The following is a 72,089-nucleotide window of genomic DNA, read 5'->3' as shown; positions in this document are numbered from 1 at the left end:
ATTGAGAAAGAAAGTGGACGTAGGACAAGGATTGTGCCGAACCACTCTAAATAGCGTTTGCATCTCTCCAAACTCATCTCTTCTATATTATTGTCTTTTACCTTTGAGCAAATAAATTGTGATCGAAAAGTAGCTTCGTAAGTACTTAAGGAATAGCTTAAGTCCGATTGGTGAAAAGCTTGATCAATTTATTTGAGTTGGTGTCTATTGGAAAGTAAAAGCTCCTTATAAATGCTTAGCAATTGAGTTAAGCTCTTGGAAAAATACTAGTACAATAACACTTTTGAATATTGTCTTTAACTTTCGCAAAAAGATTCATTGTTGTTGCAATACTCAATTCACCCCCCCTCTTGAGTAATTGTGCATAGGTTCTACAGTTTTCAATCAAAGCACATAATTAGGAAGGCAAATGTAAAACCATGCAAATAGTATGAATAAGTGGGTAATGAGTTGATAAAATCCACTCAATTAAGCACAAGATAAACCATAAAATAGTGGTTTATCAACCTCCCCACACTTAAACATTAGCATGTCCTCATGCTAAGCTCAGGAGAAGCTATAAAGGAGTGAAGAGGAATGGTAGAATGCATGAAATGCAACCTATCTGTATGAATGCAACTACATGCAGAATGTTTCTACCTACTTGGTTAAAAGCAAACAAGTTCTCTAAGACAAATACAAACCAATTTTCACTAATTCAAATCGTACAATAAAAAGCAAGTAAACTTGTAAGAAGACAGCTCATGAAAGCAGGGAATATAGAATCAAGCCTTGAACCCTCACTGGTAGTATATATCACTCTAATCTCTCAAGTGTATAGGGTTAATCACTCTACTCTTCTCTAGTCATGCTTTCTAAACTTTGTTCTTCATCTAACCAATCAACATGTATTTAATGTACCAATGCAAACATCATGAGGTCTTTTTAAGGTTGTAATGGGGCCAAGGTAAGGGTGAGGGTATATATATGGCTAAGTGAGCTATAAATTGAATCCTTGACTAGTCTAAGATCTCACCTAACATATACATACTTTATACAATTCTAAAATACTTTACCTAGCTACCCAAATTTTTCCCACTTTTGTATTACACGCTCATGTATCAAACTTATTTTTGAATTTTGTCCCATGTGCATTGATTCTTTTTATTTTGCATTTGGGGTAATATTATTTTTCTTTCTCTTTTCTTTTCTTTTCTTTTTTTTTCTTTTTTTTTTGTATCCCCTTATTTAATTACTTAATATTTTTTTTCAATACACATGGTAATTTTTTATTTCACATGAGCATGCTTCCCAAATTTTTAAATAACTTATTCAATTTAATTCTCCCTTTTATCATCCTATGTTCCCATAAAATTTTCCATACTTAAATTATACACAATATCTATCTTAAGCTAACCAAGGATTCAACTTGGGATTTTTTTTATTTGTTTTTCTGCTTAACGCTAGTAATGTGGTTATAAAACAGAACAAATGGGGATTAAGAGGCTCAAAGTGGCTGACAAGGGTGATTTAAAGGGTAGGCTTATTTGGGATAAGTGAGCTAAAATCAAACAATGGCCTCAATCATATGCAAGCATGTAACACATTAAACATTGGACATATAGAATGGAACAAAGCAAAGATTGCAATTATAGAGAAGAAAACACACAAGAATAAAAATTTATGGTTAAATAATGTAACCATATAAATAAGCTCAAAATCTCACAGGTTGTGTGTTCTTTGGCTCAAAAACCATGTTCCGAATACAACTTCAGACAAGTTTTAATAGAAAAATTTTTTTTTTCAATTTAAATTAGTGAAATACTATAAATATTTCTTGAAAAAGAAAATATTATTTCAACCAAGTAGTAACTAAATGCATAAAATCAAATAAACATGCAATCAAATATGTAAATGCAACAACTAACAAGAAAAATAAACCATTGGTGTTGAGATAGAAGAGTAACTAACCCATGGAGATCGGTATCGACCTCCCCACACTTAAAGATTGCACTGTCCTCGGTGCATGCTGAGATGTGCAGGTGGACGGGTTGTTCCAACTGATGCTTTCCTTCAAGGATTGTGCAGATGGACATGTTTGTCTCCCCTTTTAGAAATTTCTCCCTTTTTCCGTCTTTGGTGGCCAGCCTGAAAGAAGAGAAAAGAAGAACAGTAATACCTAGAAGTAAAGATAAGAAAATAAATGAAGTATGGGGTGGGTTAATGCCAAATGATAAGGGTCTCAAGTATATGGAAGCTTCAACATGTACGTGAGAAAACAATAGAAGCCATGGCATACCAGTGGTGCAGAATTTGCAACAAAGGGGAATGTGGGTAATGCAAGATAGTATAAGTTCATATCAATGCAAGAGAAGTACGAGTATCATAAAAGATTAGCATTGATTTAAATAATGTTACCCAATCAGAATAAAACAAGTTACTAAGCACCCAAAATATTTCAAGAGAAGATGCAATAGTGAAATAAGAAAATTCAACACCAAAGGAAAAATAATAAATTTAGAAAAGAAAATAAAAATATGCACTAAATTAAAATGCAATGAATGAAATATGCAAATAAATTAAGTAAAATAAAATAAAATATAAGAAGAATGAGAAGGGAAAGAAGGGAAGAAGAAAAGATAGAAAATAAATTAGGATTAGAAAAGAAAAGATAAGATAATTGGCGCTGATCTGGATAAGTTGTGTGGCGCAGGCGACGCGGACGCGTGAGAGACGCGGTCGCGTGGTGCGCGATAAGGTCAGGTGATGCGGACGCGTGGGGCACGTGATCGCGTGACTCGATTTGTGCTAGTGGCGCGAGTGCAGCCTCGCGGTCGCACAACTCTCTGTTCAAAACTTAGTATTGCCAAAATCCAGGGTGACGCGATCGCGTGGTCGATGCGATCACGTGAGTGGCCATCATGGGGATATGACGCGGACGCGTGAGGCACGCGTCCGCATGGTAAGGCGTGTGCGGTCAGCACCAGTCCAGCACCACTCTCGCACAACTTTCGGTCGTGCACCCTTTGTACGTCGATTTCCAGGTCACGCGGCCGCGTGAGTGACGCGGTCGCGTGGGAGCCATTTTTCCCACATGACGCGGACGCGTCAGCGACGCTGCCGCGTCGCGTGCGTGCTTCTCTTTTTTTTTTATGCATGAAAAATGCAGAATGCAGTGTTAATATGAATGTGATGCAAAACTCCAGGTTCAATATAATAAAATAAAATAAAACTCGAAAACAAATAAAACTAACTAAAAATGAAAAAGGAATGATCATACCATGGTGGGTTGTCTCCCACCTAGCACTTTTAGTTAAATTCCTTAACTTGGACATTTGATGAGCTTCCTGTTATGGTGGCTTGTATTTGAACTCATCCAGGAATCTCCACCAATGTTTGTAATTCCAATAGCCTCCGGGATCCCAAACTAGGCACGTAATGCCTTTGAGTAGCTTTAAACAGATTCTTAGGCTCCCGGGGTGTTGGATGTCAGAATAGATTCCAGGATCCCAAATCTTGCTTTTACACCCGTCTTCAAGTTGATTATCATGATTCCATCCGGGTGGTTCAGCTTTAGAATTCTTGTTGAAGCGTCCAAACAACTTCCTAGACCCATTCAATTGAGCTTTACACCAACCCTTGCGTTTAAACTTAAAGCTTCCAACCATAATGAACCTTGCAGGACAATTCTTACCACTGACCATCTTCCTCTTACTCTTAATGCCACAAAGAGCTCTAAGTTGACCATCCGTCTCCAGTAGCCCATATTCAAGTGGAATCAGAAAGTTAAGGGATATGAATTTTACCCACTTGAATGTTGCGAAGGGTAATGGCAACTTAGAGGGAGGTATTTTTAATGAAATTGCAAGCTCCACTCCCTTGTGCTCTTCTCTGATAATTACCACCTCTTTGCAAGCTTCTTCAATTTCAACCTCTTCCTCTTGGTAGCTTTCTTCCAATTCAATCTCCTTTTCATTGCTTTCCAAGGGCATGGGAGGTTGTGCTTCTTCTTCTTGAATCTCTATCTCTTGATCAACCTCTTCCAAGTCTTCAACTGTGATATGCCTTGGAGGTTGTACACCCTCCTTAACATCAAATGCAATCGTCTTGGAAGGAGGTTCTATGTCTTGACTTTCCCATGGAGGTTCAGCATCTCCTAAGTCTGCAACCACTTCTTCTTCTTCGATAATTACAGCTTCCTCCACTTGTTCCAGTACAAAGTCATGCTCCGTACTGTCCACTGGAGTTTCTAATATCTCCTTCATGCTACGTTCTTCATTAGATTGCCCACATGAAGCCATGGGAGCACTTTGAGTGTCCGAGCGTCGGGAACCTAATTGACTTATCGCTTGATTTAGTTGATATAGAGTTGCATGAAATTGATCCGCTGCTTCCTTGAGATGATCCCTTGATTCTTCCTTCACTAATTCTTCAACCACTCCTTCGACTTCAAGGGTTTTTACTACCTTCACCTTTAGGGCCTCCTCTAGCTCCTTATGAAGTATGGATTCGCGAAGATGATCCCTTCTCTCTTGTTCCATGTCAATAGCATCATTGAGATCATGTTGCTCTTGGATTAATGGATGTGGGTGCCCTTCCATGGATGGTGCTGATGGGATGGAGAGATCATTCTGTGGTTGACAAGGAAGTGCACTAGAGCTTGAGGGTTGAATGTTGAAGGTATTTGGTGGTCCGATTTGGGCGAAGAGAGCTTGTATAGTAGAGTTTAGATCGGCAAGTGCTTTCTCTATGGAGGTTTGGGGTGGATAGGAGGGTTCATTTGGTTCATAGGGTGGTTGGTATGGTGGATACAGGTTAGGGTCATATGGAGGTGAATGGTTGTAGGCGGCTTGTGAGTATGGTGGTTCAAAGCTGTGTTGAGGAGAGGGTTTATAGGCATATGGTGGTGGTTGTTGATAGTCCATTGGAGGTGGTTGTTGCCATGAGGATTGATCAAATCCTTGTGGCTCCTCCCATCTTTGATTGTTCCAACCTTGATGCCTGTTCTCATTGTAATTTTTTCTTCCTGCAACATAATTGTAATCAGACTCATAGCCAAAAGGGTGAGAGTTCATAGTAGCAAATAAAAATTAAAAACGTAAATAAAAACAAATTTAAATTAAAAGGTTATTTAAATTTTGAATTTGAAAATTAAATTTTGAAATTTGAAAATTAAATTTTGAAATTTGAAATTTTGAAATTTTGAATTTTTAAATTTTTGAAATTTGAATTTTTGAAATTTGATTTTTGAAATAAGATAAGATAAGATAAAAATTTTAAAATAAAAACCAATAACCTCTTAATTTACGAAAAAAAAGAGTAAAAACAAAAATAAAAACAAAAAAAACAAGCAAAAAGCAAATATTTACAATAACCAATGATAAGGCATACGTTTGCAATTCCCCGGCAACGGCGCCATTTTGAAGAACAGAAGATTGATGGTTTAGAGGTTATAGTAAACTCTCGTTGTGAGTATAGTTACTAAACCAAGCAATCAACCTTTCTTACAAACGTTTTGGTTGTCACAAGTAACAAACCCCTTTAAAATTGATAACCGGCTATTTAAACCTCGGGTCGTCTTCTCAAGGAATTGCAGGGAGGTATGTTCTTATTATTGGTTATGAGTTTGTAAATTGGGGTTTTGGAAGTAAGGAGGGAATATGTTATATGACAAGTAAAATAAAATATTAATAATAAAATCTCCTGGCAAGGTATAAGAATTGGAATTCCTATCTTATTTATCCTTATCAGGTGTGAAGAGAATTGGGTTTTAATCCCACTTGGTCAGCCTTTATTAAACAAAGGAAGGTTAAGTGGACTGATTAGCTTGAGTCTCAAGTCCTAGTCAACTCTTGTGGAGAGACTAGTGTTAGAGCAATCCTAGCTCAAGCAGAATCTGCCAATTTCAATCACTTGCTGAGTTTGATAACTCAAGTACTACCAATCACTTGACCAAAGCCAAAAGGGAGAAAAATATCTAAATTAAATTAAAAGCATCAATATAAATAAAGCAAAGCAATCTTAAATCTGAAAATACCTCAAATTGCATTAACAAAAGAAATTAAATCTGGCATAGACGTTCATAAATTAAATTGAGAAAATAAATAAAAAGAACATTGAACCTGGGATCGAGAGTCACTCCTAAAACTAAGAGAAATCATAAATCCTAATCCTAAGAGAGAGGAGAGAACCTCTCTCTCTAAAAACTACATCTACTCCTAAAATTGTGAATATGAGAGCTTCTCGTGAATGGATGTATTTTCTCACTTTATAGCCTCTAATCTGTGTTTTCTGGGCCGCAAACTGGGTCAGAAACAGCCCAGAATTCGCTGGTTGCGAATTCAAACACGCTGATTTTTGTCACTGCGACACGGCCGCATGGAGCACGCGGTCGCGTCTCCTAGCATCAAGGAAACTATAAAATATTTTATATCAAATCGAAGCCCCGGACGTTAGCTTTCCAACGCAGCTGAAACCGTGTCGTTTGGACCTCTGTAGCTAAAGTTATAGCTGTTTGAGTGCGAAGAGGTCAGGCTGGACAGCTTAGCAATTTCTCCAACTTCTTGTATTCCTTCCACTTTTGCATGCTTCCTTTCCATCCTCTGAGCCATTCTTGCCTTGTAATCTCTGAAATCACTTAACACACATATCAAGGCATCTAATGGTAATAAGAGAGGATTTAAACATAGGGAACTTAAGGCCAAAGAAGCATGTTTTCAATCAAAGCACATAATTAGGAAGGCAAATGTAAAACCATGCAAATAGTATGAATAAGTCGGTAAAGAGTTGATAAAATCCACTCAATTAAGCACAAGATAAACCATAAAATAGTGGTTTATCATAGCGCCCCTTGCTTTTTCTTTTGTTCCCCTATTCGAATCTTAGCTCTCCCATTTTGAGCCAATTTCCTCATACTTTTCTTTGTGCCAAGTCCGAAAAAGTTAAAACATTTAACGTAGCGCTCCCTTTGTTTTCAATGCTGGCCTTGTTTGAATGCTTGCTCCTTGGCTTTGATGAAGCGCTCCGTTGCAACAATTAACGTAGCACTCATTGCTTACTTTCATTGGATTTATTAATTAATTGCTAATGCATTTGCCAATTGGCTTTAACGGCATTAAAAATGAAATGCATGCTTTAAACACCTTTGGCATTCATTCATTTAATGAATAAGTCAATGTAGCGTTCATTCATATCATCCATTCTTAATTGGCATTATTAATTAAATTGCATGCATGCTTTAATTTATGATAATGCATGGCATTAATTTTCAATGCATGCATAAGCATTAATTAGTAATGCCATTAGCGTTCATTTCATTTTAACGCTAGCTTCATTCCTTGGCATTATCATGGTCATGGCCATGCTTTTAAAAGCATGGCCTAAAGTTCTAAAGCGTGTTCAACTTTAAAGTGTGTCCCAAAAATTCCTCTTTTCTTCTTTTTAGCTGATTTTGTACTCTTTTGCTTCTTTTTCCACTTATTTCCTACAAAATTTATAAAATCAAAAGATCAAGAAAATATACTATTTAAGCACAAAAGAATGCAATATTTAAACACTAATTATCAATTTCTTGTATGAAAACGTATAGAAAAACATGATATGATGACATGTCATCAACAATCACATTGGTAGTATAGTTCCAAGAATTTGGAATCAATAATTCACAAAATTACACATATATATTCATAATAGTTCATCAACTTCCAACAGCATTTCAAGCATACCCTCATCATCATCAAATCACATAACCAACAGAAATCATCATCCTCAAACACAGCTACAAATCAATCTCATCACAATTTTATCACATTCAACCATATTCACAATCACCAACAATCTCAATTTCATCAATTTTCATCAATTAACCAAACAAGACATTTATAAATTATTTGCCGTTATTCACTAAACTTCATTGGCATTCATAAATTAAAACAGTTAATTTTAAAATAAATCTCGTACCTCAAATAACCGGAACTCGAAGAATTCGTTAACCGCGAGAAATTCCTTTTTCCTTTCTCACAGCAGCAGTAGCCTCGAACAAAACCAGCAGCAGCCACAACAGTCCCAAAACCAATACGAGTTACAACAGCAATTTTGAAGCAAAGTAGCAGAACTAAAATAAGAATATGTGACTAGGATTAGAACAAGAACATGGCAAAAGAACAAGTTTGAAGCAGAACAAGAATGAGCGCTATAGTTTTAGAAATAGAGGAATCGGAACCAGAACAAGAAGGCTGATGTTGTCTTCGACTCTGATGGCAGTGCACGACTCACCAGCGACCGTGGCAGCAACAACGAGGACAGTGCCTCCTCTAGCTCGCACGGCTCTATCTCCCTCTCTCCCTTGTGTCGTTCTCTTCTCCATGGTAGAATCCAACAGGGACGGCGGTGACACCAACTGCGACGGGTTGGCTGCGATGGATCCCTTGGCGGCAAGACGCGGCGGCTTTCAACGCACGACTCCTCTCCTCTCAGACGCATCACAGCGGCGACAACTCATCGGCGGCAGCGTCTTCCTCTGGCAAGCACAAATCGACGATGATGGTGGTTCATCTCCCTCTCGGCGCTGCTCGGTCTCAACGTCTTTCTCTCTCCTCTTTGCGAACAGTGGCGGCAACGACGTGGAGGATGGCAGCGAGCTGGGAGCGACGATGGCGCAGTGGTGGCGCGACGGTGGTGGCGAGGCGGCTGGACACCGACGGCAGCGTGGCTCTTCCTCTCTTTCGATCACAGCTCTCCTTCTCTGCTGCTGTGTTACGTTTGAAAGGGATTAAAGGGAAAGGGGATGTGGCTGAGTGTGGTGAGGAGGGATTGGGGTTAGGGTTCTTCAATTTGGGAATTAGGGTTTCTGATTCAATTTGGGAATTAAGGTTAAAAATGAGGGATTTTATAAAGGAATAAAGAGAGATATGAATAGACATTTTAATAAAATTGGAGGGTGGAGTAATTTTAAAATCAAATATATTCAATCAAAAATATTTAAGAACATTATTTATCAACATATTGCTAAATCTAATTAATTATTTCTAATTTAAATTATAAAATGAACATATTAATCACATTTTATAAAATATAGCTTATTCTCAAAATATTAATTATTCAAATTAAATGAGATAGCTTTTCTTTATTTTTCTATCACCGGAACTTTAATTTTAACAAATATAATAAATTTAATTATCCAAAAACTTGGGATGTTACACCAACTCACGGCAAAGGAGGCATTGATGGCCGAAGCAGGAAGACAAGTCTGCGACGGTGACAGAGCGTGACAAAGGACGACGAGCTGCGACGGCGACGAGCTTGCTACGGCGACGAGCTTGAGGAGGCGACGACAAGGGCGACAATGGCGAGGCGGGATGGATGGCGACAGTAGCGCGACTCCTCCCTCTCTCATGCGCGTCTTTCACCCTTGAGCTCGATGACTCTCTCGCGTGCGACATGGATGGCAGCGGCAGCAGGATGCGGCGGCGACGAAGCAGCAGGACGCGGCGCGGTCTCCTTTTCTTCAATCCCGAGCTATCTCCCTTCTCCCCTTGCTTTCTGCTATCTGCTGCTGTTGGTTGTATTTGGGGGAGGGGGCCTGGTTTAGGTGGGGTTTTAATTTGGGAATTTTTAGGTTAATTAGAGTAGTGTAATTTAAATAAAATTAGAGCTAGAGTTTGAAAATTACAATGAGAATTTGGATTAGGATAGTATAAGAATTTAAATAAAATTAAAAAGTAGAATAGTAATTAAAAATCAATCATAATTTATTTAAATTATTTTAAAAATATAATATTTATTTATCAATTTATTAATTAGTTTTAAGTTTTAAATAATATTTTACTTTAAAATTAAAAGTATTTTATTTAATTTTTTTATTTATAAAATTAAATTTAAAATTTTAATATTTAAATTAAATTATATAAAATTTGAATTAGTTTTCAATTATTAAAATTTGTAAATTTTAATTAATTTAAATTCAAATTATCAAAACTTAATTTAGTTACAAAAATATTTTTGAATAGTAATTAGGCTTAGGGTAAGGGTTAGAACTAAGGTCATCATTTTAGGTCACCTTTCGTAAAATCGTGACTATAAACCCTTTTAGGTCACCCTTTAAAACTGTGACCATCGACCCCTTTAGGTCACTCCCAAAACCGTGACTATAGACCCTTTTAAGTCATCCTTTCCAAAAACCGTGACCATAGACCCTTTTAGGTCACTCCCAAAACCGTGACCATAGACTCCTTTAGGCCACCCCCAAAACCGTGACCATAGACCCTTTTAGGCTACCCTTTCGAAAAACTGTGACCATAGACCTTTTTAGGCAGCCCCCAAATCCGTGACCATAGATACCTTTAGGTCACCCCCCAAAACCGTGACCATAGACCCTTTTAAGTCACCTTCCAAAGCCGTGGCCTTAGATATGTTTAGGTCATCCCTGAAAACCGTGACCATAGACCCTTTTAGGTGACCCTTTTTGAAAAAACCGTAACCATAGACCTTTTTTGGTCACCACTAAAAACCGTGATCATAGACTCCTTTAGGCCACCCCCAAAACCTGGAACATAGACCCTTTTAGGTCATCCTCTAAAACCGTGATCATAGACATGTTTAGGTCATCCCCGAAAACCGTGACCATAAACCCCTTTAGTCACCCTTTTTTAAAAAACCGTGACCATAGACTCCTTTTAGTCGTCCCTAAAAATTGTGACTATAGACCCCTTTAGGCCACCCCTAAAACCGTAACTATAGACTTTTTTAGGCCACTCTTTTTTTCAAAAACTATGACCATAAATACTTTATGGTCATCATTTTTTTAAAAATTGTGACCATATTTTTTTTATCACAGTAAAAACCGTAATTATAAACCTTTTATAATCACAGTTTTCTACCGTAACCAAAAAATCGTAGTCATAGACCCAAAATATTGTTTTGTGTGGCACTTTTTGAAACTTTCACCATTATCAAGTTACAGGATTCAACCGTGATGAAATACAAAGTCAAGAAACTAAGTAGAAAAAATCATCTTCTACGGCTGAACAGGAACATTATACAAAATGCAAAAATCAGTAATATAAAAATTGAAACCAAAACTCGAAACATTATACATAAAGAATTTTCGTTTATGGAAGCACATTATACAAAAAAATTGAAACTTAAAATTCATAAATAGGTTCAACAAAAAGCAGTAATATAAAATAAAGGAAACAAAATTTCTAACATGAGAAATTGGAACTCTATTAACACTATCAAGCAGTAATATTTAAATATTTGTTTGTACGCTATTAAATTGATAAAAAATAGACGTCTTTTTTAAAAAAAATTTTTAAAAATTTTTTTTTATAAAAATCAAAATAATTTTATGTTTGCATATCTCGTATAAAAAGATTTTTTTATCTATCAATTATGTTTAGGTAAAATAAGATAAAATTACTTTTTTGTTCATTTATTATGTGAAACATCTTTTTTAAAGAAAAAAGATCTTTTAAAATAAGATGTAAAATTGTAACTTCTCAAACAAAATTTTTTTTTTAATTTTTCTAATATTTTTACTTTTACTATTAGAAATTTGCTAAACACACTAAAAAATAAAAAAAATATTTTTTTAATTTTTTATTGATTAATGACGTCCAAACAAACACTTTTTTTTAAAGATAAAAGATTGCTTTTTTAGTTTTTAGTGTATTTAACAAATTTTTAATAGAAAAAATAAAAATATTTAAAAATTTTAAAAATATTTTTTTAGAAGTTACAATTTACATTTTTTTAAAAAATATAAGAATGTTTTTTTACATAAAAATTAACAAAAAAATACTTTTATTTTATTTTACTCGAACATAATTGATAAATAAAAAAAAATTTTACATAAAATATCTAAATATAAAATTACTTTTATTTTTATAAAATTTTTTTTAAACAAATTATTAAAAAAAAATTTAAAAATAACATCCAAATAAAGTCTAAGTATTTATAGTAGACCATTAAAATAATATCATGCCCCTGTTTTAAAAAGTGCACCGCATAATTCTCCGTTTTTAAATACTTTACTACTTTTAGACTCTTTCATCAATTAATATAGCGGTGTGACTGAAATAAAAAGACAAAATAGTAAATATGGCATTAATTTGCAAAATAGCGTATGTTTCTGGAAAGACAAATTCTAGATGCTTATTTGAGAATTGAGAACATAGGAAGTGCTTAAGTAGTTTTCATTATTTGTTAATAAAAAAATATTCTATTAAAAAAATTCACTAAATTAGTTGTCACATATTAGTGTAGATTTATACGTATTATTTCACATATTTTGATTTAATAAAATAATAGAAATAGAAAAAATTATTAAAATTAATTTTTTTAATCGTTAATTAGCTATTAATATTTAAAAATAAGGCAAAACACATAATTAAACTAAATGGAGAGAAAAATTTCACAATTTTACCAAAAACAAAAACGCAATATAAATCTCCAAAAAATACCATCCTATGTAATTCGAATTAACCCAATTCGAATTATATAAAACAATAGTAATTCGAATTAGGCAAAGTCGAATTATATGTGACCATAGTAATTCGAATCATGTTAATTCGAATTATACATACATGAACTCTAATGATAATTCGAAGCATATTAATTCGAATTACACACAAATAAGTCTCCACACTAGTTCGAATTAGGTTGTTTCGAACTAGCACACTGTTTTTGCTAACCCTAGTAATTCGAAACAACATGATTCGAATTAACCCCTGTTTGGCTGTCCATAGTAATTCGAAACAACATGGTAAATACATGCATGTACTCAAATTTTAAATAAAGTATTCTACATAGTTAATCATAATTTAGAAATTAAAAAAAATTATTTTTATCATGGATTTACCTAAGTCACTAGGATATTACAAATTTTTATAGTACTCCTAACATCTTTTAAGCCATTTTTAAAAATTATTTTGCATGGAATAAAATATTTTTTTGGCATAATTTAAATAAATTTATTAAAAAAATTAATTATTTAAAACTAATATATATATATATATATATTATTCCATGCATTAAAAAAAGCTAATAAAATATTTAATTACGAGACTTCTTCAAAATATTTATGAGCTATCAATTCGAATTCCATACAATACTCTTCCGTTCATTCTTGATAGGTCATGAATATTTTGAAAAAATCTCGTAATTAAATATTTTGTTAGCTTTTTTTAATGCATGGAATAAAATATAATGTTAGGAGTACTATAAAAATTTGTAATGTCCTAGTGACTTAAGTAAATATATGATAAAAATATTTTGTTTTAATTTCTAAATTATTATTGACTATGTAGAGTATTTTATTTAAAATTTGAGTACATGCATGTATTTACCATGTATTCATACCTTGACCCAAATTTATAAGGAATAGGCCCAATAAGGATAAGAGGCCCAATCCAAGAAGGAAGTCTTCAACCCATACCCGATCTTTGGAGAGATCGGAAACTACGAAGGAGCCCAGCTCTACTTGCCCAAATAAGTAAACTGCATCCGCAAATCTCTCCATGTATTCATATCTCCCCTAAAAGATAGATTCTAACAAACTCCCAAGATAAAGCAAACGCTCATTCACCAATAAAGGTGGAACTACTTCAACAAAGGTGGTTATTGACTCTACTATAAGTACACTGATACCCCTCAGGTATAATCTACATTCTAATCTACTAAAAACCTGCCTAAAGCCCTTGCTAACTTAAGCATCGAAGTCTCTTGTAAGTACTACCCCCACCTCCTCACGAGAAAATCGAACGGCAGCACCTCGACGCAAGAACAAGTCGGACCCTACTTCAGAAGGAGTTTGGACCTCATGCGCAGGCCTAAATCATCATTTCAGGTAACCCTCGGAACATTGGCGCTATTTCTGGGGACCTGAGATTCAACCACTACTAATGGCAGACCATCAGTACGAAGACGGACATACAGTACCCGAATCTGAACTTGAGCCCCAACAGGAGGACCACGCCCTCGTACTTCCACCACAACAAACAAATGTCCTCCATGGAGAGGGAACATCGAGAAACCCCCTAGAGATGGATTCAGTCAGAGATCCACCACCTTGAGAATGATGGACTTTCACAAACAACGGAGATACTGGGTATAGTCCATGGTCAATGAGAGCGACTAGAGCAGCTCGAACAAAAAGCTGAGCGACAACGAGAAGTAGAACGGGAACTACAGAGAGAGGTAAGGAGACGAAGGGAGTTGGAAGAAAAGCTCTTAAAACTAGAAGTCGACCTTCGAAGCAGGAATAACCGAGCTGATCGGGAGGAGAGCCCCTAAAGGGAGAAGATCCGTTCGTGGAAGAGATCATGCGAGTCAAAGTTCCTAGAAATTTGAAAACTCTCGACATAGATCTCTATGATGGAACGACCGACCTGAGATACCATGTCAGCAACTTTAAAAGCCGAATGTACCTGGCTGATGCCTCTGACGCCACTCGCTGTAAGGCCTCCCAACAACCTTGACAAAAGCAGCAATGAAGTGGTTTGCCAACTTACCCCCCAGATCGGTAATTGGCTTCGACGATCTGGGTAGGAAGTTTCTTACCAGATTTTCTATCTAGAAGGATAAGGTAAAGCATGTCGCGAGCTTGTTAGGAGTTAAACTGGAAACGGGGGAAACGCTTCGAGACTATATGGAGCGATTCAATAAAGCATGCTTAAAGATACAAAGTCTACTTACAGGAGCCGTGATTATGGGGTTAGTTAATGGCCTCAAAGAAGGGTCATTCTCTCAGTCCACATCCAAGCGACACCCAACTTTCCTGAACGAAGTACAAGAGTGGGCAAAGAAATACATCAACATAGAGAAAAACTCCCGACTAAGGGAACCACCCTTGAAGACCAACCTACCATATCCACCTCAGGAAAAAGATAAAGAAACTAAGAAAAAGTAAGAATACAACCCTGAGAAGCCTCGGAGATACCACAATGATACTCACCTCCGGGTCTCTCTAGTGGATGTTTACAAAGAGATATGGCATGTATACTGAAAAGCTTCCACCACCTCATCCAATTAAGCATAAGAAGGCAAGAAGTCAAACAGAATATTGCGAGTACCACAAACTTTACGGGCACTCTACCAATGACTGTTATGATTTGAAGAATGCCATAGAAAAGTTGGTCAGAGAAAGACGACTAGAAAGATACTTGGCGGACAGGTCGGATGACCAAAGGAAGAGAAAAGGAATGAGGAAAGAGGACGACAAGAACATCCACCTCAAACCCTAAGCGACATATACACATGATTAATGGGAGATTCGCAGGGACGAAAAAAGGCATCTAAAAGAGTTGTACCAAGTCAAGGAAGACAGCAGACTCCCCGACTTGCCCACCATCTCGTTTACCAAAGAAGATGCTCAAGGGATAACATCTGGAGACGATGATCCCGTGGTGATAACTATGATCCTCGCCAACGCAAACCTTCACAGAACCTTAATAGATCAAGGAAGCTCAACCGACATCCTCTTTAAACCTGCTTTTGACAAACTCGGTTTGGAGAAAAAGGTTCTGAAGGCATACCCGACAATCTCTTCGGACTGGGGATATGTTGATCCAACCTATTGGGTACATCTCCCTATACACCACCTTAAGAAAGGGTGCAAAGTTGAAGACATTAAGCGTTGATTACATTGTGGTCGACGTAACCTCGGCATACAATGCCTTAATAGGCCGGACCACTTTGAACCAACTTGCGGCCGTTGTCTCTACACCCCCATTTGTGCATGAAATTTTCCATGGCGAAAGGAATTGCCACCATTAAAGGAGATCAAAAACTAGCACGTAAGTGCTATAATGAAAGCCTTAATCTAAAAGATAGTCTTGGGAAGAAAGAGGTCAGCACTATCGAACTAGGTAGTTTCTGAATCCAGGAAGAACTGCGCCCCTAACCTAGAGGAAAAGTAGAGGAAGTATAAATCAGAGATCACCCTAAAAAAAGAACAAGTATAGGGGTTAACTTGGAAGAAGATATGAAAGAACAGCTCAAAGAGCTACTAAGAAAGAATTCTGACATCTTCGCTTAGAAAGTCTCCAACATGCCTGGTATAGATCCCAACCTGATACCCCATAAGCTCGCAGTATACCCGGTTTTCTGACCTATCAAACAAAAGCGTCGAAAGCTTGGGCCAGAAAGAACACAGGTCGTGGAAGAACAAGTGCAAGCTTTGCTAGAAGTAGGGTTTATAAGACAGGTGAAGTATCCATTGTGGCTAGCTAATGCGTTTTGGTGAAAACACAAAACAGAAAATGGAGGACGTGTGTTGATTACACCGACCTCAATAAAGCTTGTCCCAAGGATCCATATCCCCTCCCTAGCATCGATGCTCTGGTCGACTCGGACTCAGGCTATCGGTATCTGTCTTTCATGGACGCCTACTCGGGATACAACCAAATCTTGATGTACAAGTTGGACCAGGAGAAAACTTTATTTATAACCTCAAAAGCTAACTATTGTTACATAATGATGTCTTTTGGGTTAAAGAACACCGGAGTCACGTACCAGAGGCTGATGAATAAAGTGTTCCCTTCCCACTTGGGAGAACTCATGGAAGTATATGTAGATGACATGCTCATGAAAACCAAAGAGAACTCAACACTGCTATCTGATCTCTCTGAGGTGTTTTCTATAATAAGGAAGCATGGGAGGGGCTAAACCCCTCAAAATGCACCTTCGCAGTAGAAGCGGGAAAATTAATGGGCTTCATGCTAACTTAAAGAGGCATAAAAGTGAACCCGAATAGATGTCAAGTCATACTCAACATGAAGAGGCCGACCTATTTCAAAGAGGTCCAACAATTGAATGGAAGGTTACAGCTTTATCCAGGTTCTTAGTAGGATACACTCTAAAATCACTACCCTTATATTCCATTCTCAGAAAGGGGAAGCATTTCGAGTGGACTTCGAAATGTGAACAGGCCTTCCAAGACTTCAGAGCCTTCCTGGGTCAACCCCACATAGTTATCCGACCTGTTAAGGGTGAAGAACTCGTACTGTACTTAGCAGTAGTAAGCCGAGCGATATCGTTTAAATTGAAACCCATAGCTGATAGTAGAACTAGAATATATATTTTTTGTTTCCTACTGACACGAACCCATATCTTTGCTTTTCTATCAATCTCTAGTTCTAATCTCCCTCCCTCAACCAGTTCTAAAAAAATGGGATTTCGCGTAATAAGTTTTTGATATTCAACAACTCCTGTTAAAAAATAATCGCAGAAATCCAAACATTCCAATCGACTAATAACATATATTACAATCGACTAATAACAACTACTAATTTGTTTCTGTTAGATTTTCCACATTCATAGGAGTACATTTATGTTTTTGCTTTACGACTATGATATTTTTTGGGCATTTCTTCAGCTTTGATCTGTAAAGATGCAAAGGGACAACAACCTATCTACTTTGTCAGCAAAGCCCTACAGGAGGCAAAGCTGAATTATCAAAAGATAGAAAAGTTCGCATGCCCTTATCCTTACCTCTCGACAGCTCCAACCTTATTTTGAAGCCCGCACAATAAAGATCTGTACTAAAGTATAAAACTTGAACAGCCATCAAGTCCTAATACCTTGCCAACTTCATCACTAAATATATTGAAAATCAAGGAAGCTCGACTAGATGGAGCCTATATGTAGACGGATCGTCCAATATAATTGGAAGCGGTGTAACGACCCAATTTTCAGTACGCCTAGGACATACCAGAAACTGAGTGCTACCAATTTGTCATCCTAATTATTATCTATTATTTATTATATGAGCCTGATTCGTTGTTAAAAGCATAGTTAGTTAGCGAGGTACTTTTTTTTTAAAAAAACGTTTGAATTAATAAATATAATCATTTATAATCAATTCACAAATAATAACAGATAAAACAGTTATATACAACCACACATAAATACATCACAAGTAGTTGACAACATTCGGTGATTCAGCCTTTATTAGAATATAGACTATTAGTTAGAACACCCCTAGATATAGCTAAATAATATCTATATACATATATATACATACAACATCCCAGACCCTGACCTGTTCAAGAGGTCCCTAAGCTGGCACCTAGGCTAGCCTAGACTCTATACTCACCTAGTCCCTCTAAACTACTAAACTGAGGGAAAGTACGTTCTAAGTCTTCAAAACTCAAGTCAGGTGGAACGTCATCAAAAGGTAGAACATCATCTGCTACTCCTCTGTAGGATCATACATTGCTATAGGACGTCTCTCTGGTACCTCATGAAGTAGCCACACAACAGGAGTCTCGTACACAGGATTTAGGTTAAAGTTCACGTACAAACGTGGTGCAGACATTGGCTGGTCTCACAGTATATACATATAAACAGAAAACGAGATTCACCCTAGACTCAGAAGACTACCTAGAGCGGAATCCTTTTTGCAAACGGTCATCAGCGAACTACGGAAAGGAACTCTTGCTTCCATCTGAAGGGGGAAGGGAGAGAAAAGGGGTAAGAACTGGGGAGTTCTTACTAGGGTCGTGGTTATTAGTTAAGTTCATTAATTATATGTTGTTTTGCAAACGAATAGCAAAATACAAAAAGCAGTAAATAGAAGATGAAGATAAATAGAGGAAATAGAGAAATAGAAAACAGAACACAAACAGAAGGATACAAGAAAATACAAAACAGACACAGAGAATAGAATACAAACAAGGAAAGCATACATTCATACCACAATCATACCACATTCATACATTGCATGGCGGAGCTAGTTAACTTATATTTGCCCAACACACTCTCTGTAAGAGTCCTTTGACTTACAGGAGTATACACACACTCTCACTGTAAGAGTCATTTGACTTACAGGAGCATACACACACTTTCACTGTAAGAGTCTTTTGACTTACAGGAGTATATGCTAGTAGTGTGTTCTCGATACCTCTGTAAGAGTCCTCTGACTTACAGAATAGCATTATAGCTAAGTATCCCAGGAAAGCACTCTCAGTGGTCGTACCACTATCTATCAGACTGCCTTCACGCAGCAGATCATCACATAATCATTCTCATTATCATCATTCATTATCATTCTCATTATTCATCATCACTTTCACATTCTTATGCAGTACCTCTTTCTTTCTCTGTTCAATCATGCTATACAAACTTTACAGCTTTTACTTTTACAACATCGTAACTCAAACCATTTCTCTTTATCACATTACTCTTTTCTCTTTGTCTTTTTACTCTGCTCTGATTACTCTTTTCTCTGTATCTCTTTACTTTTCTCTGGTTACTCTGTTCTCTGTGTTTCTTTACTTTGCTTTGATTTCTCTTCATAACATATGTATTTAAAGTTTATGTAAATTTTGGTATGAATAGTTATCCCGTCCCAAGTATAGGTTCATTAAGTCTATACTGAAACAATTTAACTTTTCATATAATACCTAACCCTAGTCGCAACTCAAGGACTAACTATGTTGCCCTAGTTCGTTCACTAATCTCCGTCTGTTTCTGTCATTAGAACTTTACAGACTTTTCCTTGATTTTTATCTCTTCTTTAACTTTTTATCTTACATTTATCTTTGCCTCACTAACATGTTATTACCACTCCCTAAGTGTTTTATGAAGGTAACTATGAGATTCTGCACTTAAAGTTGTCTTTCTAAAGCTTTTACAAAAAACTGCCTTTTCCGCATTATTTTATTATTTTTATTAAAAAATTATTTTTAATTAAATATTATTATTTAATATTTTATTATTATTTATTATTTTATCATTAAATTTTCGAAAATTACCCCTTTTTAACTTTAACCTTTAAAATTCACTTTTTACCACCCGTAACTTTTAATATTTCTACTTTAACCACCCTAACTTTCAAAAATTACAAAATAACCCCTCAAACACCAAAAATTTTACTTCCTTGCCCTTTTCAAGATCTAAGGCCTGTTCTTCCATGTTCTTCATCATACTGAAAGTGTTCTTCATGTTCTTCGTATATTCTTCAGATTCTTTCTCTGTTTTTACCCGTTTTTCAGTCTTTTCAGCAACCGATTTTTACCAAAATTCATAATAAATTCCCATCCACTAAAACCCCATCTTTTCTACATGATTTTAAAACAAATTGAACCCCAATTTAAGGCCTAGGGTTCGTTTTTCCAGCAGCCCTCAAGAACAACATTCATAGCTTGAATATCATCAAATTTCATCAAAATTTCAACAAACTTTCACCAAGAATAACTCATATAAGCAATCAATTTCAAGCATAACCAAACCATATCATAATCACACATCTCAAACACAATAAATCAAGATTAAATTCATCACACCCTACCTTGATTTGCTGCTCCAAATCCGGTTACTCTTTGAAGTGTTCTTAAAGCACTTTTTCCTCCTAAAACACATCAAGAACAACTTTAAATCCACAAACTCTCAACTGACCAAATCTTCCTCAGCATGTCAGGAAGAGATATCTCACCTTATACTTGTCAGAAATTAACGTTTCTTGGCCCTCAAGTCAAGTTAAGCATGATTCCTAAGGAAGAACATCAAGAAAACACATGTTTTGCATGGTTTTCCTTGAAAACCGAATTGAAGAGGGAGGGAGACAGCCATCTCACCTTATTTCCAGCCTTGATAAGTCACATGGTTATGTAGAGGAAGAAGAGAGGATCATTTTGGTGAAATCGGAGTTTTGATTTGAATTTTGGTTCAGAAGAAATTAAGCTTTGAAGATTAAGTGTTCATGAAGTTTTCTCTCTTTTTTCTCCTTTCAATTTCGGCCAAAGGGAGTAAATGACCAGCCTTGGAGTGTCTTGGGGGTGTAAGGTGAGTTGTGATTGGTTGGCTTGGAGGTGGGTTAAAATAATATTAAAATATCTCAGGTGTATAACTACTAAAACTAGATGTATCGGAACACTTGTAAAAACATCTCTAAAAATTATTTTCTGAGCTACTAGCATAAATGACACTAGTAACATATTTATTATGAGAATAAAGCATGTATAATGAGGCCTTAGCATTGCTAAAGTCATCAGAGAGTGCTGGTGCTAAGCTGCACCAGTAAACTGTGAACCCGGTTAAACTGATTTTCCTGTTTTTAACTAAAACAGACCAGGTAACCTTATAATATCATTCAAGCATCTTCTAATACTAATATAATGATAATATTATACTATTATCTCTCTTCTCTCATGAGTCGATTCTGGTTCGTCAAACTGTGACTATTTACAAAAACTAGAATCAGAACTCCTAACCGATACGGTTCAAAAACTAGGTTCTTTGCGTTTGCGTTGTCAGGCCTGTCTCAACTAAGGTCCTGAGTTAAAGATAATATAATGACAATGAGGATTGAGATGCTTGATGATACAAAAGAGGTGTTCCCTTTACTGATCTTTCGGAGAAATCCGTGTCTTCAGAAAACATCTCGCGTACTCAAAAATTAGGGTTGTTACATTCTACCCTCCTAAAAGAAAATTTTGCCCTCAAAATTTCAGCCACAGGCGGAATCCATCTTCAAACAGTCTATTTCCTTCATGCCATCCTGACGAAGATATCAGTTCATTCGTTACAGCATCTAAATATCACATAGCCATGGCCATGGAGATCATAACAGCTATGAAGATAGCTATGGATCACATCGATTCGTCGTTCGGAGCTCGATTAAACCATGCCTATTCACAGTGATTGAGGTCTTATCCGCACCAAACAATCAACATTAAGGTGATCAGTCTTAATATCTCAAGTTAAGTACGAACATTCCCAAAATAAGAACTCATAGACATTCATGCCAAATGTATCTTGTAGATACCCTAACAGCATGAGACACACAAGCAAAGTATGCAATGAAGCATAGTCAGTCCACTCCCCAGGCTCTACTGGGAACGAACTGCTCTGATACCAAATTGTAACGACCCAATTTTCAGTACGCCTAGGACATACCAGAAACTGAGTGCTACCAATTTTTCATCCTAATTATTATCTATTATTTATTATATGAGCCTGATTCGTTGTTAAAAGCATAGTTAGTTAGCGAGGTACTTTTTTTTTTTAAAAAACATTTGAATTAATAAACAAAATCATTTATAATCAATTCACAAATAATAACAGATAAAACAGTTATATACAACCACACATAAATACATCACAAGTAGTTGACAACATTCGGTGATTCAGCCTTTATTAGAATATAGACTGTTAGTTAGAACACCCCTAGATATAGCTAAATAATGTCTATATACATATATATACATACAACATCCCAAGTCCTGACCTGTTCAAGAGGTCCCTAAGCTGGCACCTAGGCTAGCCTAGACTCTATACTCACCTAGTCCCTCTAAACTACTAAACTGAGGGAAAGTACGTTCTAAGTCAACGAAACTCAAGTCAGGTGGAACGTCATCAAAAGGTAGAACATCATCTGCTACTCCTCTGCAGGATCAGACATTGCCATAGGACGTCTCTCTGGTACCTCATGAAGTAGCCACACAACAGGAGTCTCGTACACAGGATTTAGGTTAAAGTTCACGTACAAACGGGGTGTAGACATTGGCTGGTCTTACAGTATATACATATAAACAGAAAACGAGATTCACCCTAGACTCAGAAGGCTACCTAGAGCAGAATCCTTTTTGCAAATGGTCATCAGCGAACTACGGAAAGGAACTCTTGCTTCCATCTGAAGGGGGAAGGGAGAGAGAAGGGGTAAGAACTGGGGAGTTCTTAGTAGGGTCGGGGTTATTAGTTAAGTTCATTAATTATATGTTGTTTTGCAAACGAATAGTAAAATACAAAAAGCAGTAAATAGAAGATGAAGATAAATAGAGGAAATAGAGAAATAGAAAACAGAACACAAACAGAAGGATACAAGAAAATACAAAACAGACACAGAGAATAGAATACAAACAAGGAAAGCATACATTCATACCACAATTATAACAAAGGAAATGCACAACCAAGTATGATGCATGTCTAGCCCTAGCGCAGGTAATGAGCTTATTTGTCGGTTACATACCCGCTCCCGACGTTACTCGGAGTCCTCTGACCAGGTAAGGCTTTCATGTTGGCAATGTCCCTCGCAAGAGTCCTTTGACCTGTGAGGCAAACCACTGTAAGAGTCCTTTGACTTGCATGGCGGAGCTAGTTAACTTATATCTGCCCAACACACTCTCTGTAAGAGTCCTTTGACTTACAGAAGTATACACACACTCTCACTATAAGAGTCCTTTGACTTACAGGAGCATACACACACTCTCACTGTAAGAGTCTTTTGACTTACAGGAGTATATGCTAGTCGTGTGTTCTCGATACCTCTGTAAGAGTCCTCTGACTTACAGAATAGCATTATAGCTAAGTATCCCAGGAAAGCACTCTCAGTAGTCGTACCACTATCTATCAGACTGCCTTCACGCAGCAGATCATCACATAATCATTCTCATTATCATCATTCATTATCATTCTCATTATTCATCATCACTTTCACATTCTTATGCAGTGCCTCTTTCTTTCTCTGTTCAATCATGCTATACAAACTTTACAGCTTTTACTTTTACAACATCGTAACTCAAACCATTTCTCTTTATCACATTACTCTTTTCTCTTTGTCTTTTTACTCTGCTCTGATTACTCTTTTCTCTGTATCTCTTTACTTTTCTCTGGTTACTCTGTTCTCTGTGTTTCTTTACTCTGCTTTGATTTCTTTTCATAACATATGTATTTAAAGCTTAGGTAAATTTTGGTATGAATAGTTATCCCGTCCCAAGTATAGGTTCATTAAGTCTATACTGAAACAATTTAACTTTTCATATAATACCTAACCCTAGTCGCAACTCAAGGACTAACTATGTTGCCCTAGTTCGTTCACTAATCTCCGTCTGTTTCTGTCATTAGAACTTTACAGACTTTTCCTTGATTTTTATCTCTTCTTTAACTTTTTATCTTTCATTTATCTTTGCCTCACTAACATGTTATTACCACTCCCTAAGTGTTTTATGAAGGTAACTATGAGATTCTGCACTTAAAGTTGTCTTTCTAAAACTTTTACAGAAAACTACCTTTTCTGTATTATTTTATTATTTTTATTAAAAAATTATTTTTAATTAAATATTATTATTTAATATTTTATTATTATTTATTATTTTATCATTAAATTTTCGAAAATTACCCCTTTTTAACTTTAACCTTTAAAATTCACTTTTTACCACCCGTAACTTTTAATATTTCTACTTTAACCACCCTAACTTTCAAAAATTACAAAATAACCCCTCAAACACCAAAAATTTTACTTCCTTGCCCTTTTCAAGATCTAAGGCCTGTTCTTCCATGTTCTTCATCACACTGAAAGTGTTCTTCATGTTCTTCGTATATTCTTCAGATTCTTTCTCTGTTTTTACCCGTTTTTCAGTCTTTTCAGCAACCGATTTTTACCAAAACTCATAATAAATTCCCATCCACTAAAACCCCATCTTTTCTACATGATTTTAAAACAAATTGAACCCCAATTTAAGGCCTAGGGTTCGTTTTTCCAGCAGCCCTCAAGAACAACATTCATAGCTTGAATATCATCAAATTTCATCAAAATTTCAACAAACTTTCACCAAGAATAACTCATATAAGCAATCAATTTCAAGCATAACCAAACCATATCATAATCACACATCTCAAACACAATAAATCAAGATTAAATTCATCACACCCTACCTTGATTTGCTGCTCCAAATCCGGTTACTCTTTGAAGTGTTCTTAAAGCACTTTTTCCTCCTAAAACACATCAAGAACAACTTTAAATCCACAAACTCTCAACTGACCAAATCTTCCTCAGCATGTTAGGAAGAGATATCTCACCTTATACTTGTCGGAAATTAACGTTTCTTGGCCCTCAAGTCAAGTTAAGCATGATTCCTAAGGAAGAACATCAAGAAAACACATGTTTTGCATGGTTTTCCTTGAAAACCGAATTGAAGAGGGAGGGAGACAGCCATCTCACCTTATTTCCAACCTTGATAAGTCACATGGTTATGTAGAGGAAGAAGAGAGGATCATTTTGGTGAAATCGGAGTTTTAATTTGAATTTTGGTTCAGAAGAAATCAAGCTTTGAAGATTAAGTGTTCATGAAGTTTTCTCTCTTTTTTCTCCTTTCAATTTCGACCGAAGGGAGTAAATGACCAGCCTTGGAGTGTCTTGGGGGTGTAAGGTAAGTTGTGATTGGTTGGCTTGGAGGTGGGTTAAAATAATATTAAAATATCTCAGGTGTATAACTACTAAAACTAGATGTATCGGAACACTTGTAAAAACATCTCTAAAAATTATTTTCTGAGCTACTAGCATAAATGACACTAGTAACATATTTATTATGAGAATAAAACATGTATAATGAGGCCTTAGCATTGCTAAAGTCATCAGAGAGTGCTGGTGCTAAGCTGCACCAGTAAACTGTGAACCCGGTTAAATTGATTTTCCTGTTTTTAACTAAAACAGACCAGGTAACCTTATAATATCATTCAAGCATCTTCTAATACTAATATAATGATAATATTATACTATTATCTCTCTTCTCTCATGAGTCGATTCTGGTTCGTCAAACTGTGACTATTTACGAAAACTAGAATCAGAACTCCTAACCGATACGGTTCAAAAACTAGGTTCTTTGCGTTTGCGTTGTCGGGCCTGTCTCAACTAAGGTCCTGAGTTAAAGATAATATAATGACAATGAGGATTGAGATGCTTGATGATACATAAGAGGTGTTCCCTTTACTAATCTTTCGGAGAAATCCATGTCTTCAGAAAAGATCTCGCGTACTCGAAAATTAGGGTTGTTACAAGCGGGGCAGGAGTTATCCTAGAAAATGAACAAGGAGCTCGAATAGAACTTTCACTAAGGTTTGAGTTTCCTGCTTCTAACAACCATACGGAATATGAAGCCTTACTTGCTGGCTTGAAGCTGGCCAAAGAAGTAGGGGAAGAAAAATTGGTAGTATTCAATGACTCTCAAGTGATAGCTTCACAAGTTATTGGTACCTATCAAGCTAAAGACCCCACCATGAAAAGGTACTTGAATGAAGCAAGAGAGCAGCTAGAGCACTTATCAGAAGGAGAGGTCTGGCATATAGCTCGGGAATCAAGTACCCGAGTTGATGCCCTCTTCCAACTAGCCAGCACCAAACCATGGGACAATAATAGAAGTATCATTCAGAAAACTCTACATGCACCATCAGTATTAAAGGGAGACGACAACTCGGATATAATGACAATATCCAATCAAAATTTAGGATGGATGACCCCCATAATCAACTATCTTAAATTTGATGTTATCCTTGAAAATGAAAAAGGAGGCCTGAAGACTTATAAAGGAAGCACAAAACTACACACTCATTCACAATGTTCTTCACAAAAGAGGAATATACATGCCCCTCTTAAAGTGTGTTCCGATCTTTAACACCAAAGAGGTCCTAGAGAAAGTACACAACGGCATATGTGGAAACAATCTGGGAGCCCGGTCACTAGCCAAGAAAGTGATTCGAGCTGGCTTCTTTTGGCGGACCTTACAAAGGAAAGCAGCCGAGTTTGTTAAAAAATGCCTGCCTTGCCAGAGGCATGCCAACTTTCATGTTGTGTCTCCCGAAGAGCTTATTAATGTCACTTTACCATGGCCATTTGTAAAATGGAGCCTCGACCTTCTTGAACTATTTCCTCAAACTCTAGCACAAGTCAAATACCTTATAGTAGGGATTGACTACTTTACTAAATGGATCAAGGAAAAACCACTAGCAACAATCACCGCCCAAAGAAGTCAGAAGTTCCTTTACAAAAAAATTGTCACAAGGTTTGGAGATTTCGACTCCATCACCACGGATAATGCAACCCAGTTTACCGACTCAACTTTCAAAAATTTGGTGGCCAACTTAAAAATAAAGCACCAATTTACATCAGTGGAGTATCCCCAGGCCAATGGACAAGCTGAAGCAGCTAACAAGATCATCCTGGTTGGGTTGAAGCACCGATTGGAAGGACAAAAGAGGGCATGCACAAACGAGCTGTCTCAAGTTCTATGGGCATATTAGACAAGCCCTCATTCCATAACAGGGGAGTCACCATTCTGACTTGCTTACGGAATAGAAGCCATGATCCCTATAGAAGTTATAGAGGAATCACCTAGGGTTATATTCTACAATGAAGGGGCCAATACCCGTGTACAAAAGGAAGAGCTCGACCTCCTTCCAGAAGTCTGAGAACGAGCTCGGATTAGAGAAGAGGCACTAAAAAAAAGGATGTCCCTAAGGTATAACTAGGAGGTTATCAAGAGAAGCTTCATCACCAACGACCTTGTGTTATTCCGAAATGACATCGGAGTTTAGAAGGCGGGCGAATGGAAGCTAGTAGCAAATTGGAAAGGACCCTACAAGATTTTTGAAGTCTTAGAAAAAGGTTACTACAAAGTGTCCGACCTCTAAGGGCAAGAGCTCCCGAGATCATGGCTGACGTAGGGAAATCGTCGGTTCGTAATTTTCACAAAAATAATCTCGTCGAAGTATAGATCCAAACCGATAGACAACCCTCAATCAAAGTTTAATTTTTTTGTCACTTAAGTCAAACCAATAAAAATCGAGAGTATTTAAACCTCGAATCGTCTCTCAAAGGAATTGCAGGGAAGTGTGCATATTATTGGTTATGAGAATTTTGGTATTTTTAGTATGATGAACAAGAAATATAAATTGCAAGAAAGTAAAGATCAAACAAAGAAATCAAATTCTAAAAGGAACTCATGGCAAGGATCAAGAGTCAAGGTTTTCTATTCTAGATCATTGACCACAACATAGTAATTACAAAGGGTTAATTCCACTTAGTCATCCTCTAACATCGGAGAGTTAAGTCAAGTGGACATAATTGGTCCTAAACAATCCTAAATTACTAATCACATTGGACATCAATGATATCAAGGAACCTAAGTCCTCAATCACAAGCCAAGAGTATAAAAATCTACTCTAAAATCCAACCAAGTATTTTATCAAATACTTGGAAGGCATAAAATAAAAGCATGGTAAAATAACAAGAATTAATAAAATCTAAGACTAACAATTGCAAGATAACAATAACAACAATCAAAGAAAGCAACAATGATCATGAAAACATAAATTACATTAAAGAGAATCAAATTAACATGAGTTCATAAAACTAGAAGTAACAAAATAGAGAAATTAACAAGAGAACTAAGAGAATTAAGGCAATTCAACAAGGAAAAGTAGATGAAACTAGATCAAAACAAGAATTAAAACCTAAATCTAAGAGGAATTTAACCTAATTCTATCCTAATTCTAGAGAGAAGAGAGAGCTTCTCTCTCTAGAATATATCCTAAAATATGTTCTAAACTGAACCTAATTTCCCCCCTGATTCTTCTTGAATTTGGCCTCAAATACTTCAGAAATGAGTTATTGGAATTAGGCTTGAGAAGGTCCAAAAATCGCCAGCCACGTTTTTCTTAAGTGAGTCACGTGATTGCATTCGTGCATACACATGCCTGACCATGTATACGCATGGTTGTAAAAATGCAATCGTACGCACATATTAATGCTTGTGCATACGCATAGCTATAAAAATTGTGATTGTGCGTACGCATAAAATTTTTTGCATACTCATGATTATCAAATGCTCCAAACTCAATTTCTTCATGAATTCTTCACTTTTGCACGCTTTCTCCTCGCTCCTTCAATCCATACTTGCCTTGTAAACTTGAAATCACTTCATCGAACACATCAATGCATCGAATAGAATTAAAGTGAATTAAAATTCGCAAATTAAGGGTCTAAAAAATATGTTTTCAATCTTAAGCATAATTTAGGAAGAATTCACAAAACCATGCTATTTTAGTGAATAAGTGTAGGAAAAGTTGATGAAATCTACCAAATTCAATACAAAATAAACCATAAAATTGTGGTTTATCAATCTCTCCACACTTAAATAATAGCATGTCCTCATTCTAAATCCAAGAAAGAAAAAAAAGGGGTATCACTATTTATTGAAAGTAAACTACATATATGTAATCTATTTACATGCATGCAATTACTTGATCAAAATAAATCAATTTCCAAGAATACATATATGAACATAAGGGCTAAAGATATTAACAACCAAGTCAAATCCACAATTGAATTGAGTCTTAGAAAAGAATTTACAACTTACAAGATAAGAAATAATAATAGGTGGAAGCATAAAATTGAGCAATCGAACCCTTCACTAAATGTGTATACACTCTAATCGCTCAAGTGTTTAGGGTCGATTCACTCAATTCTCCTGTAATCATGCTTTTTAAAATTTGTTTTTCATCTAACAATCAACAATTATTCAATGCATGCATACAAATATCATGAGGACTTATCCAAAGGTTGTAATGGGGGTAAGGTCAAAGTAAGGATGCATATAGTCAAGTGAGTTTGAAATTTAAATCTTTGATTAACTTAAACTCTCACCTAACACACATAACACCCTATACAATTCTAATGCAAAATTAGCTACCCATTATTCACTTTTTCACACACTCATGCGTTCTTTTCAATTCATATCCATATACATTGATATTATTACTCTCCTTTGGGGTTAACATTTATCCCCTTTTATTGCTTTCTTTTTTTTTTCAAAATAAAATATATACAAAAGTATAAACACATATGGTTTAAACATTTAATGCATGAGTATGTACCCAATTTTCAGGATCTTCAACAAAATTACAAAAATACCCTTTATCTCAACCAATGTTCCTAAACTTTCCCACACTTGAATGATACACACTCTCACCAGTCTAAACTAATCAAAGATCCAAATTAAGGACATTTATTATTTTTCACTTAGGGTTAGTGACGTGCTAACATTAAGAATAAAAAGGGATTAAAATAGGCTAAAAATTGAATAACAAAGGTGGATAAAAGGGTAAGGCTATTTGAGTAAGTGAGCTAAATGAATTGATGGCTTCATTCATATAAAGGCATTCATACACAAAATAATGGATATAAAGAATCAAACAAATCAAAGATTACAATCATAGAAAGAGAACAACACACACAAGAATGAAATAGTGGTTAATATGATGTAACCACACAATTAGGCTCAAAACTCACAAGGTTGTGTGTTCTTAGCTCAAAAACATGTTCCACAATATATAATTCAAGCAAATTTTATGGAAAAATATTTTAACTCAAATCAATTAGGATGTCAATGCCCTACAGATAAATTTTTTGAAAAATTTTATTATTTTATTATTTTATTATTTTATTATTTGTTTACAATAATTTTACATAGTTAATTAAAATAATTTTACATAGTTGATTAACATAATTATGTAGAAAATAAAACATATCAACTAAAATTAAATTTGTTAACTAATTGAAGCTAGGTAAATAATGTTTGGCAATTATTTTAGCATTTAATTATTGATATCTATTATTATTATTATTATTATTATTATTATTATTATTATTATTATTATTATTATTATTATTATTATTATAAATAGATCACTATTAACGTAATAACTTTCTACTAATAAAATTATTGCATGATGAATGAGAATTAGAATTGTATCAATATAATTAAAATGATTAAAAATATTTTCAATTGATAATTAGTTTAATAATACATTAAATATTTATTTTATATAATTATAATAAAGATATTTTTCTAAAATAAATTTAGAAGAGAGAATAGTGCTTTTATTTTGGAGAGAAAATAAATTCATAAAGAATTGACACCTCATTTTCATTAGTTGATAATGCATTAAATATTGATTTTATATAATTATAATAAAGATGTTTTCTTAAATTAGTATAATCATGCATTATTTATTAAATGCTAATTATAATATAATTGTAATATAATTATAATAAAGATATTTTTCTAAAATAAATTCAAAAGAGAGAATAGTGCTTTCATTTAGGAGGAAAAAAAGAGTTAATGAAGAACGGACACGTCACTTTTATTAGTTGGAGAGAAAAATCCAGTTTTAGTATTTTCAACAAGTTTAATAATTCGTGCCATGTATGTGATAAAATTAAAATTATAATTTTAAGTTGTTTTGTTAAAATTAATTTGAATTATAATCATTTGATTAATAAAAAAGTAACATGTCATGCGTTGTTTGTATTTTTTAATCTAGTGTTAAGTGTATCAACTATAATGTAGTTATTAATCATTTTTATTAATCTACCCTAATGGATGGCACGTGACAGTGCGACGTGTTTGTTCTTTATGTCGTTGAGTGGCTGCTAGGTTTGTTCACTTATTTGGGTTTAGGTTTGTAAGAACCAAGACTAATTAATCGTCTAATTAAATAATTAATACTGCCTAAAATAGGATCTGAAAGTTTAGAATGATAATTGGAGGATTTAAATATAATTTTTGGACTCAGCCGATTTTTCTGAGTCAGAAAATGTATTTTCTGTGAAAAACTGAGAAAAACCGCGAACCGGCAGCCGAACCGGTCGAACCGATTTAAGTCTGTCCGGTACTGTGCAAGAAAAATTAAAAACAGTCGAAAACCTTAGAAAAATATTTAAAGTAAAAAACCGGGCGTTAATTTTAAAGGTTTGGTCCAAAGTTGGGCCAAACGGGCTAAAAACACTAACAGGTTAGACCGGGTCCAAGTTGGGCCCAAGCCCAACATATATATACTCTCATTAAAGGCCAATTCATCACACAACACACTTAAACACAACATATTGCAGCTGAAATGGGAAGAAGAGAGAAAACTCCATTGTCACTATTCATGCTCATTTTCTCAAGCTCATAACTTGAGCTACGGAGCTCCGATCGCCACACCGTTTGTGGCCACGCGATCCTTGTAAAGAACTCTACAAAATCCACCCAAGAAACTGGTAAGAAAATCACGAAATCTTTCTCAGTTCTTCCTTTCAAAATTTCGAATTTTTAGGGTTTTGTATTGAGTAAAATTTTGTGATTTTGGGTGTTTAGGTACACTCTAGCACTTGATTACCATTGGGTTTTGCTTCCAAAACTATTGGGTAAGGTAAGTTATTCTTGAAAACTTGTGAAATTGTGATTAAATTGAACCCTAGGTTGATTGGGTATGAATTATGTGTATTATAGGTTGAAGTTGTGGTCATTGGCAATTATTGGAGCTTGTTGGTGAGTGTTGATGCTTGTTGAAGTTGATTGGTGGCTTGGATTGTGGTTGGAAGCTTAACTTGTGCTCAATTGGAGTTTTGGTACATATTGAGAATCGGCCAAGGTATGGTTTTGATTTTCTCTATGTAATATATAATATTTCTGGACACTTAGGCTAGTGACCCATAAGATAGGATTGAATTAAATTGGTTGTTGGAATTGTTGTATGCTGATGTATGATGATTTGATGATTTGGGTTGTTGATGAATTGAAATGTTGATGTTCATAGTGTGGTATTGAAGGTTGAGGTTGAAATTGAGCACAATGATTGTTGGTAAGGGTGAAATGATATTTGATTAATGTGTTGGTTGAAATATGAATGTATTATTATATAATGGATAATGGGAATTGATGATTTCATAAGGTGGATTGGTGAATTGAGATATGAAAAAAGGTAAAATCTGATGTGGGATGGAGATAATGTGGTTTTGGGTTGGTTTTGATTGTGAAAATTGGAAAATTGAGAATCTTGTGAATTTTGGTAAAAAATGCTTTTTAGTGAACTTTGACGGGTCATAACTTGTGCCTCAATTTTCAAAATTTGTTGAAATCTATTTAGAATTAAACTTCATTGAAAGATCTTCGAATTGATATAAAGTTTGTAAAATTTAGATTTTTATAGAGCAAGTTATGATCACTCAAAGTTTGCTGTCAAAATCTGAATTATGCAATGTTACAGAATTTTGTGTTTTTTGGTTTGTATGCGCACGCACACCCCTGTGAGTTTTTGGACCTGTGCGCATGCACATCCTTGTGCGTACATAGACACAGGGGAAGGCTTACTGATGGGAGCGCTAGCACGCCCTGTGCGCACACATAACCAACGAAGTTCTGCAAGTTGTGCGCACGCACAGACCTGTGGGCACGCACACGTTGGAAGGTGCATTCTATTGAGGGCGTTTGCACGCCTTGTGCGAGTGAACAGAATTGTAAAATTTTGTACTTGTGCGTACGCACACCTCTATGCGTACGCACACTTTTTGAAAATCTCCTTAGGCGTGCGCACGCACACCCCTGTGCGTACGCACATGCCCTGTTTTCCAACAAAACTTTGTTTTTAACTGTTTCACCTTCCCAACAAGCTTGTAAACTTCTGTGACACCTATTTAAGACTTTTTGGCTTGTTTTCAGATTGTTAAAACATAGAAAAAGTTTTGGGTAGAATTATTTGGTATTTTCTTTGAAAAGTTAGAGAACGGAGGATTAGGTTTCTGGTGTACTGAGGATGAGTTTGGTGGAGTGACAAGGAAGAATGGCATATGAATTGAGAAACTGATGAACTAATGAGTTCGGAATGGAAATGTTGAATTGGCAGTGGTTGAGATGAGTCGAGGACTCGGAATGGAATGATGGATCCATGATATACTGAAAATATTTTTTGAAAACCACTGTATCACTATTTTATACTGAGATTGTTGAGACGCTATGCGCCCGGCAGGGACGGTGGTTAGATCCCGCCTGTCGAGGTAGCGGTGGCGGTGTAAGGGCGGTGGTTCGTCCCGCTTGTGTTGAGATTTGAGGTCCATGACAATAGCATCCCACTCGCATCCCTTTGGATCACTAGAGTGTGTAGGCACAAAATCCTGGACGGTGTTCCGAGCACCATATCTCAGGGGTTCCCAATTATGATTCTGAACAGCGACATCTCCATGAAGATGTGTCGGGTTGGCAGTTGAACCAACAATGTGATATCACAGCCAGTAGGACAGGCATTCATCATGTGCATCTTCTATCTGTTTGTATGCTTTGCCGACTTGAAATTACTTGCCTAATTGTATAACATGCTTACTTGCCTATTTGAATTACTTGATATATATGTCTATACTTGTGTTTTACTTGCATTGTAATTAATTATATTTTTTACTGGGATTGAGGAGGCTCGGAAGGCTATGGCGATGGGATCACATGGAGGATAGTTTGGTGAAGGCTATGGGACAGCGGAGAACTATTAGATTAGAAATTCCTTAAGATAGATTACCCCTTTTATTATGTTAAGGTTTTAGTTATGCTTTAAGATGAATCTTGTGATGGATATGGAGTTCTAGGATTGCCTCTGGAGTCTCGGAGTCTTATATCTTATATCACTGGGCACTGTTACCATACTGAGAACCTCCGGTTCTCATACCATATTCTGTTATTATTTTTCAGATGCAGGTTGCAACCCACCTCGGTGAGTTGTCTCGATGGTGAAAGAGTAGAGAATCTTGGATATATTTTGGAGTCTTTTTGTTTATTTTGTTTATATCTCTCATCTTTTGTATTTACTTTTTCGTAGAGGCTTACTTTGAGAGAAAAACTTGTATAAACTGTTTTAAACTTTAGATTTCGGTATTGTCTGTATATAGCTAGCCGGCTTAAACTCCGCGAGCCCAATAAAGAAAAAAAAGATTTTGCACCACAACACATAATTATTACCAAAATAAATAGTCATATTAAAATATTAAAATTTTACATATTACAAATCATAAAGATCAATCACAATGTACTGGTCACTTCTCCCTATTTTTGACCATGATATAAGTTTTTCTTTTTTAGTCAAGAGTCCAATAATATCTAATTGAACAAAAAAAATTGAATTAAAAGTACCAAATTAAGGACAAATGAGTGAATAATATAAGAAATTATAACTTTGTACGTGTATAAAATAAAGAGAATTCACTGATTTATTTTATGTTAAACAATAAAACTAAAAGTATTATATTAATAAAAGGATATACCTTTAAAAAAAGTCACAATATAATTTTAAATATTTTCATGAATAAACTGTTAAAATTTTTATTATCGATAAAATGATGCTATTATACAATTTCTTGGCAAAACTTAAAATTAAAAGAAAAATGATTTTGTGTGGCTTAATATAAATTAACTATCTACCAAATAAGTAGAATAGTTCATTTGTTTGTTTCAATATATCAGCATAGGCAGAAAAATTAAAATGATTATCCGAAATTTTACGATTATCGACCATACGTATTATACGTGATTCTTTCTTAAAATATATTTTGCACGTGTATGAAGTCAGAAGATATATTCCACTTGATTCCTCAATCTCAAAATTTGAGAAGACCTTCCTTTCTACCAAATATTTTTGTCAAATAATTCTTGATTGAATAGTGAATTTTATCGTACTACAAAACAAATTAAATATAAAAGCTATTAGCATCTACAAATTTATTAAAAAGAATTATCTCTGACTTGTTGAATGGTGTACTTATAAAATTAACTTAAAATACAAACTAGAAATATTTATAAAAATTTAATTTTGATCTACTAACAGTGTAAAGCAGTTTTACAGGTGCATCCAATTACATAATGACACATGGTCATTCAAAAGAACGGATGTGATTGCATGACTGTGTAAAACGCTTTATACTGTTAGTGCATCAAAATTAAACTATATTTATAAAATGAAGTTAGCATTACTTGAAAAACTTTAGTAAAAGAATCAAATAATCTTATCATCTATTAGAACTATTTTTATGTAAGTTGTCTTATCTTGTCAAATTTGGATGTGACTTTCTATAATCTTATAATTTTTGTCTTTATTTTCCAGACTTTCTCTTGGTATAATCTACTATAGGTAATACTATTGATAAGATCGTAGACAATAGCCATTTGGTATGAAAAAAAATAGAATAAGGACTATATCGAAATTCTAAATTTTTTAAATGATAAACATGAGAAAGATTCACTATTTTTTATTATATATACTAATAATATATCAATATTTTTAAAAATATACCAATAATACTAATAATTGAAAGATAGTTGTACTACAATTATAATAAATTTAGTCATTATTCTAAATAAATAAAATAAATAACATATTTGAAAACTAAAGAAAAAAGGATTAGCGGTAATTACGTTTGGAATGTTCTTATATTTTTTTTATTCCTTTTTGCTTGCTTGATTAATATCTAAAAGATGGAATTCCTCGCTAGAGTCAGGTCCTAAAGGAATATTGTTTTTAGTAGTTTTGATAATGTAATCTGATTTTCTTTTGTTGTCATCAGGGACATATAACTCATCTTGAGGGATTTTGGGTATTTTCCAATTGTCTATGACTTGATTGATATCTTCGAAGCAAACTTCTTCTTCGAAGATATTGTGATTGGGAGAAAGTTTCTCAGGCCGAGTTACTTTCTCAATAAGAGGATTGGAAGAAGAATGGGGTAAAGGGGTGGAGGAAGAAGACGGAGAAGATCTCCTAATGGAGAGACGTCTAGAGAGTGAGCGGAAGAGCTTAGACATATTAAAAAGAATCTGATATCATTGCCCTCCATTGGTTCAAACAGAATATTTATATTATGAAGAACTGAAGATTGATGGTTTAGAAGTTATAGTAAACTCTCGTTGCAAGTATAGTTACTAAACCAAGCAATCAACCTTTCTTACAAACGTTTTGGTTGTCACAAGTAACAAACCCCTTTAAAATTGATAACCGAATATTTAAACCTCGGGTCGTCTTCTCAAGGAACTGCAGGGAAGTATGTTCTTATTATTGGTTATGAAGATTGTAAATTGGGGTCTTTGAAAGTATGAAACCAGTATGTTAAATGATAAGAAAAATAAAATAGAAATAATAAAATAAACTCTTGGTAAGGTATTAGAACTGGAAGTCCTATCCTTATCAATTGTGATGAGAATTGGATTTTAATCTCACTTTGTTAACCTCTAACTATGAAGGTAAATCAAGTGGATTAATTAGCTTAATCCTTAGGTCCTAGTCGATTCCTATGGAAAGACTAGAGTTATTGGAGAAACTCCCAATTTCAACCACTGCTTTATTTGACAGCTCAAGCGTTACCAATTACTTAACCCAAGCCAAAAGGGAGAAAATATCTAAATTAAATCAAAAGCATCAATATAAATAAAGCAAAGAAATCTTAAATCTGAAATACCTCAAATAATATTAATTAAGAAAATCATAACATAAATGTAGCATAAGCCAAATTGAAAAGATAAATAATAATTAAAGGTATATAATAAAAGTAGAAAATAAATAAGAGGAACATTGAACCTGTGATGAAGAAGAAATAATCCTAAATCCTAAAACTAAATCCTAAGAGAGAGTAACTACATCTAAAACTAAAAATTATGATTTATGAGCCGGTTCTTATGAATGAATAGATTCCCCCACTTTATAGCCTCTAATATGTGTTTTCTGGGCCGAAAACTGGGTCGAAAACAGCCCAGAAATCGCTGGAGAAGAAAACGGCCACGCTGATTTTTGGAACTGCGACGGTTCCGCGTGGAGCGCGCATTCGCATCACCTAGCGTTAGGGCAACTATGGCATATTATATATCAAATCGAATCTCTGGATGTTATCTTTCCAACGCAACTAGAACCGCATCGTTTGGACTTCTATAGCTAAAGTTATAGCCATTTGAGTGCGAAGAGGTCAAGCTGGACATCTTAGCAATTTCTCCAACTTCTTGTATTCTTTCCACTTTTGCATGCTTCCTTTCCATCCTCTGAGCCATTCCTGCCCTGTAATATTTGAAATCACTTAACACACATATCAAGGCATCTAATGGTAATAAGAGAGGATTTAAACATAGGGAACTTAAGGCCAAAGAAGTCTGTTTTCAATCAAAGCACATAATTAGGAAGGCAAATGTAAAACCATGCAAATAGTATGAATAAGTGGGTAAAGAGTTGATAAAAACCACTCAATTGAGGACAAGATAAACCATAAATTAGTGGTTTATCAACCTCCCCACACTTAAACAATAGCATGTCCTCATGCTAAGCTCAAGAGAACTAAAAGAGTGAAGGGGAATGGTAAAATGTATGAAATGCAATCCTATCTATATGAATGTAACTACATGTAAAATGTTTGTACCTACTTGGTTAAAAGTAAATAAATTCTCCAAGAATAAATATGAATCAAATTCCACTAATTCAAATTACACAATAAAAGACAAGTAAACTTGTAAGAAGATAGCTCATGAAAGCAGGGAACATAGAATCGAGCATCGAACCCTCACTGGAAGTGTATGCACTCTAATCACTCAAGTGTCTTAGGTTTGATTCTCTCAATTCTCTACTAACCTTGCTTTCTAAGGCTTGCTCTTCATCTAACAATCAACATAAATTTAATGCACAGATACAATATCAAGATGTCTTTTAAGGGTTGTAATGGGGTTAGGGTCAAGGTAGGAATGTATTTGGCCAAGTGGACTAAAATCTGAATCCTTAATTAACTTAAACTTTCCACCTAAATTTAGACAATTCATGTAATCATAATACCACATCTAACTATCCATTAACCATCTTTTCCACATATTCATGCATTTTAATTTCAAGTACAGTACATATGCATTGCTTTCACCACTTACTTTGGGGCATTTTGTCCCCTTTTTGCTTAATTGCTCTCTTTTTTTTTCTTTTCTTTTTTCTCAATTTTTTTTATTTTATATATATATTTTTTTCTTTTATTTTTCTCAATGCATATGATTAAATTATTGGATGCATGAATCATGTCCTAAACATTTTTTTCACATTTTCAGAAAATTCTAACATACTCAATTCTCAAACCAAATGTTTTCAAATTCAACTTTCCCACACTTAATTCATGAGCACTCTCACTAGTCTAAGCTAACCAAGAATTCAAATTAAGGACATTATTGTTTTCCGCTTAGAGTTAATGATGTGCTAAAGTAAAGAACAAAGGGGTATAATAGGCTCAACATTGGTTTGCAAAGAATAATGAAAGGGTAAGGCCATATGGGTATGTAAGCTCAGTGAAACAAAGGCCTCAATCATGTAAGTGTATGCATACATCAAACCATGGAAATATAGAATTAAGCAAGACAAAGATCACAATTTTAGAGAGAAAAACACACACCAAAAATAAAATATTAGTTGATAAAATGCAACCAATCAAATAGGCTCAAAATCTCACAGGTTTTGTGTGTTCAAGTTCTAGCCCATGTTCCAGTATAATATTTCTTCAAACAAGTTTAACATTAAATTTTATTCAAATTAGTGAAATGGTCTAAAAGGTTTCTTGAAAAAGAAAATATTACTTCAACCAAGTGGTAAAATATGCACAAATTCAAATAATTATGCAATCAAACATGCAAATGCAACAACTAACAAGGAAAATAAACCATTGGTGTTGAGATAGAAGAGTAACTAACCTATGGAGATCGATATCGACCTCCCCACACTTAAAGATTGCACCGTCCTCGGTGCATGCTGAGATGTGCAGGTGGACGGGTTGTTCCAACTGATGCTTTTCTTCAAGGATTGTGTAGATGGACTTGTTTGTCTCCCCTTTTAGAAGTTTCTCCCTTTTTTCGTCTTCGGTGGCTAGCCTGAAAGAAGAAAAAAAAAAGAACAGTAACCCAGAAATAAAGATAAAATAAAATATAGTTGGGTTAATGCCAGATAATGAGGGTCTCAATTACATGGTAGTTACAACATGCAAATGAGAAAACAGTAGAAGTACATGGCAAATCAAGAGTGCAAAAATTTGCAAAAATAGGGAAGAGAGTGTGGGAAAGGAGAGATAATATAAATTCATGTCAATGTAAAAGTAATACAGGTATAAAAGATTGACATTGATATAAATAATATTACCTATCCATAATGAAACAAGTCACTAAGCACCCAAAAAAATTCAAGAAAAGATGCAACAGTTAAATAAGAAAATTAACACCAAAGGAAAAATAATGAATTTAGAAAAGAAAAGAAAAATATGCACAAAATTAAGATGCAATGAATGAAATATTCAAATAAATTAAGTAAAATAGAATGAAGATGAAAAGGAGTAAGAAGTGAAAGAAATAAAGTAAGAAAGAAAGAAGAAAAGATAGAGGAAATTAGGATTAGAAAAGAAAAGATAAGATAATTGGCGCTGATCTGGATAAGTTGTGCGGCGCAGGCGACGCGAACGCGTGAGTGACGCGGTCGCATGGTGCGCGATAAGGTCAGGTGACGCGGATGCGTGGGTCACGCGATCGCGTGGCCTGATTTGTGCGATTGGCGCGAGTGCAGCCTCGCGTTCGCGCAACTCTCTGTTTTAAACTCTTTGTGCTAATTTTCAAGGTGACGCGTTCGCGTGGTGGACGCGATCGCGTGGTTGGCCTTATTTCTAATATGACGCGGACTCGTGGGTGACGCGTTCGCGTGGGAGGACTTGGGCTTCTAGCACGAGTCCAGCCCTACTCCAACAAAACTTTCGGCCATGCACCCCTTTTACGTCGATCTGTTGGAGCACGCGTTCGCGTGGGCGTCGCGGACGCGTGGGAGGCTATTTTCCAAATGACACGGCCGCGTGGGTCACACGGACGCATGGGCATGTTTGAGCCTAAAGCGCGCCTCCAGCCACGCTTTCACGTGACTTTTTGTTTACTTTCTTTTCTTCACAACGCACTGGTGACGCGGACGCGTCAGCGACGCTGCCGCATCGCGTGCGTGATTTTTTTTATAATGCAGTATGCAGAATGCAATGCTAATATGAATGTTACGCAAAACTTCAGGTTCAATACAATAAAATAAAATAAAACTCGAAAACAAATAAAACTAAATAAAAAATGAAAAAGGAACGATCATACCATGGTGGGTTGTCTCCCACCTAGCACTTTTAGTTATTGTCCTTAAGTTGGACATTTGGAGAGTCCTTTGTTATGGTGGCTTGTGCTTGAACTCGTCTTGAAACTTCCACCAATGCTTGGACTTCCAATAAGCTCAATCAATACCAAGTAAATTCCTCAAGCTTTGATGGAGTTCTTCACAAGCTTTGAGCTCCCAGAGTTGATCTTCATATATTCCTGGATCCCAAATCTTGTTTCTACACCCGTCTTCAAGTTGATTATCATGATTCCATCTGGGTGGTTCAGCTTTAGAATTCTCACTGAAGCGTCCAAACAACTTCCTAGACCCATTCGATTGAGCTCTACACCAACCCTTGCATTTAAACTTTGAGCACACAACCATGTTGAACCTTGCATGACAACTCCAACTACTAACCATCTTCCTTTTATGCTTAATGCCACAAAGAGCTCTAAGCTGACCATCTGTTTCAAGTAAAGCATATTCAAGTGAGCTAATTAAGCTTAGAGATGAAAGATTTACCCACTTGAATGAAGGAATGGATGGTGATGGCTTTGGGGGAGAGGTCTCCAACAGCATTGGCAAGGTGATTTCCAGCTCCAGTCCCTTGAGTTCTTCCTTGTCAACTTCTACCTCCTTGTAAGTCTTCCTCTTGGTAGCTTTCTTCCAATTCAATCTCTTCTTTATTGCTCACCAAGGGCATGGGAGGCTGTGCTTCTTCTTCTGTAATCTCCATCTCTTGACCAACCTCTTCCAAGTCTTCAACTATGATATGCCTTGGAGGTTGTACACCCTCCTCAACATCAAATGCAACCGTCTTGGAAGGAGGTTCTATGTCTTGACTTTCCCATGGAGGTTCAGCATCTCCCAAGTCTTCAACCACTTCTTCCTTTTTAATAATTGTTGCTTTGTCCAGTTGTTTAATTATAAGACCATACTCATCCTCGATGATTTTCTTTTCATGACAACTCCTTTCAACTACTCCTTCATCTTCAAGGGTCTCTCCTACCTTTACCCGTAGGACCTCCTCTAGCTCTGACGTTAGGATTTTTGCCAGTAAAGAATTTTATAAAAATAGTCGCGTTGTAGGTATAGTTTCTAAACCAACAGAAATCCCTTCGTACAAATGTTTTGGTTGTCACATGTAACAAACCCCTAAATAAATTGATAACCGAAGTATTTAAACCTCGGGTCGTCTTCTCAAGGAACTGCAGGGAAGTATGTTCTTATTATTGGTTATGAAGATTGTAAATTGGGGTTTTTAAGATGAGGGACAAGTAATTTAAAGTGCAATCAAAATAAGTAAAAGACTGTAAAATAAATAAATAACTGTAAAATACACTTTTGGTAAGGTATGAGAAATTGGAAGTCCAATCCTTGTTATCCTTATCAATGATGATGAAAATTGAATCTTAATTCCGCTTAGTTAGCCTTTACTTAAAGTAAAGAAAGGTCAAGTAACTAATTAGTTTGATCTTCAAATCCTAGTTAATCCCTAAGGAAAGATTGGGATTATTGAAGTTCAATTCAATTAGCAAAGATAACAATTATCAATCATGTTTGAGTTTGATAACTCCTGAGTTACTAATTTCTTAACCAAGACCAAAAGGGGAAAAGGTAAATCTACCGGAATAAAAATGTCTTCAGATTGGAAGCAACAGTAACATAAATAAAGGAAAGCAATCATAAACTGAAATACCTCAAATAATATTAATTCAAAGAATAATCTGTAACATAGAAGAATTCATAAATTAAATTGAGAAGATAAATAAAAAGGGAATATTGAACCTGATAAAAAGAGATAACCCTGAAAGCGAATAAAATCCTAAATCTAAATCCTAAAAGAGAGAGGAGAGAACCTCTCCCTCAAAACTACTTCTAAATCATGAAAAGTAACTAATTGGAGACTCTCCTTCTGAATGGATGCATTCCCCCACTTCATAACCTCTGATCTGTGCCTTCTGGACTTGGATTTGGGCCAAAAAGGGCTTCAGAAATCGCTGGGGGCATTTTCTGTAATTTCTGGTGTGTGGCCTCTGTCACGCGTCCGCGTGGGTCACGCGGTCGCGTCAATTGGAGTTTTCCTTGCCACGCAGTCGCTTCAGTCATGCGTCCGCGCCATATGCATTTCACTCAAGGCACGCGATCGCGTCAATCACGCGGTCGCGTCACTACCATTTCGTGCTGGCATGCAGCCGTGTCGCCCATGCGATCGCATCACTGCCAGTTTCTTCAAAAACTCCATTTTATGCTTTCCTTCCAATTTTGTATGTTTCCTTTCCATCCTTTAAGTCATTCCTGCCTTAGAAGATCTGAAACTACTTAACACACGAATCACGGCATCGAATGGAAATAAAGGGTAATTAAAATAATTACTTTTAAAGCGTAGGAAACATGTTTTTCACATACATCACATAATAAGGAAGGGAAAGTAAAACCATGCAATTTATATGAATAAGTGAGTGAAGGATTGAATAAATCACTTAAATTAGGCACAAAATATATCATAAAATATGGGTTTATCAACCTCCCCACACTTAAACAATAGCATGTCCTCATGCTAAATCCAAGATAAAGAGTAAGGTAAGGTTGAAGTGGTGGAATCTCATGCAATGCAATCTATTCTAAATACAACTACCTAAATGAATCATGCAATTCTAATTTTTTTTTATTCACTTGTATATAAAACATACATGTAGTTAAATTAATTCACATTCTCAAGGAATCATATATGCATAGCCAAACCTTGGATAATGATGAAGCACTTTTACAATTGAGATGGGAAAGAAAAATATTTTACAAACTTGCAAGACAATTAGCAATTTAAGCAGAGATATATGTTGATGAGTTATTGAACCCTCACTAGATTTTTTGTTTACTCTCTAGCCACTCAGTGTTTATTGGGTTAATCACTCTTTTCTTCTTTTTATCCTTACTTTCTATAACTTTGTTCTTCATCTAACCAATCAACAATTATAGAATATAGGCATACAAAAATCATGAGGTCTTTAATTAAGGTTGTAATGGGGCCAAGGTAAAGGTAAGGGTATATGTATAAGGCTAAGTGAGCTAATTAAGTGAATCCTTGATTAGTCTAAGATCTCACCTAACATACATGTTTTGTAAAGCAAAGCTTCTTTACCTATTTTCCCATATTTTTCCCACTTTTCATGTTACATGCTCGTATTTAATTTTTATTTATTTTTACCCCATGTGCATTGCTTTTTGCATTTAGGGAATTCTTTTGTATCCCCTTTATTCAAATACTGAAACTTTTTTTTTAATGCACATGGTAATTCAATTATTTTGATTTTACATGAGCATGCTTCCCAAAATTTTTATTTTGAATTATGTTATTCTTTTTAACTTTCTACCCTTTGTTTTTATCATCCATGTTCCCAATAGGTTTCCCTGCTTACACAACACACAATTTCTATCTTAAGCTAACCAAGGATTCAACTTGGGATTTTTATTTTGTTTTTCTGCTTAAGGCTTGTAATGTGGTTATAAAATAAGAGGGGATTAAAGGCTCAAGGGGGCTAACAAGGGTGATGTAAAAGGTAGGCTAATTTGGAAATAGTGAGCTAGAATCAAACAATGGCATCAATCACTTTCTTGGTATGTATCTATATTCTATAATCAGACATATAGATTAAAACAAAGTAAAGAACACCAGAATAAATAAGAAGGGCGGAACACACAGGAATAAAATATGATGGTTTAAATGTAACCATGCAATTAAGCTCAAAACTCATAGGCTGTGTGCTCTCTAACTCAAAAATCATATATCAGTTATATATTTCAAGCAAGTAAAAATTAAGAGTTCCCATTATTCTCAATGTAAATCTTAAGGTGGCTTTAAAGTTCTAGTGTTTCTCCTTGATGAAATGTTGTTAACTAACTAACATCTAATGCTATATACAAGGTGTGGGTTGTTTTTATTCTATTCAAGTCTCTAGTTTACTTTCTTTTTATATTTTTAATTTAAACTAAGTTATCTTATGCTAAAAAGGGTAAACTATACTAATCAATCCACATTTTCTATAACTAATAAGTTAGAATTGCAACTAAACTAAATGGCTAAAATATGAACTAAAGTGCAAAATACAGAAATATAGTAAAAATACATGAAAATAGCAATGTATAAGTGCTGAGAAATAAAAATAAAGATCAAAATACAGAAAAAGAACAAAATAAAATAAAAAAGGGTCTGTAGTGGTTCACCAAAAAATACGCCAGAGATGGCGACCTCTCCACACTTAAAATGAAGCATCGTCCCTGATGCTCACTCAAGCAAGGTGTGAAGGGGTGTCATCACTGGAAGGATGGGTAGCTGGGGTCTCTGTGGTGGTGGTCGGAGGATCTGCCTGCTGCAGAGGAGGTGCTGACTGAATAGGAACCTCAGGGTTTGCAGCCTGAATCTGATGCGGGGCCTCCTGATGTGATGCAGCCTGCTCTGTGCCTGCCTGCGCAGCCTCTCTCTGTGGATGGGTCTCTGCCTCGTGGTCATCCGCCTCCTCCTCAGATGGCTCTGATGGGGTGTCAGGCTCGGAGGGGATGTCGCTGCTAGAACGGATCATCAGCTTCAGGTGCTCATAGCGTCGCTTGCTGCGATGCTCAGATCTCTCGTATCGCCGTCGGTTGTGGCGCTCCATCTGGTCTAGCTGCCAAAACAGGCGGTGCACTAAGTGATAAACCAGCTCTGAGGCAGGTGGAGGTGCAGTGGTGGTAGCAGGGGTAGCTGTAGAGGAAGAGGGGCCGGCAGATGGTGTGGTTGTCTCATCAGTAAGAGTGAAGAATGGAGGTTTGTAGCCCTAAGCCAGAAAGTTTCTGCTGTGAGGGATAATTTTCTTACATTCTGCAGCAGGTGGCTTCTCATCAGCATCCTCTCAAGGCACGTCAGCTCGACGGCCAAGCTGTGTAATCAGATATGGAAAGGGGAGAGTGCCTCGGACGTGGACCCTGGCCATGTAGTACCGAATAAAGCGTGGTAGGTACAGGTCCTTACCCTCCATCACACACCATAGGAGGGTGATCATAGCGGCAGGTAGCTCCGTCTCGTGAGTACTCAGCATAATAAAGTTGCTTAGGATCTGATGCCATAGCCGAGCCTCATCGTTCAAGTATGCCCGCTTGATTCCCTTAGGCGTGGTGGTGTTCTGACCCATGACCCATGGAACAGTAGGGTCAAGGGCTATCCGTGCCTTGACGGCATCCCAGTCAAACTTCATGAAGCGCATGTCCTCCTCAGCCTGTTGATAACCATCTGGCTGATCGGATTTAGGCAGGAGCTTCAGAACATCCTCTATGGCCTCTTTAGTGACCAGTATCTGCTTCCCTCTTAGGTTGACTGCATCTAGGGAAGTTTTGAAGTAATTGCAGTAAAATTCCCGTACCCAAGATGCATTGACCTCAGTCAGGTTTCTCTCCAGGAAGAACTAGCCTCTTTGTTTGATCTGATCAGAGGTGTATTGTTGGAGTTCTTCTGGGATCTTCAGAGTCCTCTCCAGGTACAGGTTCCTGGAGGTTGCAAACACTAGATACTTCAGCTCATAGTATCGGTTTGTAAACTTAATGGGATCAGTAGCAGGGAGTAGCTGGTCAGCCTTCTCCTGCGGGGTAAAGTGTTTCTCCCGCCAGGAGTCATCATGCATGATGTTTAGGATGGACATGGAGGATTCTCTTTTTTTTCGTTTGCCAGTTGTTGCCTTTCCTTTTCCCTTTCTTTGGGTGTCAGACATCCTGAAAAATAGAAAACCAGGATATAATAAAAACAGAAAAACAAATAGGCAAATCACAAAATAAGCATATAATGGCAAAGGAGCAGTGGAGTAATGAAAATGAGTTAAGTAAATGTGCATTAAGGATTGTATAGGAATTAGAAAACTGAGAAGAAAAATTCACAATCCAAAATGTATGAGAAATCATGTTAATTAGGAAAATGTATCATTATGCCTTGGTTAGAAGGTGAAAGAGAATAGTGAAAAACCAATAAAGATGTTTTGAATGGTTAGGTTGGTTAGGAATGAAAAAAGAGTTTAGGAAGTTAAAATTAGTGAATTAGTAAAAAGTGGGTTAGAGTAAGTGGCATAATGAGCAATTTCTAAGTAACAAGCATTCTCAATTAGAAGCTACAGTTAACTCATATCCAAACAAGGGAATCAGGTTGATGATGAATCAAAAACTAGAAGCTAAACATCAAAAATGCAGATTATGAACCAGGAAATTAAAAAGAATAAGAAAACTTGCCCTGGTATTCATGAATTGGTTTTGGTAAAAGCAGAGTAAAGCAAAGTTCAAAGTGCCAAAACCAAGATATGAATGGAAACAAAACAGTTTACAGAAAATTGGGCAGCATTTCGGCTAAAAGTGGATGTTCCCGGAAATAAGAAATTATAGCATATGAACAATACTAACAGTAACAGCAGAATTGCGAAATTAATGAAACAGGTAGCAAGAACAGCGCAATTAATCAGGCCTAAATCCACTAATCACATCCTGGGCTACCTAACCACCTAGAATCCACTACAACATGCATATCTAACTAGTCTAATTATGAAGGTAAACAGAAAAATATGTAATTAACTATGAATTGATAGAAGGGTGGTGTTCAGCGGAACCTGGAAGGCGTAGGAAAGAAGGTGGGTAGAGAGGTGGCTAGGGGATGGTGGTGGTGGCAGCTGATGCGGCGGTGGAGGGTGGCATGGCGGCGGTGAGGGCTGTTCGGAGGCAGGGGGTTTGGGGGCAATGTGGGTAGGGGGAAGGAAAGGAAGGGAAAGGGGGGCGTTGGTGGCGGTAGGGGGGCGCGGCGGTGACGTCGGCGTGGTGAGGTGGTGGTCGCGGAGGTGGGGCAGCGGGGGTGGAGGGAGAAGAGGAAAGAAGAAGAAGAAGGAGGGGGAAGGAGGAAGGGGGGTGGCGTGGCGGTGGGTTCTGGGTGGTCGAAGGAGGGCGGTGGTCGGTGGTTGTGGCTGGGAGTTGGTAGTGGTGGAAGGTTGCAGAGAGGAGAGGAAGGAGAAGGGGCTGGGGGGCGCGAATGGGTAGGGTTCGCATGACTGGGGGTTAGTAAATTTGAATCCACGCGGTCGCGTGGCTGGGGTGGAATGGGAGTTGACGCGATCGCGTGGGTGGCGCGATCGCATGAAATGGGAAAAAGGATTAATGACGCGGTCGCGTGAGGCATGCGACCGCGTCGCTGGAAATTGTGCTAAACGCACAATTCCAGCGTCATTTCAGCGCAACTCTCTGTCTCCTTTGGGGTGTTGTGCAATCCACGCGACGCGATCGCGTCGCTCACGCTGTCGTGTGGAATTGGTGTTGTGCAAGTGATGCAATCGCGTCAGGGACGCAATCGCGTGGGTCATTTTATGCGAAACACACAACAGTCACATGATTCCAGCCTAACTCTCTGGACGTTGGGGATTTATGCCGATCTCCAGATCACGCGGCCGCGTGAATGACGCGGACGCGTGGGAGTGTTTTTCACAAGTGACGCGATCGCATGAGTGATGCGGTCGCGTCGCGCACCCTTTTATTTTATACAGGTATGCAATTATGCAGTATGCAATGCGAATGAATAATATTCAGGTTCAATTGAAAAGGAAAACAAAGATAAATAACACGAAATAAAATTGAAAAAAAACGACCATACCATGGTGGGTTGTCTCCCACCTAGCACTTTTAGTTAAAGTCCTTAAGTTGGACATTGGATGAGCTTCCTGTTATGGCGACTTATGCTTAAATTCATCCAGAAATCTCCACCAATGCTTGGAATGCCAACAGCCTCTGGGGTCCCAAACTAGGCATGTAAAGCTTCTAAGCAGCTTCAAACAGATTCTCAGGCTCCCGGGGTGACGAATGTCAGAATAGATTCCAGGATCCCAAACTTTGCTTTTAAATCCGCCTCCGTCTTGATCTATATTTTTCCATCTGGGTGGTTTAGAAATTAGATTCTCACCAAGGTGACCAAATGTTTTCCTAGATCTATTCGATTGATCATGATGCCAATCCGTGTACTTCAAGTTGAAGCGTGGAACCTTATTGAACCTTGTGCACCAGCTCTGAGTACGAGCCATTTCCCTCTTACTCTTAAAGCCGCAGAGAGCTCTAAGCTGGCCATCTGTTTCAAGAAAACCATATTCAAGTGGGAAAATAAAGCTAAAGGTTAAGGATTGTACCCATTTGAAGCTTGTATTGGGTGGTAATGGCCTTGGGATAGGTGTTTCCAGTGGTTCTGTGAGTTCTACTCCCTTGTGCTCTTCTGTGAATTTCTCCACTTCTGTGCAATATTCTTCAGATGCATCCATGTCCTGATCAAAGCCTTCTGTGTCTTCCTCATCACTTAAGTCATAAACGGGAGGTTGAGAGAAATCTACCTCCGTATCATCTTCGTAGTCACTTGGGGAAGATTCTTCGATCTCAGAGAATTCACCCGCGGATGCAAGTTCATTACTGGGAGAACTTAACTTGAGATTATCATCATCAAGGAACTTACTTCTTGGATTATTCCGTCTAGTTCTTCATAAAAGATTTGCTGTGGGAGTTGTGCACTATCCTCCTTAGCATCAATTGTAACGTTCTTAACAGAATTCTCCACAACTTTCGATTACCATGGAAGTTCAGCATCTCCTAAGTCTTCAACAAACTCCTCTTCTTTCATAATGACAGCTTCCTCTACTTGTTCTAATACGAAGTCATGCTCTGTCTTGTCCACTGGAGTTTCTAGTATCTTCTTCATGCTACGTTCTTCTTTATATTGTCCACATGGGGCTGTGGGAGGTCCTTGAATGTTTAAACGTCTAGAAGATAATAAACTTACTGCCTGCTCCAATTGATGAAGGGTTGTTTGGAGTTGATCTACTGTTTCCTTGAGGCAAACCTCTGATTCTTGGGGTGATAGATTTGGACGTGGTACATGGGGAAGTGGTGGTGTTTGGGAGTAATTGGATTGGAATTGGGGTAAATGAGGATCATATGGTGGTGAATGGTGAAAAGGAGCTTGTGAGTGTAGTGGTTCGAAGTTATGTTGAGAGGATGGCCTATAAGCACAAGGTGGGGCTTGTTGGTAACTACAAGGTTGTCCACCATGTCTATTGGCTTGGTATGCATTGTAGAATGGTCTTTGTCCATGATATCTTGGAGGTTGTTGTTGCCTAAAGGATTGATCATATCCTCTTGGCTCCATCCATCTTTGATTGCTCTGACCTTGATGCATGTTCCTGTTATAACTTTTACTCCTTTCAACAATATCAGAACCAAACTCAAAGCGAGAGGGGTGAGAATTCATAGTAGCTAAATAGAAATAAAAAGGGAAAAATAAAGACAAATAAACAAGTAAAAGAAAAATATTTACAATAACCAATAATAAGGCACACGATTGCAGTTCCCCGGCAACGGCGCCATTTTGACGTTAGGATTTTTGCCAGTAAAGAATTTTATAAAAATAGTCGCGTTGTAGGTATAGTTTTTAAACCAACAGAAATCCCTTCGTACAAACGTTTTGGTTGTCACACGTAACAAACCCCTAAATAAATTGATAACCGAAGTATTTAAACCTCGGGTCGTCTTCTCAAGGAACTGCAGAGAAGTATGTTCTTATTATTGGTTATGAAGATTGTAAATTGGAGTTTTTAAGATGAGGGACAAGTAATTTAAAGTGCAATCAAAATAAGTAAAAGACTGTAAAATAAATAAATAACTGTAAAACACACTTTTGGCAAGGTATCAGAAATTGGAATTCCTATCCTAGTTATCCTTATCAATGATGATGAAAATTGAATCTTAATTCCACTTAGTTAGCCTTTACTTAAAGTAAAGAAAGGTCAAGTGACTAATTAGTTTGATCTTCAAATCCTAGTTAATCCCTAAGGAAAGATTGGGATTATTGAAGTTCAATTCAATTAGCAAAGATAACAATTATCAATCATGTTTGAGTTTGATAACTCCTGAGTTACTGATTTCTTAACCAAGACCAAAAGGGGAAAAGGTAAATCTACCGGAATAAAAATATCTTCAGATTGGAAGCAATAGTAACATAAATAAAGGAAAGCAATCATAAACTGAAATACCTCAAATAACATTAATTCAAAGAATAATCTGTAACATAGAAGAATTCATAAATTAAATTGAGAAGATAAATAAAAAGGGAATATTGAACCTGATAAAAAGAGATAATCCTGAAAGCGAATAAAATCCTAAATCTAAATCCTAAAAGAGAGAGGAGAGAACCTCTCCCTCAAAACTACTTCTAAATCATGAAAAGTAACTAATTGGAGACTCTCCTTCTGAATGGATGCATTCTCCCACTTCATAACCTCTGATCTGTGCCTTCTGGACTTGGATTTGGGCCAAAAAGGGCTTCAGAAATCGCTAGGGACGTTTTCTGTAATTTCTGGTGTGTGGCCTCTGTCACGCGTCCGCGTGGGTCACGCGGTCGCGTCAATTGGAGTTTTCCTTACCACTTGGTTGCTTCAGTCATGCGTCCGCGCCATATGCATTTTGCTCAAGGCACGCGATCACGTCAATCACGCGGTCGCGTCACTGCCAGTTTCTTCAAAAACTCTGTTTTATGCTTTCCTTCCAATTTTGTATGTTTCCTTTCCATCCTTTAAGTCATTCCTGCCTTAGAAGATCTGAAACTACTCAGCACATGAATCACGGCATTGAATGGAAATAAAGGGTAATTAAAATAATTACTTTTAAAGCGTAGGAAATATGTTTTTCACATACATCACATAATAAGGAAGGGAAAGTAAAACCATGCAATTTATATGAATAAGTGAGTGAAGAATTGAATAAATCACTTAAATTAGGCACAAAATATATCATAAAATATAGGTTTATCAAGATCCTTATGAAGTATGGATTCGCGAAGATGATTCCTCTTTCCTGTTCCATATCAATAGCATAATTGGGATCATCTTGCTCTTGGATTGATGGATGTGGGTGCTCTCCCATGGAAGGTGGTGATGGAATGAAAAGATCATTATGTGGTTGAAAAGGAAGTGCACTAGAGCTTGAGGGTTGAATATTGGAGGTAGAGGGTTGGTTCATGCGGTATATAAGATTTTGGAGTGTAGAGGTGAGACCAATGATATTAGAGATGAGTGTATTGTTATCCAATGGAGGTTGGGGTGGATCTATGTATGGTTCATTTGGTTCATAGGGTGGTTGGTATGGTGGATGTGGGTTAGGGTCATATGGAGGTAAATGGTGTAAAGGGGCTTGTGAGTTTGGTGGTTCAAAGGTATGTTGGGGAGGTGGTTCATAAGCATATGATGGGGGTCCATCATATCTATCATCTTGGTATGCACCTCGGAATGGTTTTTGACCATAGTGATTTGGTGGGTGATGGTTGTCACGAAGGGGTCCACTATAACTATTGTCTTGACATGCGTTGTTGAATGGTCGTGGTCCATGGTATCTTGGAGGGTGTTGTTGCCTAAAGAGTTTATCAGATCCTCATGGCTCCTTCCATCTCTGATTGTTTTGACCTTGATGCATGTTCCTGTTATAATTTCCATTCTTTGCAACAGCATTGGAACCAAACTCAAAGCGAGAGGGGTGAGAACTCATAATAGTAAATAAAAATTAAAAACGAAAATAAAAACAAATTTTAAATTAAAAGGTTATTGAAATTTAAATTTTGAATTTGAAAATTAAATTTTAAAATTTGAAATTTGAAACTTTGAATTTTAAATTTTTGAAATTTGATTTTTTTTTTGAAATTTGAAAATTGAAATTTGAAATTTGAAATTTGAAATTTAAATATTGAATTTTGAAATTTGATTTTTTTTTTTTTTGAAAAAGATATGATTTTTTTGAAAAATATTTGAATTTTGAAATTTAAATTTGAAATTTTAAATTTTGAAATTTGATATTTGAATTTTAATTTTTTTTTAATTTGAATTTTGAAAATTGAAATTTGAAATTTGAAATTTGAGTTTTAAATTTTGAATATTTGAATTTAATGAGGAAAGAGAAAAACAATAAAATGACACTAAACTTAAAATTTTTAAATCAAAATGAAGAAAACAACTAAGAACAACTTGAAGGTCAAGATGAACACGAAGAACAACTTGAAGATCAAGATGAACATCAAGAACAAATTTTTGAAAAAAAAAATTAATAACTAAATAAAAACCAATAACCTCTTAATTTACGAAAAAAAAAATAAAAATAAATAAACAAGCAAAAAGCAAATATTTACAATAACCAATAATAAGGCACACGTTTACAATTCCCCGGCAACGGCGCCATTTTGAAGAACTGAAGATTGATGGTTTAGAAGTTATAGTAAACTCTCGTTGCAAGTATAGTTACTAAACCAAGCAATCAACCTTTCTTACAAACGTTTTGGTTGTCACAAGTAACAAACCCCTTTAAAATTGATAATCGAGTATTTAAACATCGGGTCGTCTTCTCAAGGAACTGCAGGGAAGTATGTTCTTATTATTGGTTATGAAGATTGTAAATTGGGGTCTTTGAAAGTAAGAAACCAGTATGTTAAATGATAAGAAAAATAAAATAGAAATAATAAAATAAACTCTTGGCAAGGTATTAGAACTGGAAGTCCTATCCTTATCAATTGTGATGAGAATTGGATTTTAATCCCACTTTGTTAACCTCTAACTATGAAGGTAAATCAAGTGAATTAATTAGCTTAATCCTCATGTCCTAGTCAATTCCTATGGAAAGACTAGAGTTATTGGAGCAACTCCCAATTTCAACCACTGCTTTATTTGACAGCTCAAGCGTTACCAATTACTTAACTCAAGCCAAAAGGGAGAAAATATCTAAATTAAATCAAAAGCATCAATATAAATAAAGCAAAGCAATCTTAAATCTGAAATACCTCAAATAATATTAATTAAGAAAATCATAACATGAATGTAGCATAAGCCAAATTGAAAAGATAAATAATAATTAAAGGTATATAATAAAAGTAGAAAATAAATAAGAGGAACATTGAACCTATGATGAAGAAGAAACAATCCTAAATCCTAAAACTAAATCCTAAGAGAGAGGAGAGAACCTCTCTCTCTAAAAACTACATCTAAAACTAAAAATTATGAATTATGAGCCAGTTCTTATGAATGAATGGATTCTCCCACTTTATAGCCTCTAATCTGTATTTTCTGGGTCGAAAACTGGGTCAAAAATAGCCCAGAAATCGCTGGAGAAGAAAACTGCCACGTTGATTTTCGGAACTGCGACGCGTCCGCGTGGAGCGCGCATTCACATCGCCTAGCGTTAGGGCAACTATAACATATTATATATCAAATCGAAGCTCTGAATGTTAGCTTTCCAACGCAACTAGAACCGCATCGTTTGGACCTCTGTAGCTAATGTTATAGCCGTTTGAGTGCGAAGAGGTCAAGCTGGACAGCTTAGCAATTTCTCCAACTTCTTGTATTCCTTCCACTTTTGCATGCTTCCTTTCCATCCTCTGAGCCATTCCTGCCCTGTAATCTCTGAAATCACTTAACACACATATCAAGGCATCTAATGGTAATAAGAGAGGATTTAAACATAGGGAACTTAAGGCCAAAGAAGCATGTTTTCAATCAAAGCACATAATTAGGAAGGCAAATGTAAAATCATGCAAATAGTATGAATAAGTGGCTAAAGAGTTGATAAAAACCACTCAATTGAGTACAAGATAAACCATAAAATAGTGGTTTATTATATTATCATTAAACTATCACTCAAATTTTTGAATCTGGGGATTATAACTCTTTTTCTTTTCACAATCTTTAAATCCATAGCCACCAGGAATTCTTACGTTCGGATCTTATCACCTTCAAAAACATTGTCAAATTAGCCTTACTGCCCCACAACAAGGGTTTTACTGCTACAGTCCCTTTAAGTGATAAGATTAAATAGCCTGTACTTCCAGATTTAAAGAATAGTTTTGCATCATATGTACAGAGGTTAAGAACATGAATAGTAAATAAGAACATGAACAGTAAACATAATTTCCAGATTCATGAACCTCAGAGATAGTTTAATGATAATAATAATATTCTTACTTTTCCATCAGGCTCTGATACTAGATGGCCCAAAACAGATTAGGAGGGAAAGGGGAAGAAGGCGTAACAAAAGATAAAATGCAGTAACGTAAGAATGATGCAGAGACAAGGAAGTAAATATAAATTTAGATGCGGTATGAAGTTAGATGCGGCAGTAGTCCGCACGCATATGCAAGTTAGTATGAAATTAGATGTGGCGGTAGTCCACACACATATGCAAATGCAAAAGCTTAAATGAACACGAAATTGAAGAACTGAAAAATCTTTCTTGAAGTGGAAATATGATTGATAAGAAGAAGGGAGAAGAAGAAGAGCTGGAGAGCTTACAAGGAAACTCTCAGAGCTTCTCTCTCTAACCTCTCTCTATGATTGTGTAAAAATGAAGCGTGCCTCACAATGAGAACGAGGCCTCCTTTTATAATTGAAAATTTTACTGTTTCTACAGTACAGGTAAACATGACCTAGACTATAGCCACAGTACCGGTTTCAAATAGTTCCGGTAATTGTCTTGGCATTATTACAAGATTGATTGATTTTAATCATCAGCTAGACAAACTTCGAGACAATCTTCCTCAACTTGACTGTCTTTACCTTCTTCATCACTTTCTTCTTTAGATGAGGACTCTTCATCTTCTTGAAGCAAGTGAAGGATCTGTTGAAGCTTTCCTTTGATTGATTGCTTCGATTGTGAGGCTGCAAGGGCTGCCTGAATTTCTGCCTTTTGATTGAGAAACGAGGCCATTTCTAGATTTGAGATCTTCTGACTCTTGGGATTGGTTTTGAACCATTCTCTGACCTTTTCTGGATATGCCATTGATGAATCAAATTGAGACCACCATTTGACATAAACATGCCTTGGAAAATTGGGAATGCTTTAGGATGGTCTGGTTTTGTATATTGGTATTGCCACGAGAAGACCCAGGATAATGAGAAAATTGAGAAAAATTTTAACATTACAGGAACACATGTTTCCTTATTGTCAAATTTTGATTGAAATAGTTTATACCCTTCATCGGTAGGTGAGGGTAAGGTTTCTGGGATTGGCCCAAAGAAGTCCCACCATTGGTAGAACTAATTTGGAAAAACATAGTTTGAATTTCTTTTAAAATAAATTAAACATGAATGTCTGTACTGAGTATTTTGAAACCAAAATACTTTAGTCCAGGCTTCCATGTAGTCCCAATAATTAAAGCCTATTGGGTCATAGTTTTGAGAAAACTTTTGATTTTTATTTAGATTGTTCCCAAATTACTTTGGGGTCAGGACTTTGAGGATTTGGATTGTTGAATGGGTTATGAGTTCAGAATTGGTTTTGTCCTTGTAGTGTTTAATAGACACTGAGTCAGTATCTACTAAAATAAACTCATAAAATTGGCAAGTTTTATTGGGTGAGATTGGTTTGAAATGGAATCCGGTAGGAAAGATTTTTGGGATAACTTTGTTTGGCGATTCATCCCAAAATTCAGGCTCCATTTGGATAATGTTTGAATTTTTTGTGGGGATATAATTGGCTTGGGATTTTTGTGTTTTTGTTGTGATTGAGGATGTTTGTGGTGTTAGGGCTATGGCTTTTTCTTTTGGTTTATGTGCGATTATTTTTTGTTTGGCTGCTTGGGATATGAGTTGGGTCAGGTCAAGTTCTTCATCTGACTCACTGCATATGTCAGCCCAAGATTTTTTGTTAATTTTGGTGACACCTTGGTCTTGTAAGGCCAAAAGGGTTTGGATTGGGAAGGCTTAATCTGCCTTAGTTTGTTTGGCTTGATTAGTAGCTGGTTCACTAGATTGTTGGGTTGATTTTTTGGAGGGTTGTTGGATAGAAGACCCAGATTCATAATCAGATTGAGATTGCTTGGATGGCCCTGAGAGGGCTAAGCGAATGCCTTTGCCTCTGCCTCTTGAAGAGGCGATAATTGGCTTTTTAGGCATCTTGATCTTACTTGATTCCCTACAAATATTCACGTGTGAGAAAGTCAGGGAGAGAGTTTGAGTTGCCCTTGATGTGCTCAATTTCAAAATAAAAAATGCTTAAGATAGCTTGCCATCTGGCAAAAATTTGTTTTGATGCAAGATTTTTAACATCTTTTTGTAAGACTTCTTTGGCCGATTTGTAATCAACTCAGATAAAAAATTTTTGATTGAGTAAATCATATTGAAATTTTGTGATGCACAAAGGTCTTAATATATATATATATATATATATATATATATATATATATATACTCATCTTGAGGGATTTTGGATATTTTCCAATTGTCTATGGCTTGGTTGATATCTTCGAAGCAAACTTCTTCTTCGAAGATATTGCGTTTGGGAGAAAGTTCCTCAGGCCGAGTTACTTTCTCAGTAAGAGAATTGGAAGAAGAATGGGGTGAGCTTTTGTAGGGATTTATGATTCTTTGAAATCTTTTTCATAAGGAAGATCAACAATGTGTTCTTTTCTTTTCCAGAAGGCATGAGGCAAATCTGAACAGATAGACTTTTCAATTTGGTTTAAAAGACTTTTGATTTTATCTTGAGATGGTTTCAACAAAAGGAATGCATTCTGACATCATTGAGAAAACTGTAATACTTTTCTTTAAATGATGAGATTTGGAAAGCTGTATATGTACGTAAATACCATCCTCTATGGAGATCATACTCCTTAGAGTAAAGATTTTTACGTAAGGCTTCTTTGTTTATAACAAATTCTGTGCTACTCATGGGCATCATCATTCATAGAAGAATATGTTGGAGATTGAATAGATTGTAAATCAACATCATCATCAGTTTGATAAAATGGTTGAGAAATGTTTGAATTATTTTGTACCCCTGAAATATTAATTCCAGAATTTACAGATCTGGGAATTTTACTTGAAAATTGAGATTGTGAAGTCACAGAAAAAAATTTTCTCGTTGAAGCAAAATCATTAGATGTTCTTGCTTCAGATCTGAAAGAAAAAGAGTTTCGTCTGTCGAAGAAAATCTCTACTCTTCCTGATTCATCCTGTTTTATCTCTCGTAAGAGAGGTGCTTGTCTAAGTTGTGTTGGAATGGCTCTATCAATTGACCATGACTGGAGAAGGTCAATTTCATCCCACTTTATGAGCCTTGAGACCGTGACGTTGGCCTTTGTCATGTTTGTGACGAACAAAGTGGTTTCACGACCACTAGATTTGAGAAGGACTCTAGAATTACAAGTGTTCATGACCTTGTATTAAAAAATAAAACATAATTGATTAAAATAAATTTTACATAGTTGATTAACATAATTATGTAAAAAATAAAACATAGCAACTAAATTTAAATTTGTTAACTAATTGAAGCTAGGTAGATAATGTTTGACAATTATTTTAGCATTTAATTATTGATATCTACTACTACTACTATTATTATTATTATTATTATTATTATTATTATTATTATTATTATTATTATTAGTAGTAGTAGTAGTAGTAGTAGTAGGGTTAACTACGATTTTCGTACCTAAGGTAGGGGTTGAAAATTTTTTTCGTTCCCGACCTTTTTTTCGCTACAAAATTATCCCAAAGATTTTAGTTTGTTTTAAAATCGTTCTTCGAACAAAAATGTCATTCCCCCTCTTTTTCCAGAATGCAGAAACAGAAGTAGAACGCAGGAGCAGCATGCAGAAGCAGAATGTGGAAGCACAAAGCAGAAGTGAAGCAACAACAACAATGAAACAACAATAACTAGAAGAACAATACCAACAACAACAAGGGATAATAAAATCAAACAAAACCAAAAGCAAAACCAGAAAAATTAAAGAAAAAAGGGCTGCGGCAGTGGTTGGGGAGGAGGGGCTGCGGCGGTGAACTGCAAATCGCGAGGGGAGGAGAGATGCGATGGTGGTGGCGGATCACGTGGAAAGGGCTGCGGCAGTGGTGGTGACGCCGCGAATTGCGAAGAGAATAGCGATGCGGTGGCGGCGGCGACGTGGGTGTGTGCTGAGGAAGAAAGGAGCAGCGGCGTCGGCGACGGCGTGGAGATTCTCCACTCTCCATCATAGGGGGTGGCGCTACCTTTCTTTTTTTTGTTTTATTTTATAATTTTTTTAGTTAAGAGTAAAATGGTAATAAAAATAAAATATTTAGTAAAAAGGACGATTTTAAAATAAACTGAAACTTTCGGAACCATTTTATAGCAAAAAAAATGCCAGAGACGAAAACAATTTTCAATCCCTATCTTAGGGACCAAAATCGTACTTAACACTTATTATTATTATTATTATTATTATTATTATTATTATTATTATTATTATTATTATAAATGGGTCACTATTATTGTTATTATTATTATTATTATTATTATTATTATTATTATTGTTATTATTATTATTATTGCTGTTATATATTATTATTATCATCATCATCATCATCAATTGATATCAATATAAATGGGTCACTATTAACTTAATAACTTACTACTAATAAAATTATTGTATGATGAATGAAAATTATAAATGTATCAATATAATTAAAATGATTAAAAATAATTTCGATTGATAATTAGTTTAATAATGCATTAAATATTAATTTTATATAATTATAATAAAGATATTTTTCTAAATTAATATAATTATGTATTATTCATTAATTGCTAATTATAATATAATTGTAATATTGTAATATAAAATAAATTTAAAAGAGAAAATAGTGCTTTTATTTTGTAGGAAAAATGAATTCATGAGGAATTGACACCTCACTTTCATGCATTAAATATTGATTTTATATAATTATAATAAAAATATTTTTCTAAATTAGTATAGTCATGTATTATTTATTTAATGCTAATTGTAATATAATTGTAATATAATTATAATAAAGATATTTTTCTAAAATAAATTTAGAAGAGAAAATAATACTTTTATTTGGAGAAAAAAAGAGTTCATGAGAAATTGACATTTTACTTTTATTAGTTGGAGAGATAATTCAATTTTAGTATATTAAGTAGATATAATTATAAATAGGTTTAATTAGTAATTACTCTATTGGTCCCTATAGTTTCACAAAATTTTCAATGAAGTCCCTATACTTTTTTTCCTTTTAATTGGGTCTCTGCACCAATTTTTTTTCAATTAGGTCTCCCTTAGCAGTAATTTTCTTAATTTTATAGGGACCCAACTAAAAAAAAATTGGTGCAGCGACCCAAATAAAAAAGAAAAAAAAGTATAGGGACCCAATTAAAAAAAATTTGGTACAAGGACTCAATTAAAAGGAAAAAAATATAGGGACCTAATTGAAAATTTTGCGAAACTATAGGGACTAACAGAGTAATTAAACCTTATACATATTTATGTATATAAAATCATAGATATTAAGTTAATTAAGTATACTACAATGTTTTTGTTTATTTGTGAGAATTTTTTCTCTTATTTGTGAAGGTTTATAACCCCCACCAGATGGTTTATGCGGATTTCTAAAACCTCCAAAATTTGAGGTGCCACAAGGTTTTTTGTGGGGGTTTTTAAAAACCTCCATAATCTATTCAGTCGGGGGGAGCGGGGGAGGTTTATGTGTGTTTAGTAGGGGTTTTATATTAGACTTTTGTGTCAGTTTTAAATCACTTTTGTGGCAGTTTAAAACCCCCACAAATCGATATTTTAATTTAACAAAATTAACTATTTTGTGAGATTTTTAAACTTCCACAAATCTTGTAATTATTTATTTATTTTTAATTTTAATTCATTCATTAATCTCATGTCATTTACATATTCTCAAATTAAAATTTTATTTTTTAATATGAAAATTTAAAAACTAAATTTTTTATAACACAATTCCTCAATATAAGAAATAACTCTATATATAAAATCATTCTCCGAATGTCAATTTCTATCACAAAATAAAGCTAACCTCTTTATTTGAATCAGCAATAATTAATAGAAAAAGCACAGAATTCAGATATGATATATTACACAATGATCATCACTGCCAAGCATTATTATGTACAACATATTATGAGTATACATCATTCTAAAGCAACTCAGATTAGAAGCAACAAAAATGCAATAGTGATACAAACAACAGGCAACAATTGAACCTTGATAAAGTTATTTCTGTAAATTTGTTCTTGAAAAATGCTAGTAAGCCAAATACACTGCAATCAATAATGAAACGATAGCACCTTCTTTTGTGTCCAGGACAGAGACAATAACATTGAATCGTTTTATGAAGAAGTGGCAATAGCTTGATAAATCAAATTCCATGGATTTGCTTACCTAAATCTCATGACCTCATAAGGAGAAAGGATGACCAATAGAAGTGCTAGAAATGGCAACTCAAGTTCACCTTGAAATAAAGATACAGTAGAAAATTTTTCATTCAATTAGTTTTTGAAGGTATGAAGAACAAAATAAATAGGAATTATTTTCGTTATTTTGTAAAAATTTTCATTCAAGTCTTCATCGCTACCCCACCCCATGTGACTCACTCTCTTTCTCATACCTTCCCTCTTTATTTTACTATTTCTGTTTCTATAAAATCATCCAATTTTTCCAATAGTTACACTATTAATTACACATGATAATGAACATGTTTTATATCAAAGAATTCTAATACGGTTACCATGTTTGAGTAGCCAATTAAATTCTAACATCATTTTCTAAGGAATTAGCTCCCTCAGTAAAAAAAACTCAATCTCCATTGGTTCAAGCCTTTTCTCTTTACAGTCAGACTCCAAATTAATAAAAAATTTCGTATTATACAAATTGATGTTTGGCATATTATAATATTATAGAATTATAAAGCATTTGAGACATTCCAAAATGATGCTTACAGAAGGCACATGTTGAAGTGCCATCTGAACATAAACTTCATCAGTTTCTAGGTCAGCCTACTAAAAAAAACCCCAAAAATTAACATACAATCAAAATAAGAAAATTTCAGATTTTTCATATTGATCTTTGGCTCAAAACTAATACAAAAACCAAACAAAAAAGGAAAATTTTCATACATGCAAAGTAACATTGTGAAGGAGACACAACAACTTGGATGGAAGATTGGGATAATTAGGAATTTGTCCATCCATATCTTTCTTCAAAGACGCTGCGACCTGAAACAAACAAAAAAAAAGATTCAAATCAAATAAATAAACAATTAAATGCTTGCTTTGATTATAGCTTATTTTGGATTCAAAATCCAACTCCATAATTGAAAAGCTTAACAGCTTTTTTAGCATGTTAAAGAAGTTGGTTAGGGTAGTTAAGTTAGAGTTGACCTGCTCATTGTGTTCTTGAGAGAAGTAGAAGATGTGTATTCCCGCCAGTGGAAGGCCAGGTTCACAAAAAGTTTTAACTGAGGGAGCTAATTTCTCATAAGCCAAAATCATAATACATTATATATACTTCAATTTGCATAATTTAAAAATAATTTAAAAGACAGTACAACATCACCATAGAAACAGAATAAAGAAACTATGGAACAGAGAATAAAAATATAAAATACAGATCTAAAAACGCATTGGTTACTAAGAGAGAAATGATAAATCCAAGACAAAAAAATTCTTTTAAATATAAACTAGTTACTAAGGTTTGTATACACTTAAGGTAAACAAAAGAATCTAATCTTTCAACAACAAAAAGACTAAATGCCATTTGCAATTAAGAATTGGCTAAGTATTCTAGAGCAGTTAAGAATAATTGCAAGAGAAGTAATAAAGAATAAAATTAGAATCCAAAACAACAATAAAGTTAAAACAAAATTGGTAACCAAAACAACAATCAAATCTGTTCTAACATAGCTGGATATTATAGTTAGAACAGCTCAATCAACTTCCCATATATGAGACAATGAACAATAAAAGATTTCTATAGATACAAAAAAATTGTTTATTAAGATAGCATAATAATTAAGAAATAAAGTGGAAGCATTTTGTGCCAATATGCAAACACATGGAATAAGAAGCACAATTTTACATGTGTTTTCTAAACTTGAAAGTGATCCTTATTTTACTGAGATCAAAGTCTGACCATCCACTTAAGTGCTCATAAATTCTATAAGAGTAGAAGCATGATGAACCTCAAAGTAGTATGAATCTAAAATTGATCACCCACAATAATTAATCCTGAACTTAGGATTTCAAGAAGGTAATGAATAATAAACAAAATCTTGAGCAAAGACCTTTTGTCAATGTTTAAGGTCTCAAGAGAAGGATCCCACATTCTTGTAAACGAAACCTCAACTTGTTCATCATTTTGAACTATAATTCTGAAAATCATTCCTTGAATCCTGGAGTATAACATCTTCAGTTCACATTTGTTTCAAATATTATTGTTATAGGAGATGATTGAACACATAAGATTGAAGAAAGAAACACACGGCAAAACAGAGAGGTTAGAAAAATTGTATATATTTCTACTCAGGTGCAACATAAAAGGCACTCTCGATTTAGTTGTGAAATCTAATAAGTAGTCGCATTTGAATATAACTTTATTGAGAATTGACTTGGTGGCATAATATCAAACACTGACACCATGCAGTTACAAAGAAGGTACTATTTCTATACACATCAAAGGTTCTTTTGATTCCTGGTTCACTCCAAACAAGATTCGAGTGCCTAAAAATCCAATTTGAAACAAAATTAGTTTCCAACTTGAGAAAGGTAATGCCTACTTGAATTTCAACAAGGTCATCAAGTAAATTTGCACTGCTATCTCTATAAAGCAAATCAAATTCACCAACACATATATTAGTCCTATACAACAATACACTAACTCTTAAAATAACAATTAATCATGATAATATGACATATCTAACGAATTCAAAGCAATATCTCTACAATAGTGTTTGAACCAAATTTCTTCCTCCACTTGAGCATGTTAGCATACATTAACTTTTTCTTCTCGATATCAAATTTTCTTGCCCTTAGGAATCTATATGATAAAAAAATAGAGTAAGCAACGTAAGTAACATAACAAGATTATTTAGAAGAAGAAAAGGATTTCAAATATATATATATATATTAGTATCAAATTAAAAGAGTGTCACGAAATCAAAATTTAAAAATTAGCAAATCAATTTATCAAGATTTTAATTAAGAAAATAAACAATTCATCAAACACTTGGAGTGCTATAGAATTTGAAACAATGTTATCCATTAAGAGATAATAAAACTCATCGAATGTTATATCACATAGCAAAGCATTCAAAATCTGCGAATGAAAAAAAAAACGAATAAAAAGAAAAAAGAGAAGGAGAACCAGAAATTGAGAATGAGTGGAAAGAAGAGCATACAGAAGGGATAGAATGCCGATGAAAAACACGAGCATCATTGGCGGAGGAGAGTTGACCGAAGAGACACTTTCTCTAGATCTCAAAGGTTTGGGTGTTGCAATTAGATCTGGAAATACGTTGATGAAAGAAGCGTTTTGCCTTGATCTCAGTAGCATTAAGGCAGAAGTAGAAAGGAGATGAACTCTAGCAGCGGTGATAACAACAATGGCGGCAGTGGCGACAACAAAGATGGCAGTGGAGATGTCTATCGCGAGTTTAGGGTTTCGGTGAGCTCTCTTTTTTCGAGTTTTTTTTATTGAATTTTGTAAAAATTTTAATTATATGGTAATTCTAACAAAGGAGTTTTATTGTTAGTCTGTGAGAGTTTATCAAAATGTCACATTAATATATTGTGGAGACTTTTAAAAATTCTCCTTAAAAAATTTTCACAAATATATAAATCTTGTAGTGTAAATAAAATAATTTTAAATTATTATTTCTCTATTATTACTGATTTTTAATTGTATGCCAAAATCTTAAAAAAAATAGTTATTTATGAATGAGAGAATATAAAGATGTGAAACTCATAATTAGTCTTCATATAGATAGATATCTGTTGACAACATTAATTATTTGACACACAAATCCAAGGCCTTTAGTACTATTTAAACAAGTGGGGTATTGACGGTTTCAATCAAATACTTCCATAGGTGTCTTCTTAGCTCCATTCTTTTTGTTTCTAAGCAACTCTCAAAATATGGCCCCGGGAATAGGCAGTGCAAGAATGGCTAAAGTGCTATTACTGTGTATGTTGGTGCTTCACTCTGATATGGCTTATGCAGCTACCTATAGAGTTGGAGATGCAGCTGGTTGGACTTTTCATGTTACCAACTGGCCTAACGGAAAGCAATTTATGTCTGGCGATATACTCGGTAACTAATTTCATCTTTTTTTTTTTTTTTTTATAAAAATCATATAAAATTTAAACTTTCTATAATAATGTAAAAACTTCTACTAATAATAATATTAACATGCATTCTAAAAACACATATTAGATAAACTTTATTTATTTATATCATTTTTATAGATACCATAATGCATGTTTTTCATCTTAGTAATCTAATGAATCCAAACAGATCAACTAATTCCACCTTTCATGCAGAAGAGTTCTTAATTCTTTCTTTCTTTAACTTCTTTCTCTTTTCGGGTAACTACTATTTGCCTGGGAAAATATTAGTGAGGTTTCGAAGATTTATTTTCTCTTTTCTAGCACTACATAGATGACTCATCATTTTTATCTATTATTATTTTCAACATGCAGTATTCAACTATGCTGTTGGAGCACATAACGTGGTAGTAGTGAACAGAGCCGGTTATCAGACATGCAGTACTCCGCCAGGAAGCACGGTGTATGTGTCAGGGAACGATCGAATCACGCTCACCAAAGGATTGAACTACTTCATTTGTAATTTTCCTGGCCACTGTGAGGGAGGGATGAAAATTGCAGTCAATGCTATATGAGATTTCGTGTTTCATATGACGATTATTTTATAAGCTTAATCAATAATTATTATCAATGAATGTGCTTCTTTGAATTTAATTCGTGTATTTCCATAGGATACCTTCCATTTTCCCCCAATTTCTTAAACTTACCGAAGCGGGTCTGTACAAGTTGTCACCTGAATCAGATGAGTATTAAATTAGATGACAAAAAAAAATCTGTATAAAAGATAACTTATTAAATTAAAATTAAAAGTAAAAAATTAAATTAAATTTGAAATTAAAAATGTGGAAAAGAAAGCAACTTGAACGGCTGACTCTTTCTTTGTTAGGAGCTAATATTTTTATCTGTAATTATTACGGGAATATAAATTTTTTAAAATTACGGTTCACTTTATTTTGACAGTATAGATTATGCATGACACAAAAGATTTATAAAATCAAATTACTTTTATAAAAAAAATCATAGATTGACAAAAGTCTCTGGCTAAGAAGACCAAAGTATCTGTAGATAAAAAATCAAATAATAAAATTTTTAGTTATTATTTTTATATAAAAAAGTCTAATTTTTTATTAATAATTAATTTTAACATTCGTTATCTAAAATTCAAAATAATTTAACGTGTATACTTTTACATTTAATTAGGTGTTAACTATTAAGTCCGTTGCACAAATGAAAATAATTAATTTTTATATTTGTTATTTAAAAATAATATTTTTTCTCTCTATGTATATAAAAATATAATTAGATATTAACAAAAAAAATTATACTGATAGTTATAAAATTAACTTTTAATTATAATATTAGTATTCTTTTTAAATTATATGTAATAAATATTTGAAAGAAGAGAAATGAAAATATAGATTAGAAAGATAAGCGGTGAAAATTTAAAACTAAATAAAAAACAAAAAACCTATGTATATAATAACAATAATAATATTTTTATTTAAATTATATTATTTTGTTAATTTTATTTTCTGTAGAAGAGAAAGATAAAAAAAATAGAGAATGAGAGAAAAGAGAGAGAAAGATAAAGATGAAGAATGAGAGTGAGAGTGGGAGTTTGTTAATTTTGGAAGAACAAATTTTATTTTAATTGTAAAAAAATATCAAATGACATATTTTGATTTATCAAATTACTAACATAAAATATAAATTATATATAGAGTAAAAATAGTAGAGAGAAATAGAAAAATAGAGAGGGGTAGATGAGAGAATTTAGAAAGGGAGTTTATTAATTTTGAAAAAAATATTTTCTCTCAATTTTAATAAGAGAGTGTCATGTGACACATTTGATTATTAAATTAGATAGTAATATATGATATATAATATAGGTATATTTCAATTTTAATTTTAATGCAATTAAAGAATGGCATGTTGCATATTTTGATTGTCAAATTAGTAATTAGTCATTGATATTGATAATGATATATAAAATAGATAGAGTGATTGAATGAATGAGAGAAACATAGAAAAGAAGAGGGATGAGGGGAGAACTCTTTAATTTTGGAGAGAAAGATTTGATTTTAATTGCAATGAGTGAGTGATATGTGATACATTTTGGTTGTAAAATTAGTAAAGATGAAGGAAGAATTTTTTAATTTTGGAAGAAAAGATTTAATTTTAATTAGAATGAGAACATGTATATTTTGGTTGTAAAATTAGTAAGAAAAAGAAGAAAATTCTTTAATTTTAAAAGAAAATATTTAATTTTAATTATAATAAAAAAAATGAGATATAACACATTTTTTATTATAAAATTAGAGATCATAATAGATAATAGATTAAATAAATCTTATTAGTTGTCAAAAATTGGATGAACCTTATCCCAAGTTGCTAGACAAATCATTATGCCAATTCGGGAAGTTCTATGTTGTTGAAAACTAATTTTTTTTTTTAGCTTGTGAAGAATTTACTCAGTAGAATCGTAGTGATACATCTGAGTCTAAGAGAAACTGTAGGTGACTACTAAGTTACTTACGTATGTATGCATGCGGTCCGGGGACAGCTAGGATGGAATCGAAAGCATCTCCGCTGACTAAGATGATAGGAGAATGGGAAGACAGCCTGATCAAGAAGTCTTATGTCCTCTGAGTCGCACGGCGTTTTAACCGAAAGAACTTCTTTCGCAATTCATGCTTTTCTGTGCAGCGTGATAATTTGAGAGTCAGATGATTTATATTAAGAAAATTATATGGTACAGATCTAAATCTGTACAGATTTAAAGATTTGCTTACTTAAACCACACTTTCTAAAACCACACTTTTCACTTAAAACCGTAGCTCTTCACAAAAAAAAGCGTCACCTAATGGAAAAAAGTAAATTAGAAGATTTAAGAGAAGAAATAATTAAGTTATCAAAATTAATAGATCAAAAATTAATGATTTTAACTAATGTTAACTGTAATGACACCGAATTCTTAAAATCAATACAAAATGATTTTTCTCAAAATCTTTATTTTACTATAAGCTTTATTGAAGGACTTCAAAAACCTGAAAAAACTTATTTTTCACACGAAATTTCTAAGAAATGTTATCATGGAAATGATTCCCCACATCTTTATCATACTTTTAACCCACAATTAAATTCTATAGTAGATATGCTTGAAGAAATACTAGTATCCATAAAATTTCAAAGAAATAAGGAAAAAGAAAATCCAAAAGAAGAAAAATTTCAAAATATACAAAAATACCATCAAAATACGTTCCTAAAATCCAGGAAATGGAAGGAGAAAGAATGCTCGATTTAGACTATAAAATAAATGAAAAAGAAATTTTCGAAAACTGGTTGAATTCCTTCTTATTAGAAGCCTTTACTAATCCAAAACTTAATGAATTATCTGGAAGAAACATTTGGAATTACATAGAGTTTCATACTAAAGGAGCTATAAGAGATTATATGACATCAATAGAAAACCAAATAATAGAAGAATTAGCAACAAAAATAACAGCTTACGATAAGATATTATATATAATGATGATTCTATATAAAGAATTTTTTGGAAAAAATATTATAGATCATAAACAAGAAGTCTATAATAAAGAATATCAAGAAGCAAAAAACCATTTAGCTAACATTCACATATATGATCTATGTAATGTGGAGTCTTATATATGTGAATATAGAATACATTATTACAAATTAAAAGAAGAAGATAAAAATCATTATCTTAGTATATATATAACAAAACTTCCATATCCTGCTAACGAATTTATTATGGGAAGATTTATAAGAGAAATAAATAGAGGAACAATTGAAAATAATTTTGGTGGAGCAACCTCTGCAATAAGAGAGGAAATAAAAGAACGTTGTATGCAAGAAGCAACTCAAAAAAGATTTGCAAATATAATTAGAATTTGCTGTCAGGATAATGAAGAGATACCTCAAAAATATGGTCTTAATAAAAATTTTCAAAGAAAAAGAAAATATCAATTTAGAAAAAGAAAATACTATCCAAATTGGAAAAAAAAGAGGTATTTTAGAAAAAGAAATAACAATAAAAATAAGAAACAAAAAAGTGATTATTGCCCAAATAAAAAAGAAAATTGTAAGTGTTGGTATTGTCAAGAAGAAGGACACTATGCAAATGAATGTCCGAAAAAGAAGGATAAAAAGGATCTTACTAAACAAATAGAAATTGCTAAGTCTTGTTTCATGGAACCTTTAGAAGAATCTGATGATAACTTAGATTATATTTTTGAATATGTCTCGGAAACAGACTCAGAGACTGAGTAATAATGCTACATTTATTACTATAAAAATAACAGAAAAATTTATAAATGCTTTCATAGATTCTGGAGCAACACAATGCTTTGCTAGTTCAAATATAAAACTTGATTGGAAAAAATTAAAGAAATCATTAAGAGTTAGAATAGCTGACAAATCAATACATAAAATTGACCAAAAAGCAGAGATGGTTAAAATTTTTATTCAAAATTATAGGTTCATTGTTCCATCTATATACATGTTAGATTCTGGAATGGATTTTATTATAGGAAATAACTTTTTAAAGCTATATCATCCATTCATTCAAGAACTAACATATATAGTTTTAAAAGCTCCACACGATTCTTCAATAAATCAAAAATCAAAACGTATAAAAATACCAACTACTACTATAGATAAGATCTTAAAATTTAAAATATTTTCTATATTAGAGACATGTTATTTAAATTTATACTTTCAAATAAATATCCCAAAAAATAATCTTGAAATAAAGATAGAAGAACTTTTGGATGAAATTTGTGCTGAAAATCCTTTAGATATTAAAAATACAAATAACGAATTAGTAAGCATTAAATTAAAAGATCCGACAAAAGAGATAAATGTTCCAAATAAAATTCCTTATTCCGCAAGAGATAGAGAAGAATTTTCATTAGAATGTAGAGATCTTTTGGAAAAAGGAATTATAAGATTAAGTAAAAGTCCTCATGCGGCTCCAGCCTTTTATGTCGAAAACAATAATGAAATTAAAAGGGGAAAACGAAGAATGGTTATTAACTATAAGAAGATGAATGAAGCAACTATTGGTGATGCTCATAAACTTCCAAGAAAAGATTCTATTTTAGAAAAAATCAAAGGAGCAACTTGGTTTTCATCTCTTGATGCAAAATCATGATATTGGCAACTTCGTTTAGACGAAGAAACAAAGAAATTAACTGTTTTTACTTGTCCAACAAAAGAATCAACAAGTGTGTTGCTCTATGAATGGAATGTATTGCCATTCGAATTAAAACAAGCTCCAGGTATTTATCAAAGATTTATGGAAGAAAATCTAAAAGAGTTAAATGAATTTGTTTTAGTGTACATTGATGATATACTAATTTTTACAAAACAGGATAGAGAAGATCATCTTCAAAAATTATTAATAGTTTTAGAAAGATGTAAAGAAAAATGATTAGTTCTTAGCAAAAAGAAAGCAAGAATAGCAAAACAAGAAATAGAGTTTCTTGGATTAATTCTATCCACTCAAGGAAAGCTAAAACTTCAGCCAAATGTCCTAGAAAAGGTAAATTTATTTCCTAATAAAATAGAAGATAGAAAACAATTACAAAGATTTTTAGGGTGTATAAATTATATTTCTAATCAAGGATTCTTAAAGAATATAACAGAATACACTAAAATCTTATTTCCAAAAATAAGTACTAAAAAAGAATAGAAATGGGATGAAAAAGATAGTATGCAAATTCAAAAGATTAAAGAATTATGTGAAAAACTTCCAGAACTTTATATTCCAGAAGAAAATGACTACTTAATAGTAGAAACAGATGCTTCAGACATAACCTGGTCAGGATGTCTAAAAGCTAAGAAAGCTATAAAAAGTTTGGAGCAAGGAAAAGAATCACTAGATTCTAAAAATTCCCCAAAGGAATTACTTTGCAGGTATATTTCAGGGACTTTTACTCCAACAGAACAGAGATATACCACTCATGAAAAGGAAACTCTAGCAGCAATTAAATCTCTTAAGAAATGGAAAATTGATTTACTACCCAGAGAATTTACATTAAGGACAGATTCAAGCTACCTAACAGGTTTCATACGATATAATTTAAAAGTTGATTATAATCATGGACGATTGGTAAGATGGCAATTATTTTTGTTACAATATCCAATAAAAATTGAATATATTAAGGGTGACAAAAATGTTATTGCAGATACATTAACAAGAGAATGGAGTTCGTCTACAACGCATTAGATCAAGAAATTCAGAAATACGAACAAGAACTCGAAAAATGCAAGCATTGTCAGCAAATAAGGACACAGATCCAACCCCTCAAGAAGGCCATCGAAGCAATGAAATCAACACAACAACCAAAACCATCAGAGCTCAACCAGCTAAGCGTGGTGGACAAATTAGGTGAAGAAAAAATTCCAGAAAATAAAACAATTGCTGAAATTATCAAAAAATCCACCCAAGATAAAAAATATTATGTAATTTATAATGGCCCCATGAAAGGAGTATATGATGCCTGGGAAAAAGCAGCACCATTTACACATCAATCAAGGATAATTCATAAAGGAGGGTTTTTAACACTGGAAGAAGCAAAGGAATCTTTCAGGGAATATGAAGCTCTTCATCCAGAGCAAACCCTAAAAAGAGCAGATAAAGCTCCAATTCAAACCCAGAGAACAGGGATAATAAGAAACATTCCTACAAGGGCTGAAATCAAAGAAAAGAAAAGGGTCTGTAGATCAAATCTCAGAGAAACCCTTAATATAGTCCTGAACTGGACTGAAGAAAAAAGAGCAATTTTGGGATATTATCCTATTGCCAAAGAACAGCTAACAAAGCTGGTTATATTTCCAGATGCATCCCCATCGGACATCTATCAGTTTTTCCAGTATGGATTAATTGATACAATTTTAATTTTTAATGATCTAAAAATTATTAGTGAGTTTCCTGCAGGATTCGTTGATGCAGTGAAGAGATTTAAAAAGATGATTGACAACGTAAACCCAAGGGATATATCCCTAAAATTTACGAACAGTCAACCTATTTTTAATGAAGAAGAAGAATGCTTGGTTCCAGCACACCAAGTAATATTCATGTCCGTCTTCCCAGGAAATTTTCAACCAATTGATCAAGTTCAAGATTTAACAATCTACAGTCATGAAGGAAGGCTAGCCAGCACACTAGCAAGGGTCTTCGAAAGAACTCAAAAGATAAGAAGAGAATCTCACACAAGA

The 72,089-nt window shown here is 34.6% G+C and overlaps 1 protein-coding gene, 1 long non-coding RNA gene and 1 pseudogene across 2 annotated transcripts; 1 reads left to right on the top strand and 2 right to left on the bottom strand.

Annotated features, from left to right (window-relative positions):
• The window catches only part of LOC112730052 (O-fucosyltransferase 8-like), a 13,420-nt pseudogene extending 5,076 nt beyond the window's left edge, over positions 1-8,344 (bottom strand).
• Positions 8,345-60,826: 52,482 nt separating this feature from the next.
• Positions 60,827-64,280, bottom strand: LOC140177313 (uncharacterized). The gene is made up of 3 exons (XR_011869140.1): positions 63,923-64,280; positions 61,908-63,561; positions 60,827-61,742 (listed from the first exon to the last, which is right to left on the bottom strand). It is a non-coding gene; the product is annotated as an uncharacterized lncRNA (long non-coding RNA).
• A 303-nt stretch (positions 64,281-64,583) lies between these two features.
• On the top strand, positions 64,584-65,501 carry LOC112729257 (basic blue protein). The gene is made up of 2 exons (XM_025779551.3): positions 64,584-64,833; positions 65,223-65,501. The coding sequence occupies exons 1-2, from the start codon at positions 64,659-64,661 to the stop codon at positions 65,420-65,422; spliced, it is 375 nt and encodes a 124-aa protein (XP_025635336.1). The 5' UTR covers positions 64,584-64,658; the 3' UTR covers positions 65,423-65,501.
• Positions 65,502-72,089: the final 6,588 nt, after the last annotated feature.

Source organism: Arachis hypogaea, chromosome 12 (assembly GCF_003086295.3).
Source record: "Arachis hypogaea cultivar Tifrunner chromosome 12, arahy.Tifrunner.gnm2.J5K5, whole genome shotgun sequence".
In the NCBI taxonomy this organism is placed as follows: domain Eukaryota; kingdom Viridiplantae; phylum Streptophyta; class Magnoliopsida; order Fabales; family Fabaceae; genus Arachis; species Arachis hypogaea.
Note: the sequence above shows the minus strand (reverse complement) of the source record. Positions and strands in the feature narration are given on the sequence as shown.

Bases quoted from the DNA above. Each gene is read 5' to 3' on its own strand.
- LOC112729257 (XM_025779551.3), top strand. From the start codon at position 64,659: ATGGCCCCGGGAATAGGCAGTGCAAGAATGGCTAAAGTGCTATTACTG. The intron at 64,834-65,222 runs GTAACTAATTTC...TTCAACATGCAG, and splicing joins TATGTCTGGCGATATACTCG to TATTCAACTATGCTGTTGGA.